The sequence below is a fragment of the Haliotis rubra genome, unplaced genomic scaffold (assembly GCF_003918875.1).
Source record: "Haliotis rubra isolate DU_JTF1 unplaced genomic scaffold, ASM391887v1 Scf117, whole genome shotgun sequence".
In the NCBI taxonomy this organism is placed as follows: domain Eukaryota; kingdom Metazoa; phylum Mollusca; class Gastropoda; order Lepetellida; family Haliotidae; genus Haliotis; species Haliotis rubra.
The window spans coordinates 1,468,468-1,540,092 of NW_025765081.1; the positions used below are offsets into that span (position 1 = coordinate 1,468,468).

General features: G+C 42.9%; 1 protein-coding gene and 1 long non-coding RNA gene across 2 annotated transcripts; one reads left to right on the forward strand and one right to left on the reverse strand.

Annotated features, from left to right (window-relative positions):
* Positions 1-24,946: 24,946 nt before the first annotated feature.
* LOC124257985 lies at positions 24,947-26,987 on the reverse strand. The gene is made up of 3 exons (XM_046692067.1): positions 26,512-26,987; positions 25,500-26,454; positions 24,947-25,411 (listed from the first exon to the last, which is right to left on the reverse strand). Exons 1-3 carry the CDS (start codon positions 26,985-26,987, stop codon positions 24,947-24,949), a joined length of 1,896 nt encoding a protein of 631 aa, XP_046548023.1.
* Positions 26,988-33,036: 6,049 nt separating this feature from the next.
* LOC124257690 lies at positions 33,037-50,194 on the forward strand. Its single transcript, XR_006893333.1, has 2 exons — positions 33,037-33,830; positions 49,448-50,194. It is a non-coding gene; the product is annotated as an uncharacterized LOC124257690 (long non-coding RNA).
* Positions 50,195-71,625: the final 21,431 nt, after the last annotated feature.

Here is a 71,625-nt window from a genome sequence, read left to right on the forward strand (position 1 = left end):
ATAAAAATTTCAGCTTTTCTGGATGCGTATGTAGTGGGGTGTGTATGTTGCTTCGATGACTCAAGTGTCCCTCCAACTTCAACCTTGGTCTGTACTGGTGTAGGCTCAAATTGCTCTCGAGTGCATTCTAATAATTGATAGCAGACTACTAGACCGGGGCGTAAACATGTCACGCTGTTTAAGGCTAGCAACGAGTCAGTAGATTCTAACCAATCACTGTATATTCACTTACTGCTTGTTAATTTTTAATTCCGTAATCTGAAACAATACCCCATTCAGACTACCATGAAGCTGACAGGTGGCACGTTTTTTCTGTCTCTCCTCGTTGTTGTGTATTCAGTACACAGGGGTCGTATGGTGTGCAGCCTTAAGGGTAAGATGAAACCAAGGGTCTGTCTCGTTTTTGCGTGAGACACACATACCACTTCCATGTATTCTCCAGTGTTTCTTGCATTCAAGCTGTGTCTCAGTTCTGTTTGATGCCAAAGAATACATATGCTCAGACGTAAGCAAGACACCGGGAGCTACTGCACTACGTTTGGACACAACACTGTCCACTCTTCAATGCAGAGGTAAGCTTAAATTTACGTATGAGATACTGTGTTCCACTAATTCAAGTTCCCATTTCTCAGAAAGAAAAGTTTTTACTCAAATTTCAAACTGAGTTTGACATTTTGAAACAGGTGCTCTTTTAACTAAAAAACATCAATCAATCAAAGAAAATCCAAACAACCTATGTACTCTATTTACCAAATTCATCTTGTCTACTATGTTTGAGTTTAAAATCGATTTCAGTTCATTCTGGGAAATGCGTTTTCTCAAATTTGAGTTAAAACTCTAACTTAAGTCAAAACTCAGTCAAAAAATTGGACAAGTATCTCACGGTCATTACAGGAAACGTCGGTAGCGGAATTCTGTACTGATCCATTACCCCTGTCAGCTTCCGGTTACTAGTAGTGAAAGAACAAGAATCAGCAGAAATTAAAAATAAACATAATACTGCCTAATTTTACCATTACACTGTTGAAGAATGTTTTTATCTTATCTGCCGTTGAATTTTCGTAATATTTATTCTAAAAAAACAAACCCAAACACTTATGACGTGACGAGTGAATGAAAGCAAGGGAGATAAATCCGCAAATATTCCATATGGCGGACATGTGATAACAAGTATATTTAGATTTAACTCCCTTGTTCCTTAACTCAATTGAACCTGAAGCTGACAAGGGGAATGGAGGCGAAGGACGGTTTCATATGTCACGAGTGGCACTTATAATGTTGAATGAAATATATTTTACGTGAGTAATTATTAAATATGAAGGTGGAAATCTGAGAGCACAACCATGTGAGGAAATGGGAGTTATCCTTTGATGGTGGCGATATTTTATGTTGACATTAAAATATTTTTCGAACCGAAGCGAGGGAAGTACCTTGCCAACCTTTGCTCGCTTCACTCTCATATAGGAAGACTGGTAATATTTCTCTCTGTTGCAGAACTCTATTTGCGCTACAGTTTGCCTGGGAATTATCAAACTCCCCATGGATCAAGGAATGACGTTTTCTTTAAGTTTGCTATGTGGGACAGTAGAGTACAACTCTAAAATCAAATGTTTGACACAAAGGAACTAAGTCCGTTTGTGAGACTGTAAAAGTTTCATCTGAATCTTTTGAGTTTTTTAGAATCCATTGGTATCAATTCTGCTTGTCCCAAATAGGTTCTGAGAATATGGATAAACTACAATGACAGTAAACGATTCTCTTTGTTCTCATGGACTTCTTTTCTTATCAGTGAATACCATGAAGTACGGGATGAGCTGTTTGGAGGACAGCGAGTGTGAACAGATTGCAGGAACACTCTGCATTTCGGGCAACTGTCTATGCGATCCCACGCTGAGGTATTCGCCATCAATGAGGAGGTGTACGAAATGTGAGTTGACACATTACAATCCTTTAATTCCGCAACCTTTCCTTCGTGTTCTCACACACTGCAGGGACTCGGGACTCACAATTCCGCAACCTTACGTCCATGTTCTCACATAGTGCAGGGATTTGGGGCTCATAATTCCGCAATCTTTTGCCGTACTCTCACACAGTGCAGGGATTCGGGGATCATAATTATTTTCTGTCATTGGCGTTTCTTTTAAATAACGAATAAATTTTTGTTTTTTGTACTCTTTTAACCATTACATATGAAAGACTTGTGGTTAGTCTTAAGCGGAACACCAAATTCATACTTAAGAACTTGTTGTTAACCAATACTGAGCGATTAAAAGTTGCCAAAAAAGGAAACCCCAGACAGGTTACGTAACTCTGTCGCCAGAGGTCCTGCAGAGAATCGGAAGTGACGTTTTGTGAGGAAGGCTTTTCAGTTAGTTCTATATAAAGTGTGTAACAAGCTCATCATTTTGCTGATTTCTCGACGTTTCCATAGAGTTAAAAAATCAAAACTACTTACTAAGTGTAGTAAAAGATGTATATGATTGATGACCAAAAGGATTCTGCATGACACAACTTGTAACATAACGATTTCTTCCCCGGAAGCGAGGTTGTGGTTGAAGTGACAATGATATTGTAAGTAGTATTACATTGACACCCACCTCGCTTCCAAGAGAGAAATTGTTATGTTATAAGCTATGTCATGCAAAATCCTATTGGCCATCAATCAAATACATATGTTACTACCAGTAGAAAGTAGTCTTGATTTTGTAACTCGGTGAAAAGTAAATATATTGAGTCAAAAAAGAAACTACACATTCTTTCTTCAGGGCACTATAAAAAAACAAGAGATGGTAAGATGGTTAAATTGTTATTATTTCATTGCTGAGATCTGTGTGATGTACTCGATACACTGACAGTGCCATAATCAGTTCCATTAGGCTACACCGCCGTTCCAAAACATGGGTATACAGAATGTCAAGTCACAAGAATAAAAATGCGAAATTTCTCAGTTCAATATCGTGTATGGCCGCTCCGCGCATTCACCACTACCAAACACCGTCTCCTCATCGACTGCCTGATGCTTGTGGACACGTGGTTGGGGATTCTGCGCCATTGCTCTTGCAAGGCAGCGCCAAGTTCCTGCAAATTCTGAGGTTGGTTCCTAAGACCACGAAGCCTTCTCCCAAGTGCATCCTAAACGTGCTCTATTGGATTAAGGTCAGGGGACCTCGATGGCCAGTCCATGACGTTGATTCCCGACCTTGGGCGATCAGAAGTGGTGCCAGTTTGTTATAGACGACCTCGCAAGTCATACACAGTACGACGGCTGCATCCCATTGCTCTTGCGACGTCAATAACTGATCTTCCCGCTTGCAACATGCCAACGGCACGTTCACGTTGCACATTTAACAATCGTGGCATTTCAAGTACCGTTAGAACTGTGGTTTAAAAGTGTTTTTTCAATTCTTGAGGCCAATGCAAACACGTGCAAATGAAGAAAACTTCGATGCGAAGATCACGTGATCGACTGCACGTGCAAAACCTGATTTGGCATGAACGTCATTTGCACGACGAATGAATGGGTTTGAGTGGGTTTTGCTAACGTTTTTCTAGAGTCGAAAGATAGGGATCCCATTTCGGATACATAGATGTATCATCAGAGAAAAATTATTCATTATTTTTCAAATTACATTTTGTGAAGTTTCTTTTTTTTTGACTCAGTATAGCTTATGTTCTCAGACTGGCGGATGTTTATTGGTTGAAATTTCGTTCGCGGGAGAGAATTGTGCACTGTTGTCAAAAAGGACGATTTAAGTTAATTAAATGTCGAAATGAGTAGTTTAAATGACGGGGTTTCATTAATAACGATGCCACTAAATGATTTATGCATTTGTACCCCCCTTGAGTATATGTGATCTTTAAAGGAATAGTGGTCGTGGTGAAGGTAAAGACATTTCACCATTCGTGACTTGAAACATTCATAACCTCCTTGGAGCCCTCAGTGAAAATTGATCAATGATAATATGTCTTTTTTTTACCTCAACTGAGTATAATCTTATTGATGGACAAAGTAGTATGTATCAACCTTTGTGAGACGAGAAAGTGTTAGGTGTAAATCCGGTTTGACAAGTTAAGGGCGTGTAGACTGTAGCCGGTATAGTTGCAACTATAAATAACGAGTAGATTGTGCATTCTGTTGACATGACGCATATTGTTTCAGGTCAAACAGATGGAGAGACATTCAGTCATTATCCTAGACGGAGTATTCACATGGTTAGCCGAGCCACTCACAGGGTGACGAACATTACACATTGTAAAAGAGTTTGTCTTCAAGCGAATGAGTTCACATGCAGATTGGCTAACTATGATTGGGAGGAACGCTATAGTAAAAGATTGTGCTATCTATTCCAGCTCACGTACGTGGATGTCCTTCCAAGGGAGAGAACCAGAAAGAGTTTCTGGTCAATATTGCTGCGTGACTGTGTGTAATCTGTAGTCTCGTGCAGACACAGTACTCTGTAACTATATAATCTGTAGTCTCATACAGAATCAATCCTGCGTAACTGTGTGTAATCTGTCTTCATATCAGTTTAAATGGTTAATATTTAGGAAAACGTATATTATTCAGTAAAAGTTACTTATATTCGAATGAGATTGTTTTTTCCTGTTTTAATTCAAACATGACTGACTATAAATGACCATCCACATAGTATCCCATAGTGTGCTATATGACCTCTCGCTATATATCAAGTTATCTCTGGCCATATATCAAGTTAGTTCTCGCTATAGATTAAGTTACATGCACAGTGTATTCCCATTAGTATGAACGGCAAAGAACCAAACGAAACAACTGACAACTTTTTTGCCCCTTAAGCGATCCTAAAAAGCCACAACGGCTATAAATTGTCATTTTCCCATCAGTGAAAAAATTTTATTCCCGGGATGAAAACTGGGTTTATCGAAGTTATGTCATCTGATCCCTGATCCAGAAGGTGCTCGTAGGACTACGAGCATTGTAACCCCCATCGTAACTTTAGGACAAAAATCTGAAGCAATCCCAAATGCTACCTTAGTGACAACAGCTAATAAAGATAAATGTAACGAGAAGTCAATGCCATTTGTTAATCGAACATTTTTGTTGTAATTTTAGAATCAACATGGCGACATATTTTTCGCTTGGCTCATTTATAGAAGAGTAAACACAAGCATGGCCATATGCGTTTCAAGACCGAAATGCAAACCACCTGCTGCCATTTGAGAGCTTATAACTTCACGATTACGATATCTTGTTTTCCAAACGGCGTTACCATGCATTGCAGCCAGTAAAACAGGGTTTGATTGTCCAAACATCCATCATTACACAATCAGTCTCAATTAAAGTGGACGATTGCGTTCGTGGAGTTTGCAAGATGCGATTAATGAAACGCACTTTTTGATCTTTAAATGTATTAATGATAACAAGTAAAGTATGGGAAAAATAAAAAGCAAGAAAGCTAACCAGTCATTTAAACAGATGCTTAACATGGATTGACATACATGGGTAGGGGGAGCGGTTATTCTGGTGTCGGTGAGTGACGTATCCGTCAATAAAAGCTGCCTCTAAGATGACCACCGCTACCACAAGTCGAATGTATACTGGCCACATAAAGAAACTGTGCACACAGAACATATACAGATAGGCAGACAGCGTCTTTATGCATAAATAAAGGTGGGAACATAGCAAGTATTGGAGATGCCTGTTAATTTTCAAAGTTTAATGAAAACCCTAACAAAAGATAACTGAAAGCCCTAACATACCAACTTGTCAAATTCTATTTTGAGAACTCGTGCAAAGGGAGCATCTTGGAGTTTAATATCAGTGAGGTTTTGTCTATATTCCAGAAGCAGCACTATTAGACTGGTCGAAAACCAACATTCTGTAAACCTACCCAGTGCTTACACCATATTGGTTAGCTAAATGTAAATAAGAACATCAAGTTTCTTTAGTGTTTTGACTCTAAGGTGCCCCAAGTCTCAAAGCACCAGGTGCAAACGATGCCTGTTAATTTTCAAAGTTGTCATGTTTTCATTGCTTGTTCGGGTATGTTTGCCTGTAAATTTACAGCTTTTCTGGATGCGTATGTGGTGGGGTGTATATGTTGCTTCGATGACTCAAGTCTCCCTCCAACTTCATCCTTGGTGTGTACTGGTGTAGGCTCAAATGACTCTCTAGTGCATTCTAATAATTGATTTGAGACTATTAGGCCGGGTCATGGACATGCCACGCTGTTAAAATCTAGGAAGAGCAAAAAGTATCACACGCCGAGCTGCGCAGAATTGCGTTTTAACCAATCACTTTATATCCACTTTGTGTTTGTTAATTTTTTTAATTAAGTAATGTGTAAAATACTTCATTCAGACTACCATGAAGCTGACAGGTGGCACGTTTCTTCTGTCTCTCGTTGTTGTTGTGTATTCAGTACACAGGGATCGTATGGTGTGCAGCCTTAAGGGTAAGATGGAATCAAAGGATGTCTCGTATTTGCGTGAGACACACATTCCACTGTCATGTATTCTCAGGTGTTTTTTGCATTCAAGCTGTGTCTCAGTTCTGTTTGATGCCAAAGAATACATATGCTCAGACGTAAGCAAGACACCGGGAGCTGCTGCACTACGATTGGACACAACACTGTCCACTCTTCAATGCAGAGGTAAGCTTAAATTTACCAATCAGTTACTGTGTTCCACTAATTCATCAGGTACCTCACGATCAGTACAGACAGCGTCGCTAGCGGTTTTCATACAGAATCATCTCTCTTAAATTTAGCAAAATTATTTCATGTGTTTGCAGCAAATTGCTTTCGCCATCACTTGATGGTCAGGATTTGTTTTTGAGCCGCCACTATACGGCATGAGCATTGTCATCCCGCTTCACGTCAAACACTAAATATATTTTTCAAATTGTGTGAGCAGCGGGTGCTGATGGTGTAAGCTGGATATGCCAACCCTTTCATGGACACCTGATGTGATCACTGACTTTCAGGGATCCATTCCCATCATTTTCAGCGCACGTTTGCATTCATCCCGAAGCGGAATCTGGATGATCGTGGCAGGTTATTCACTCGAATTAAAAGTATATAGTTACATTTGAAGGATATGAATTCGAGGTGTTCTCTATTATTTGTGTTTCAAAATGCAAAATACTTTTGAATCTCATTATGATAGAGCAGCTCTCTTTCGTCAGTGATTGTTATGTCTCACCTTGCAATATTTCAGCCATATTTTGACTTTAATGGTTATAATGCACCTTTAAAACAGTCGTGAAGACATTATATTGCACCTTTTCTTGAAACTGTACTATTCACACTTTGCTAAGGATCAAATCTTGGATTCAACAGAAAACTATTTATGTGGGGTCAAATTTGGTTTAAATACCTAAGCTTATTGTAAGCATGGATCCCGGGTTTTAGTATGTCATTGCATCTTGTGGATCCCATACCTGCTATTGACATGTGCTGTTTATTTGTCAATGACTCGTTGCATGATTTGCAAAATGATTGGTGCCATGAAAACCATTTTTATGGTTACTCGTGTATCAAGTGCATAAGGGTAGCTTAAAGTGACTATTTGCCTAATGAGGGGTTACCATATTATTATTTATCCAGTTTTAAATGGATACAATGTCAAATTATAAATGTACGTTTAAGTAAAGTTGTGAATTTTTGTGATCCTTAGCACAGTGTGAGTAGTATAGTTAGGGAAAATAATATGGACTTTTGGACAAGTGGGGCCTAATGGTACGTTTAATTTGCTGCCTGCACAATATACACTATCACTCTTGCGATAACTGAAACATATACGTATTTTACGATAAGAATTATGGTAGAAATAACACAGTTTCAATGAAATTGCCATAGATACCCTCTCGAGGACAGACCCATTTATTATCGGAAATGTTACTGAGTATAAAATACTATCCATAAATTATTGCACTTTGTATATAACATGCAAATAAAGTATATTTCTTTGGAAACGCACGATATATAAATGGAATTAATATATGTAATATATACTCTCCCAAAAAAGAAACGCATCATGAAAATAGCAATTTCATGTAGGAGTGAATTAAAACGTGATTCATTTTACAAAAAGTTTTGCTCTGTTTATGAGTCCTATGGTGTTTATGTTTTGAAACATCACAACAAAACGCACCATCCGTAAAATACCCGTATTTAACAGCATGATTTTCAATTTCGGCGTGTAGTGTCACAGAATACACAATTCACATGTAATGCACGTGAAAGTTGGGGATCAGATAGTCTCAAAGATGGGTATAAAAGGTTGATTGCTGTCTGTCGATTATTCACTGTATTTGGAATATTGTTGACGAACGCAAAATGCCACGCCTAAGTGAAGCCAACCGTCATATATCCATTGGTTTGCTCGAAGCTGGCCAGTCTCAACGTGCAGTTGCCCGACGCATGAATGTTCACCACAGCACCATATCACGGCTCTGGGAGAGATATCGCCGGCAGAATGCGGTAGCAGATGCCCCTCGTAGTGGGCGACCTCGAGCGACCACTGCGGCGCAGGATCGCTACATCCGAGTACATCACCTGCGTCATCGAACAGCTACGGCGACCGGTGCCGCTCGACAAATACCCGGATTGAGGAGGCTTTCTGAACAGACTGTCAGGAACAGGTTGAGAGAGGCTGGTTTACGTGCCAGAAGACCTTATTTTGGCCCTGTGCTTCGACAACAACATTGTCGACATCGAGTTTAATGGTGCACCAACGTTCAGGCCTGGAACCTACCGAATTGGTGTAGAATCTGGTTCAGTGATTTCTATTGGAACGACGCGATGGAAGAATGCGGGTGTACAGACGTTGACGTGAACGTTTCGCCGACGCTTGCGTTCCCCAGGTGGACAGATTCGGCAGGGGAAGTGTTATGATGTGGGGAGCGATCACCTGCCATAGGAGAAGTGATTTGGTGATGATTCAGGGCAACAGTAGTAGTATAAATTTAAGAGCTTCGGAACCTCAATTGAGGCTCTGACCTAAAAACATCATCCTTAAATAGGCTTTCTGACGTCATAGCGCACTTCCTGACCCTAATCTACACCAGATGTGAGTCTCTGACGTCCTTCGACCTTTGGAAATGAATACCTCACACACCTGTGTCAACAACATCCATCTAATTTTAGTTCATTTTCGCCCACACGCTGTCTCCACTCCCATCTGACATCATATAATGCACCTAATAGCATCATCGATGCACCCAATGACTTTCTAAATTTTTTTTGGGGGTAATGCACCTAATAACATCATAGATGTACGTAATGACTTTCTATTTTGGGGATTCATCGTCGCCCACACCTCGTGCACCCGATAACATCGTCGATGTACCTTATGACTTTTCTGTTTTTGGTAATGCACCTAATAACATCATAGATGTACGTCATGACTTTCTATTTTGGGTTCACCGTCACCCACATTCTGTTTCCACTCCCAGATGACATTTAAATTTGGGGGGGGAGTCAAATATTACACACACACACACACACACACACACACACACCCACACACACCACCAAAACAGATCTCTATATATAGATATACGGGAGCTTCAAGTTTTAGCTGCACTTACACTTGCTCCCCAGCCATCATTTGCCTCAACTGTTTTCCAGTATACCAGGAGAATGTCTAAACGTGCTGCTTCAGAAGATTCTACCAGTACCGACAAAGTCTTCAAACATATGGTGACAACTTTACCATTAGATGAACTCATGAAAAAAGCTGATGAAAATGGTATACTAATCAAAGAAGATACAACACGATGTCGAGTCAGCGAGCTGCCACCATGTCTTATAATGAAGATAGACTCCTACAAGGCAGTGGACGTCCGCAACGAGTCATTGTGGAAGGTGGTTTAAACTCCGATCATGCAGAAGGATGACGCTCGTCGTTTTGATATTCTACTAAACAACCAATACACACAGGCCCTAGAGTTTTCAACACATCTGGTATTCAAGGGACAGGGCCAATCAAGAAATAATCGCACCTTCAACAGACTTGAATTTTTTTCCTGCATGGAAGATGGAATTAATGACGAGGAGGAAGAGGACGGAGAGGAAATGCCGGAAGCCTTGACACAATCTCTGTCTTCTTAGGTGAGTAATGATAAAATATTACTCAATTCTTCAAATGTTTAAGGATAATGTACTTGAGTGTATAGCAGTTAATGTCACAAATGTTCTTTATGCAATGCAAAGTTGTGTAAGGTTTTATTTGATATTATTTTATCTTAGAATATCACATTATATATTAGTTTTCTTGGGTGAATCAGAAGTTTATCCTCAATAACCATGTGTCAAGATAACAGATTATCTTCCCCGTTGGTTGTAATGTATGACCGTTGTAAATATATCATTATTAGTCGTCTATATTTTTACTCTTTCATTTCAGATAGAGAAGACTTCTTGCTGGAATGTATTTACATCAGTGTAATCTCATAGTAATCAGCCCAATGTTCCATTATTGTAAACAGTCAGTATTCATTTCTCAATAAACAATTAATTATAAGTATTTGTTTGTTTGGTTTTGTTTTGTTTTTGTTTTTGTGTGTTGCTATGTTCATAGTATAGATAGATATCACCATAACCCAAGACCCTAAATTCACAAATAAAATAAAACGGATACAATTAATCAAGAGATAAAGATTATCTATTTTGTTTCATATACTTCAATTTTAAGATAGCATTATCGTACTCTCTTGATTATTTGCACCTGATTTATTTTTGTGAAACAGTTTCCATCTTCACCTGTCAATGTTGATACTACACATGTGTTTACAGAAAATCTGTGCTCTTCGTTCTATGTACACCAGAATGAAGTCTAAGCAAAAATAATTTCGGCTATGATTAAACAAACAACACCAATAGATGATAAGACAACACAATAATATCTCATAAAATTATATTAACATTCCAACCCATACAGAACAAGGAGCACAGATTGACAACTCATTTCTCAAGGACCATAGTATCGATTCAACATCAAAGGCACGTGATTCCAGTTGCACCAATAAGAAAGGACTTAAATCTGATCAGTCAATCGTGTCAGGATTTATTTTTCTCGAATATTTTACGGATTACAATTTTCTCACAACAACTTCAAGCGATATAATCATGGGTTGTATTCATGGAATTGTGACAAACGAACTAATCTGATTACTATGGATTCACATGACAACATCGAATAATGGTAGTAAACTTCCACACAAAAAGGTTGTAGTTATATGCCAGTTAACTTTCAAGGAAAACGATTTTAGTTTAAATATCATTCAAGAAAAAAAAACTCAACACACTTACGACTGAGTCATATGTCAAGTCACAAGTTTCATTAATAACATCTCGTATATTCTTCCTAAAACGGAAGGCAACACCCGACGCTATCGCAACCACCAACGACACCACCAAAGAGACTACAGTTGCCCTCACAGACTCTAGATCTGGAAAGAAAGAGAGAGAAAACACACGATAGTGTAGTATATGTGTGATAGAGTGGCAATTACAGTCATACTTTCAACTAATATACTTGTAGTTATAGAACTTGTAGTAGGAATTGTAATAGGTGACCAATTTTCTGAAAGAAACCCATAAAAACATAATCAAATTGAATTTATAGTGTTTTCTTTATGTTAGAAACATCCTAGATTGAAAATTATTACAGAATCATACATCATATTGACCAAATCAAATCTCTGGAGTGAGGTACCCAGTTTACAATTGAGTAAACTAAATCATAAAGAATTTTGTCCATTGATACTACATATTACTATATCCATAATTAGGTGTTCACACAGTAATCGTTATCTTCATGTACTCACCCTTACAAGATATTCCGTTAACCCTTCACACTCGACACCCCAGGGCCCTGAATATCATCACACCTCGCCCCCACTCCTAGCATGTAATGAAATTAGTTGATAACATAGATTGAGAATCTGAGAGGGGTAGCATGTTAAATATGTTTATTTCAATCAAAACGTAACTTATTTTGGTATTTAAATTATACAGCTATCACGTTTCTCCATTGCAGTCCCATGCATAAACCCTCTGCAACCTACGCTTACCATAGAAGGTTTGGCGGTAGAACACCTAACCCTACTACGGTCATCAATGTCTACATTCTTAGTTTCGACACCTTAAATCTATGCAGGTTATGTTTTCATTACTAATAGAATGTTTTCACATGTTTCATGTCAATAAACTGCTTCAAGGTCCTCTGGTGATTGAAGTAAAATAAAAATGTGGGCTATCGTTAACAATATATTCTCGAGACAAAATAATCAGATAAAAAAAATAAAGGAAGTGGGTATTGAAACATAGACAAAACTGACATAGAAAAATAACATCATGCCAAGTACACACATCTGATATAACTCAAGTTTTGTCATATAATCTAAAGTAAACGATTCCGTACATAGTGTTATAGGGACCAATGCATGACATCCATCGTCCAAATATTTGTACTCAAGACATGTAAGACTTTGTTGTAATATATATATGATGCTAGGCTGTATTTTAATCACTACCGTACATCCTTATCACTACCGCATCGTACATTGACTCGTCAGCCCATTCATTATTGTATAAGACATTTATAACCTTCATCGGTAATCTCCCTTGGCCGTGTCTGTCATCACATCAACTGGTCAAGGAAGTGCTATTGTTTTTTCTGTCTGTCCAGTGATGAGTCGTCGCCTGTCCATTGTTGTCAAAAATTGTATATATACTTAGTATGCTCACATCTAGACAGTGAAGGAGTACGAGTTCGGTATTTGGACTGTCTGTAGGGACGACCTCACCTAATTATGTCTTTGTATTTGTTTGTCATGCTAAAGAAGTTTATTAAAATGTCTTTGACACTTTTTTAAATTTGAATGAATTAGGTCAGCCAACAATGTAAACCTCAAATGACCCATCGATGATAGATAGATATATAAATACGACCCTCAACAGATGTATCTATTATAATAACCAACACGTCGACATGCATTAACCCTACACAATCAAAAATGATTGTTTACCATATACATTCTCATTTCTCATTCTTTTACGTGAGAAAACACCTCAAAGATGTTTCATAACAGGAAAATTAGCATTTAGTTTTAAAATATATATGGAAACTTGTAATACTTACATTTTTAACATATATGGTCGAAGGTCTTATCGAAGTGGTACTTCTCGAAGTCCGATTCGGCTCCAATTGTAAATATGCCAAGATCCTTAATCTCCTTCAACTTTAGGAGAGGTTCTGTTGGAAATCCAGCCCTTTTAATTCTTAGGGTCCTCTTGTCTGTCGTAGATGAAGGAGGTGTCGTCCTCCTAGATCGTCAGTAAGACACGGAAAGTTGGAACAAAGTCCCTCTTGTTGAACAGTGTTTGTTCCTCCAGAAGCTGGTTGATTACCCACTTTAAACGTCTCGACACTTGATAATTTAGGAGTAGCCCCCTAACAGAAATCTGAAATTCACTCTTATCGTTGTTAAAAAGTCCCCCGCCGTGATATTGCTGGAATATTGCTAAAAGCGGCGTAAAACTAAACTCAGTCAGTCAGTCAGTTAAAAAGTAACAGCAAATCCATTATCATGAACTTGAGGAAACTGTTTTGTCTTTTTGAAGAAATTTCTACCGAGGGGTTCATTTTATACAAAATGTTTATTCGTGGGTTGATCGAAGTGGGGCGTAAGTTCTAAACATTCTGATTAATCCAAAAGAACACACAAAAAAATGCGCTGAGGGGTTGATTTGTTAGATATTACGTCAATTTTAATTTTCTCAAAATGTTGGAGGGGTGTGTAATAGTTCTTACTGAATCATATATGTTTCTATTCCTGTGCACGCCTTAAGTAGTAAAAACATATTTTTTGCAGTAACTCATGCACTTTCCTCTGGGTGTACGTGTACGTGTGTGTGTGTGTGTGTGTGTGTGTGTGTGTAGGTGTCGAGAGGTGTTGAGTCAGAAGAAAATAAATAAATTTAGGAACATGCAGTGAGTGCAATCGAGCAACAATACCATTCTTCCTACGCCTCTGATCACACACACACGTATCAAGTGACCCTATTTACTTGAGACAAACAGATGTGAAATATGAACCATTGTTGTGTAGGTGTAGATCTAAGCCATATGGAACTTCTCTATCCCTGATCTATATGGGTCTACCAAGATTAAAACAGTTTCACCATCATCCACTTTAAAAGATGCCTATACGGATTTTCATGACAACTTATTTAGGGTTTGATACTGTCGCAATTAGGAGATAAAATTTAGTACAGAAGTAAACACTCTTCAACACGTTGACTGACACCACGAGTATACGAGTTCGTAATATCAATGTCTATTCAAATTTACCACTACGCGTTATCTCGATCGTAGCTGCATCAGCGGTATTTGAAAAAAAGGCCAGGTTTCACAAGCTTGGTAAAACAGGTACAAGAAGCAATCGTCTCCTGGCAGTAACAAAGAATGTCAGGAGACGTTTGTTTCTTGTGCCTATTTTGCCAGCATGTGAAACTTGTTTTCAAATACAGTTGATGCAGCTACGAGATAACTCGTAGTGGCAAACTCGAATAGAATTGCCACTACGAGTATACTCGTGAGACACAGTCAACGTGTTTAGACTATAAATCGTCCAGGTCTAAGTTCATTACCCTCGCTATAACACACTCAATGTAATTTCTCAGAGAAATCTCGCGTGTGTGCGTTATAACGAGTCAAGTAGGGAATCATGTCACTGCGGGGAAATTCAGTGTTTTGGACTTTATGAAAATATTATAAAAGATTTTCATAGTAGGTCCTATGAAGAGCCCTGATTGTTTTTTTAAATTAGTAGTCTACAATTACATGAATATGTGTGATATTCATAAATCCCGACTATAGTAGAAGACAAAATTATTCCCATAGCTTTTATAGTTTGCATTTTTGACTTCTCTCTGAGTGTAAGTAATGTGGTAAATTATGTCACACACCGTGTTCTCTCAGAGGGTGTAAAATAGCGACGATCTTCCACTATGACTAGTTCTTACAGCAGAAACACGTAGACAAGAAATGACTAAGGGGGGCGGGCATGTGTTTCTTTTCCTGTGCACGCCTTAGTAAAAACATATCTTGCAATAACTCATGCACTTTCCTGTGTGCACGTGTATATATATATATGTATGTGTGTGTGTGTGTGTGTGTGTGTGTGTGTGTGTGTAGGTGTCTAGATGTGTAGAAAAGCTGAGTCAGACGTAATATGCAATCGTGCAACAATAGCATTTGTACATTTCCGATAGCCCATGTATGTACCAAGTGACACTATTTTTTTTAACAACAGATGGAATTCACACCATTTGGATGTCAGAGTTGCGTAGGCGATCTGATGTATACCGTTTGCTTCATTACCCTCACTATAACACACCCCGTGTAATTTCCAGAGCATGAACTGGAAAACCTCGCCTCCGTGCGTTATAAAGAGTGAGGCAATTTTCACCGTGGAGGGAGAATTCAGTGTTTTGGATTTTATGAAATATAGACTTAGCCTGTCTTAGTCCAAAATGAAATTACTGAAGAGCTCCGATTGTGTTTTAAAAAAATTTTCTGATGATTTATCTTCAATATATTCTTTCACTTTCAGCCAGAACGTTTTCACACATTCACATTCCCAATAAACATGTATCAAATTTTCTGACATTAAATTACAAAATGAGCAAAGTTCATCATCTACTAATTTCATTCTCAATAATTCTTTCTTTGTGTAGACAATATTGTGGATAAATTTAAACTGGAAGTCAATCAATTTGGTATCTTTTGTACATCTTCTATATTTTCTAAAAATATCTTGCCATGGAATTGCAATATCAAAGATATTTTGCCATTTTTCACATGTTGATGGTAGGTTTTCAGTAGTTATAAGTTTGTCATAGAAATATCTGGATGTCTTTGGTGCTGAAAGTAAATCTATCAGTGATGTGTTAAGATAATGATTATGAACAATCAATAAATTCTTTCTTATAGTTTCTTTCCATTTTTGGGGTATATTTGAAAGAACCTGGTAATAGTCAAGAATTGTGCCTTTAATTTTGTAAGTTTTCTTAAGTTCACTAAATGGCAAAATACCTTGATCATTACACAAGTCTCTTATAGAGTGAATACCTTTGAGATGCCAATGTCTTATAATGAAATTACTATTTTGGAATTGGTGATTGAACCAAAGGGGTTGAGATAAGATTTGATCAATATCTGTAAAATCAGTTTGATGTGTTTTATAGAATATTCCCCATGCAGCCAATACATCTTTCCAATAGGGATTCATAATACTGACATAGTTTTCAATATTGGCTCCAAGCAGAAATATATCTTTAAATGGAAAGATACTAGGGCTAGAACTGCTATTATTTTGAAGATATTTATGTAAAACTGACAGTTTTAAAGAGTTTATGAATACCTGTACATTAACCATTCTGAGTCCCCCCTCTTCATATTTTCTAATAAGTGTTGTTCGCTTTATCTTATCCCGCTTATCATTCCAGATGAATTTATAAAATATATTGTTTAATTTGTCAATGAATTCCTTTGGAGGATTTGGGAGTGAGGTGAATATATGCACCAATGATGAAAGTGCTAAAGTTTTAATAACAGTTATTTTCCCTATTAATGTCAACTTTCTTTTCCTCCAATTCCCTAGAGTTCTATTAATAATTTCTAGTCTTTTTCTTGTATTAATTACCCAAAGGTTATTTAAATTAGGATTAAGTCTTATTCCTAGAATATCAAAGTCCCCATTATGCCAATCAAGCTTAAGATCCTGGCATAAAATCATGCTACTACCTGCCATTGAGCCTATCCACACTGCTTTCGTTTTATCTATATTTATTCTTAAACCAGACATTTTGTAGAAATTATTGAGAGTGTCAGTTGCTGCCCTTAAACTTTCTTCGCGCCCATCGAGAAATAATTCAGTATCATCTGCATACTGTCCAATTTTATGTTCAGTGTTATTCAATGTAATTCCTTTTATTGCAGCGTTGTTACGGATCATTATTCCTAAAATTTCAGCCACTAAGATGAATATATAGGGAGAGACTGGGTCCCCTTGTCTACAGCCCCTTTCATTGTCAAAAAATTGTGATAAATGACCATTCTGTATAACACATGATGTAGCATTATTGATTAATATTTTGATCCATTTTTCCATATTGGGTCCAAAGCCAAACTTTCCAATTGTTAAAATTATAAATTCTTTAGAGACAGTGTCAAAAGCTTTTTCAAAGTCAATAAGCAACAAGAGTCCCTTTTTTATCTTGTACTTTTGCTTCAAACATAATGTCGTATAATAATCTAATGTTCTCGCTAATACACCTTCCAGGTATAAAACCTGTCTGAGTTTCATGAATAAGAGTATTCAATGTTGTTTTAATTCTATTGGCTATACATGTGCTGAGTATTTTATACAAAGAATTCAGTAGGAAATTGGGTGCCAGTTTTTTTAACAACTGTCTATTTTGTTAGCTTTTGGGATACATGTGACGACGCCTCTGTTTATTGTTGGACTTAACATATTTTGCCTGAATGCTTCTGATATATATCTACAAACCCAAATATGAAGATCTTTCCAGAAAAATTTAAAAAATTCTATTGGGAAACCATCTACTCCTGGGCTTTTGTTATTTTTCATTGATTTAACGGCTCGTGTTATTTCAGCTAAAGTAATATCACCCTCAAGATTTTCAGCCTGTACAGTGTGCAGTTTGGGTGTAATAATATCATCAAATTTATTAATATATTTATCTGTTATTTTACCACCTGATGAGTATAGATTTTCATAAAATTGCCTTTGTTCATTTAATATAGCCTTACCATCTGATATTACTTCCCCTTTGTCATTGAGAACACTATTCATAAGCTTACTGGTATAATTTCTATTTTCCAGATGACAGAAATAGTTGGTTGTTTTTTCTCCTTCCTCGTACCACTGAATTCTATTTCTTATCTGTATACCTCTTATTTCATCTTCTTTTAATTTTTCAAACTCTAATTTACATTTGGATAGTTCAGAAAGTTTAGTTTCACATATGGTTTGGAAATTTTCTCTGATTTCTTCTTCCATTGCCAAAATTTTTCCTTCTAAATTTTTGCTTTTTTCAGTTTTGATTTTTTTAAGTAGGAAGAGAATGATATTGTTTTCCCCCTCACTTTCATTAAAAATGTTTCTAAGAACAAAGTGTCGCTTATATTAAGTTGTAGTTTAGAATCTTCAATATCACCTAGTTCATCCTCAGTGCAGTTACAGTATTCTAATTTTGTTTCAAAAAGCATATCCTTGACTGTGTTTACATATTCTTGGTTATAAAGTAATGATGTATTTAGTTTCCAGTATCCTCCACCTCGTTCCTTATTAAGTTGATTAGAAAAAGACATGGTAATTGCTGAATGATCAGATTTATATCCTGGAAGTATTGAACAGTCAGTTGTCATGTTTGCTAAATCTTGAGAAACTAAAAAGAAATCAAGTCTGGACTGTTGTTTAGGGTTTTTTTCCACCATGTGTATTTCTTTACATCATAATTTCTCTCCCTCCAAATGTCTGTCAAATCATACTTTTCTATATTATCTAGCACTACTTTTCTTGCTTTTGGATTATTGATATTTTTATAATTTTCTAAGTCTATGGAAGGATTAAGAACTAAGTTCCAGTCTCCGCATATTATGAGAGATTCATTTTCAAATTCATCAATTTTATGAAATAATGCATTATAAAAATCAGGTTGATCTTGATTAGGACCATATATATTAGTCAATGTGATTCTTATTCCTTCTATAGTTACATCTGCTATTATATAGTTTCCACTGTTGTCAGTCATGAATTTGTGAATACTTACTTCCAAATTATTGCTAAATAAAATAGCGACCCCTCTTGCATTTGATTTATATGGTGCTATAATGCTTTGAAGACCCCATTCATTTCTCATAGTAGTTTCATCTTCCTTGGAAATATGAATATCTTGCAGGCATATAATTGAAAACTTTCTTTTACGCCAAAGGTTCAATATTTCTTTACGTTTTCTCTTTTCTGCCAGGCCTCTACAATTGGCTGAAGCTATTCTTATCTTATCACCCATATTGCTTCATAATGTGTGTACTGGTATTATAACTCAAATGCCTACTGATATGAATGTTTATCTTTTTTTTGGGAGAAAACAAGATAATAAAAGAAATCTGAGAACATAAAAGCTGACAAAAGGCGTTACCACAAGTCAAATCCATCCTCTAGTAAATAAGTATTGAGGAAATGGCCGCTGTGTCACTATCTTCATAACATCTGGTATAAATTCTATAGAGAAATGTATGTATACAAGGGAGCTGTGTACAAGAGGTGTCTTAAGACTAGGTCAAATAAGGGAGGTAACTCCGATTCTGGTCAGTTCGATAACAGTATCGAAAGTATTTGACATTAATAAATCTTTCAATATACAAGAATTATTGTCAGCAGGAATGTTTTGTTCTTCTATACATATATTTATATGCTACAAACTCACGTTATGGGGTCTGGAGACCATACTGCAGACAGGCAGTCGTGAACTGGTAACATACTTGCTTGTCCCTCGGCAATTCAGTGCAAATCACGTGATCAGTGACCGTGTTACACATGCGGTTAAAAAGCATATATCATTCACATCCTCAAGTGGTAATCATATATGAATACCACGATCAGAAAAAAATCTTAATATTGGTAGCGATATTTAAATGTAATACATGCTGTTTCATTAAACGGAGACTTCAAATGCATTGTCACTATCAGTGTAGCGAATGTCAACACTAGTCACATGATTCGGTACAAAGCACGTGATCAGTGACCGTATTACTCATGCGGCTATAAAGCATATCATTGACATCCTCAAATGGCAGTCATATAAAAATACAGGATTCAGAAAAAGTCTTAAAACTGATAGAGATATTTGTGTGTAATAGATGTTGTTTCATTAGAAGGTGACACCAAATGCATTGTCACTATCAGTGAGGTAGCGAATGTCAACAATAGTCACATGATCGCGGACCCACATGGGTCTAAAAATAGACATGTAAACAAACTGCTCATGAGAGCTGTGAAGATAGTATATATTGATAAATATCCATAGCAATAGTCTTCCGATTGCTTATCTTCGATAGGGATTATTGTTATATAGTCGTTACCCAGTTGTGCTCCATGAAGTTCAGTCGTATGAATTATTGTAAAGGTATAAAGAGATAACAAAGAACACAGTGCACGGTTTTCACAAACAGTTGAGAGTTACACACAATGCGACAAGCTCTTACAATGATGCTTGGTCAATGTCATCCTCAAGTTTCACTGTTTTCCAAGGTCGATCTGAGTTTTTTCTACACTGTAGTATAATTTCAATTCCCTTTTCCTGAATACGCGTTTGAACCATGTATTTCTGCCTCAATTCATATGCTTTGTTGGCCAGTTTTCCACGAATCTTCTTCAAGGGAACTGGGAGGTCAGTGCGGATAGACACATGTCTCTCTCGCAGTATGGCACTCTTACGAAAACTGGCTTCGATAATAGCTTGCCTGTCACACATGTTGACAAATTTGATCACTATAGGCTTTGGAGAAGCAGCTGTGCGAGGATTTGTACTCTGACGCGGCAGCCTATGAATATTCACAATGTTTATGTCGTGAGCATGTGATATTCCCAGATCCTTGAAAAGATCTCTGCAAGCTGATTCTGGGTCTCGTTCATCGGGTATACCATAGATCAGCAAGTTATTCTTGCGAAAATAAAGCTCTTGTGTCAATAGTTTAGTTTCAGTGTCTTTTCGTAACTGGTCCATTTCGTCTCTGAGCATTTGAATCTCGGCTTTGTTTCCATTAATCTGTTCAGAGTTAAACTCGACTGATCGGAGAATATCATCCGTTTTAGATTGCAATTTTGCTACTTCGACATTCACTTTGTCAATTTTCGAAGTGATTTCATTTGTTTGTTGCTGTAATGAGTCTCTAATGAAATATTTCATTTCATCGATCATGCTTACCGACATGGCGGTCGATGCATTTTCCTGTGTCGAGGTAGCTCCGATACATGTTGCGGTTTTTTGCTTAGCCGCTGGTTGGGCGTCCAAATTTAATTGCTGATCTTGATTTAGGGGGTTCTGCATCTGCTTTTCCTCTATGGCTTTTTCTTGGATTGGCCATGATGTTACAGATATGGATGGATTCGCTCGGGAGATGTTATATGCGACCTATCGCCATGAGCGCCACCGGATGTGCGGATGTTTTAAAATTAGTAATCTACAATAAGTTGAATATTTGTGATATTCATTGTTCCGGACTAGGAGAAAACAAAACTACAACTCTAGCGGCTAGTTCGAATTATTGACTGCTCCTTTGTGTCGTTTGGTTCAATATATATGACAAGTGTGGGTTTCTATCGGTCGTCATCGCTTGACTGCAGGACATAATTCAAGTCGAAGAGTGTAGATGACTACCAAAGAGGTATGTGTCTTTTTTTATGATTGATTAATGACGAGAGGAACTAACGAAATGAGTATTTTAAAGCGTTGGAATTCAAAAACCTTTGTGTGCACATACTTAGTGTATAGATGTGACTGTAGTGATCACCGTGTCCACTACGATACTAGATCACCGTGGAGTAAGCCGTGGCTCGCACCCTGCAAGTATTAGCGCCCAAATCTACGGTTTTAGGTAGACCCTTGAAACAGGCAATTTATACTCACAAGATGGCTTCCACGAACTCGCTGTGGCGATCGGCTGTCTCCGGCACTTTCCGTCGAGTCCTCCAACTTCCGGTTGACAGCTCCGATCACCACATCCCTCCCTGTTTTATAGGCCCCTTCCCGCGGAACAACGCCATCACACTCCCCGTGTTAACTTTCCCCAATGGGGGGGTCTCCTTATAAATGTCCACCCGGAGAAACCACTCCCTGTTTCTCCAGGTTCAAGGGTCCATCCCTTTATCATATTGTTCACATGAGCGGGTGATCCCCAGCTCCCTCCTCGGAATCACACCCGCCCTTTCGGGTGGAACCAACAGTTCAACACATCCTTATCCCCAACCCACTCCTCGGTTAGGGTGGGACCAACTGTACCTTGCACAATATAACCGGGCTCCACCTCCTATGGAATATGACACACAGCTCTCCACATGTCCCTTGTCCTACTTTCCCCTTGGCGAGGAACCCAGAATTCTTCACACTTGATTTCCCCCTTCACCCCCTCCTTAGGGTGAAAACCTCTCACCTCATCATCCTCCGACCTGCCCCACTCCCCTGTGGGGTGGGCTCTCCGCCTCTCTACAAGGCAAACAACCGAGCTGCGTTTGCAGTTGTAGCCACCAGCAGCTCCTTGGTACTCATCCCCCTCTTCCAATCCACCATATCTCCAATCAGGCACAGCAGTGCCGGGGAGTTGACGCGATACCCCTTGGGTGGCATGTATGGGAGTCTGTTTCCAACAGCAGTCAGTCACCCGGCACCGCTCTCAGACCAGCCACTTGGTCTGACTTAAACCCTTGCACCCGGCCCGTGAAGCCGAAGTAGGCCCGGGGGAATGCCTTTAACCATTCCTGCACTGTTTCCTCTCCACCCGCGAAACAGTGCACGTGCACCGGCTGTTGTGGCGGTAAGATCCCCTTCAGGATTTGTATTGCACGGGCGTGGGTTGCCCCCGCCTCCTCATCTCCCGCGGGTCCCCTCACGTGCAATATTACCACCCGCCCGGCTGGGACATGTGGTAATAGCTCCTTCAGGGCGGATTCCTGGCCTCTCCACTCCCACGCCGGGACTGAGTGATCCAATCCGACCTCCCCCACTAGGCATCGGGCGTCTTTCCAAAAACTAAGAATCTGTCAAAACAACTTGTCCGTCAAGCCTGCGACCTTCTTTGGGTGGATTCCGACCGCGGTGATGTATCTTGGGTCATTGTTGATTCGCTGAGGATACGTAGGGGGGTCGCAGTATACTTCAACCCCCCAGACAGGCAGCTCTCCGAATGGGTGACTCACCTCTGGCGCGGAGGCCAATAGTTCGGGAGTGGTCCCCTGGGGCGCCCTCCCAAACGTGCCCGCCCATGTCCGGTCCAGGTGGAAGTGGGTGTCAAACAGATGGTCGAGACCCCCTGGACCCTGGAGCGTCCCTTCTTCTCCCAGCCCCTCAGACGCAAGCTCCTCTTCCCATATCACCACTTCCCCACACACTTCCTCGCTTCCTCCGACGGCCCCCATGTCCGCGGACTCATCTTCTCCCAACCCCTCAGACGCGAGCTCCTCTTCCCATGTCTCCACCTCCCCACACACTTCCTCGCTTCCTCCGACGGCCCCCATGTCTGCGGACTCATCTTCTCCCCCTACTTGGACCTCCTCGTCCTCCGGCAACCACATGGCCTCCGCCTGTCCCACATCTATCAGTTCCTGGTCCCATTCCTGGGGAACCTGGACCCGCGCAGTCCAGCGGGTATGTTGGGGCACTGAAACCATGAGCAAGCGGAACTCCCTCCTCTTGTCCTGAGGCACAAAGTTCAGAAGATGGAGCAACACCCTCCATTGCTTCAGGCACGCTGGAGAGTTCAGGGGCCGCAGGCTGAATTTGGTTGGGATGCGCCAACCCTGGGCCGTACACAAATGCCTCAGTCCAGCTATTGCATTCTCTTGGAGGGTGCAATCCGGGGACAATTGAACATTCCGATTACAAAACTCGTGTAACCCCTCCAGGGTTGCGCCTGGACCCAGAATCCAGGACGCCAGCTGCCGTAGGGCCGTCACTATTTTGTCCAGCACATCTCGTTATGGAGGATGATCCTGCGGGTACCGAGCCCGGAAATAGCGAGGGAGATGTGCAAAAAAGGCATGGTCCTGCAATTTATAGGTCCTTGTCCCACACCCCTCTACGGGACAACTGGATCCTCGACCCCTCCACCTCCTGGGCTCACCCCTCGACACCACCGCTGGGTGCCGACTCCAAGACCCCCCTTGGTCCTGGATGGGTGCCCCTCCTGTCTCTGGTGTGCTCGGGTGCCAACTCCAAAACCCCCCTTGGTCCTGGATGGGGGCCCCTCCTGTCTCTGGTCTGCTCCAGGAACCGTCCCCTTCCGGCCCCTGGTAGCCCTAAGTGGTCCCACACCACGGGGTATCTCTCCTCCTCCTTCTTTGTTCTTTTAGGCCCCCAGGGTCCTCCCTGAGGAAGGCCTGGCCTGGTCACTGTTGAACTTGGCCTCTTCGGTGGCGGTGGCGGTGGCTGGTACTCCACCTCTCTTCTCCGGCATGGTGGCGATCTCCTCCGAGGTCTGATGACGACCTGCACCGGCATCCCCTCCACAGTGGGCCGGACCACCACCCGCTCCCCATAACTCCGTTGTCTACTTCGCGTAGGGCGCTCCTGCCTCATCTCCACCTCTCTCTTCTCCACCTTTCTCCTCTCCACCTCTCTCATCTCCACCTCTCTCCTCTCCACCTCTCTCTCTCTACCCCTCTCTTCCCGTCCTCGGCGCGGTTCGCTGGGTCCGCCCGACAAGCATTCCCTAATGTCTGCCCCGGGAGTAGGCCTCTCCCGCCACTCCGAAACCTTCCTCTCTGGCTTTCCTCTATCCATGTTGGTTGAGTCTGATGCGGATTCCTGTAAACCAAAAAACCAACCGCTGATACGATTGTCCATCCCCACCTCACACCTCTAACCGCCCCGAAAGATCAAAACGCCTCTGCACCACCCAAGGGTCCCACTGCTCCAGATCCGCAGGTGGGACAGTGGTATTCGTCCATGGCCTCCGCCATGGTCTCTGTCACTCCTACACAAGTTCCATGAAACCACTCATCGCAGTCATCACATGCAATCATGAAACCTCCGTCATCCGGCTGGCGACAGTGGCAGTACACGGGCCCGGTTTCCTCCCCGTCATCCGCCTTTGTCGTGAGATCCCACTCCCCCTCTAGAGTGGGGACCTCCTCCCGTTTCTTCCTTCTCTCCATCTAGCGAGGCACAACCCGATCCCGGCACAACTTCATCTGGTCATGATGAGCCGTGAACTTCCTCCGCTGCCCAGCCACCAAAAACAGGGTAGAAGAGAGCCTTTTCTCAATAAGGTAAGGTCCCTTCCACACGGGGCACAGCTTTTTGCACCGCCCTGGTGTAGCCCCTAAGTCTAACACATACACAGGTTGTCCTTGGTCCAAACTCTGAGATCGAGCACGCAGATCGTAATCCCTCTTCATCCTTTCCACAGAAGTTTGCAGATTATTCAGAGCTGCTGCATGAGCACTCTCCATTGCTGCTCGAAGCCCGGCCACGTACTCACTGGTGTCACCTTCTTGCCGGGAAGTCTCCGACCCCCCGAACATCAAGTCAGCCGGAACATTTACTTCCCGGCCAAGCATCAGGCGGTTGGCCGTATAACCGGTATGGCGGTTCACTGCGGACCTCATGGCTCCCGCCAGCTGGGGCAAATATTCATCCCACGTGGTTTGAGATTTGGATATATAACAGCGGATCATCTGCATCAGTGTCCAATTTGAATCTCTCTACCTGTCCATTAGAAGAGGGACGGTAGGGGGTCGTCCTCGTCTTGGTTATCTGCAACAGCTGGCAGATTTCATGGAAAAGTCGACTCTCGAAATTCCTGCCTTGGTCCGCATGGATCTGAAGTGGAAACCCAAACCGTGCAATGAATTCATTCACCGCTGCCCTTGCTGTCACTTCTGCCTTTTGGCTCGGGAGAGGCACACACTCCACCCATTTGGTGAACTGGTCTACCATCATGAGAATATGCTGGTTCCCTGCTCTGCTTGAGGGCAATGGGCCAATACAGTCCAGGTGCACCCTCTCCATTGGGGCTCCCGCATGGAATGGGGTCATCCTTGACCGGGCCTTCCGTGATGGTTTCTTATTCCGGTTGCAAGCGGAGCATTCCGACACGTAGTCCCTGGTGTCTTGCCCGCACCGGTACCAATGGTACCTCTCCTTTATCCTCTCCTTGGTTTTAGTCACTCCCAGGTGTCCGCTTGATGGGATGTCATGCATCTGATAAAGCACCATTCGCTGTAGAGTCCTGGGTATCAGCAGTTTTTCAGTGTCATTCACTGCTGGAATTCCCTTCCTCACCAGTACTCCCTCCTCATTTCGTTCGAATAGTTCTCTATCCACCCAATAAGACTTGGCGGCCAGGCTAGACAAATATAGTTCTGAGTCTGATGGTACTTCACCTCCGTCCACCCATCTACGTAGGTGTCTGAGATCCCTATCCTCCTCTTGAGCGATCTTCAGTGCCGTCAGGGAGCCGTCCCAAGAGTCCTTGTCCCCCTTCTGTGGGCACTCTGGTACTGTGAGAGTCCTTACTGAGAAAGTTGTCTCAGACCTACTCACTTCAAGGGTATGCGCCTGATTCTCTGTCCGACTCCCGCCCTCTCCACCGGCATCCTCTCCGGTGGGGACCTCTGTCAGGTGGTTGCTCTCTTCCACCACTGTCAAAGCCCTGACCGTCCTAGGTCAGCCGGCCAATGGGATCACATAGTCTACCTCTTCATGGAACTGTCCCCACTGTTGGTGTGCCTTCTGGCAGTATCGGCACCCCCCACATGGGAGTTCCTGGAGCTCCACGAATCGTCGGTAGTTGTCACATTCCACTTCGTCGGCCAACCGGGACAAGCCGTCCGCATTCTGATGTTTGGCTCCTGGACGGTGCTCCACCCTTAAGTCGTATTGGCTCAGTTCCTCCAACCAGCGAGCAAGCTGCCCTTCAGGTGCCCTGAAATTCATTAGCCATCTTAAGCTGTTATGGTCCGTCCGTACCCGGAAATGCCTCCCTAGAAGATAGTGACGGTACTGCCTTGTGAAACGTACCACTGCCAATAGCTCCTTGTGGGTTGTACAGTACCGCCGTTGTTCTGGAGTCAAGGCGAAGCTGCCGTAGCTGATCACTCGCTCCCGACCTTTTTGTATCTGCAGGAGTTCAGCCCCTATGGCCACGTCTGAGGCATCTGTGTCCAAGACGAACATGTCCTCCTTGTTTGGCATGCCTAACACCGGTGTTGTCAACAACGCCTGCTTCAAGTCCAGGAAACCTTGCTCCTGCTCCTCTCCCCACTAATATGGTTTTTTCCCCGTAATAGCGTACAAGGGTGCTGCCGTCTTGGCGTAGTCTTTGATAAAGCCCCAGTGGTAGTTGGCAAAACCCAGGAACCTTTCCACCTCACGTGTAGTGGTTGGTCTGGGCCAGTTCTCTACCGGTCCCAAGCTAGTAGGGTTCACGCGGATCCCCTCGCCGCTGACTACCCTCCCAAGGAATTCAATCTCCCGCTGAAACAGTTCACATTTTCTGGGCTTCAGCTTCAAATTGTATTTCCTGAACCGCTGTAGAACTGCACGTAGGTTCTGAAAATGGTCCGGAACAGCCAGGCCAGTTACCACGGCATCATCCAGGAATGCGAGAGCAATCTCCCAGCTGAGACCCACGAGGATAAGAGACATTACTCTAGCGTACGTCGCTGGGGCGTTGCACAACCCAAACGCCATTCTTACATGTTCAAAGAGTCCATATCGTGTAACAAAGGCCGTTTTCTTACAATCCTCCTCCCTGATGCGGACTTGCCAGTACACTGAGTTGGCATCTAATTTGGAGAACCACCGACTCGCTGCCAAGGTGTCCAAACACTCATCTATCAAGGGTAGGGGGAAAACGTCCTTCTGACATTTTTCGTTCACCGCTCGGTAGTCCACACAATAGTGTACCCCTCCGTCACCCTTGCGTATAAGCACCGGAGCTGACGCCCATTCCGACACCGAAGGTCTAATCACCCCAGCCTCCAACATTTTCTTCAAGTGAGCTTCCTCCTCCTCGACAAACCCCAGCGGCGTTATACACATACGTTGTTTAACTGGTGGCTCCTCGCCAGTGACGATAGTATGTTCAATGGCTGTGAAGTCCCCTAAGTCCAAGTCATGTCGTGCGAAGACATCCTGAAATTCGACTAACAACTTAGCCAGTTCATTTTGGTCTGTTGGTCCTAGTTCACGTTTCGACCTGGTGAATAGTCCCTTCAGGTGATCCGGAACTTGAGTCTCCAGGTCGTCTTCTCCCACCCCCTCATTGGAAGACGCCCTGCATTCAGGGTTTCCAGCAGCCTCGCTTCTCCCTCGGCCCGGGTCTACTACTTCTGCCTCGGACGCATTGCCGATGTGTTGTCCCTTGTGCAACTTCACTGTGTGGTCGGCCGTGTTCACCAGACACACCACTGGGGATTCTTGTCCCTTGTGTAAAGTCCTCGGCATAAGAGCATATCGCTGTACTCCCTGCACTGGCTCTACTAAGTATTGGTTTAAGTTCCATCCGATACAGCAGGATACTCGGGTGGCAGTGTGAGGTGCTAACGACAGTGTTTGAGCTACTGTCACTTTGCATACCCCATACTTCTTGAGCTTCAACGTCATGGGAACCTCACATCCGCCGATGGTGATGGTTCTTTGCTGCACATTGATATTGGTACAATGTCTGTCTATAAAGTCCAGGCCCAGGATAAGTTGGTCATTTATTGGGGCTACCAACACTTCTTGTCGGTATGTCACTCCATTAATTCGAATACGGGCCATGTCTGTTATCCATCCCTTCATTCTCATATCTCGACCTGCATTGTTCACTATCACCGGTCTGGATATGGGCAACTTATCACGCAGTTGTTCAAAGAAGATATCAGACACAATAGTGTTCTGAGCCGCTGTATCCACTACCCCCTGGGTCTCTGTTCCTTGGAAGGTCACCGGTATCAAGTATGAGGTTCCTTCATCCAGAGCATTAATGGTTACTATGGGCAATCCCGTCTCTCTATCCATCTCTCCTTCTTCCCCACCACCTGGCCATGTAGCACTCCCGTTAGTGCTTCTCTGGTCTCTGCCGTCTGGTGGCCATGGCGGCAAACCCTGGTTATCCAATCCAGAGTTGTTGTGAGACGCAGTCTCCCACACTGCGCCCATCCGACAGTCTATGCAGTTATCAGGCGGCCATGGGGGCAAACCCTGAATATCTAACCCAGAGTTATTGTGAGGCGCAGTCGCTGACACTGTACTCTTCCGACAGTCTATACCAATCGGATTATCTGGCGGCCATGGCGGTAGACCCTTGATAGTTTCTTCAGCAAGAAGAGGACGAGCATGCGGGTCTACAAACCCGCCCCCTGGCTGTTTAAAGGCTTCTCTGTGGATCCCACCGCAAAGGAAACACTTTTAGCTGCAGGTGCTCCTCAGTATCGATCACTGTCATTGCCCGCAACTCCCGCCTCGGCCTACTGTACTGCAAGTGCGAGTTGTGTTGGTAGTGCCTCACGGCATCCATGGCCCTTTCCAGGGAAGTTGGTTTCAGATTGTACACCAGGTTCCCCGCATCCCGGTTCTCACAGCCCATGCAAAACCTGGTTATGGTCTCTTGCTCCACAAAGTCCTCTGGCAGACCTGGATATGCTCGTGACGAGGTTGCCACCAAACGTTCAGCCCAGGCCTCCAGTGTCTCCCCTGGCTCCTGTTTCAAGGACGGGAAACGCATTCTTGCCGCCTGGGCAGGTTCCACGATGCCAAACCTCTTTTGGAATTTCTCCATCATTTGCTCATATGACATGAACAGGTCCCTCATTTGACACGTGGTAAAGAAAGAACTTGCTTCCCCACGCATGCAAAAACACAACTGGAAGAGTTTGTCCTCATCCGTCCATCCCTCTCTATCCGCCAGCTTCTCGAACTTGAGCTTGAACGGCGCCCACGCCTCCTTCCCATCGTAGCTAACCAGGGATGTGACAACGCGAGATCCTGTATGGTCGTTGGCCCTTGGGCCTTGGTTCCGTCTACCCCTAGGTGGACCTTGATCTCTCTCCTCCTGTGGTACTCGTCCTCTTACAGGCTGGGGCTCTTGCCGTCTGGGGTTTTGTGCGGAACCTGTCATTTCCCCGTGCTCCCCTTTCCGGGGCGTCTGCTCCTGTTTCATCTCCCGGTGGGGCAGACCCGCCTCTGGCTCCGGTGTCCCTGCCGGAGGTATATAAGCAACTGACCTCTTGGCATTCTTCTCATCCACCATCTCGCTAATGTTGCCCATCTCATAGCGCTGCACATTAGAATGCCCCGCACCACTCTTCGGGCGGACATCAAGTGGTGTTGCTTTATCTCGATCTGGAGTGGTTGTCACTCCCCAGTGACCATCCTCCACTCGAACGGGTGTTATAGGCTCCCGCTTCAACTCTTGGTGTCCCCAACATGGCATATTATCTCTAATAAACATGTCCTCTCTCGCCTCCATGGAAGCATTATGTGAGGCCGTGTCATATGGCCCACCCCTAAGGTGTCCCTCCGGTGTCCCAAAGTTGTCCATACGGCCTAACACCCTATCCAGCCTGTCTTCGGATTTTCTGTCCATCTCCGCCACTGTCCACAATATTTTTGAGGCATTATCCTCGTTTCGAGCGGCACTCCTCTTGTGCACTTCTTCCATAGTCTGTAGCATTCCTTGTGCACTCTCCTCATTTCTAGCAGCACTCTTTTGGCTTATTCCCTCCAGGGTGCGCATCATTTTTTGCGCACTCTCCTCATTCCTAGCAGCACTCTTTCGGCTTATTCCCTCCAGGGTGAGCATCATCTGGCTCATCAACTGCCTGAGCTCATCCATTGGCACTCCCGTGTCCCGGCCAGTACCATCAGTCCCCGCTTGGCCTTCCTCTGGGGTGTCACTCTCGCCTCCGGAGTCGCCACCCTGAGTCGAACCCTCGACATTGAGCGCACTGGCCACCTCGTGGCTTTCCCCATGATCATTTGGCGGTGGGGCCACTCCCTTCAATGACCCATTGAGTACAAATGAGAGTAATGACATAGCGTCCTCGTCCATACGGAGCTCCTCCATATTCTCCACCTCTTCCCTGGTGATGTTATATCCCTGGCTCCTAATTGACATGAGCCTATCCACCTGGTCTCTGGAGAGCCCAATGTGTTTTAACTCTGTGGGGTTCACAAAGTTCACGTGTACCACTTTGGCAGCCATGATGAAAAGTCAACGCACAGAACGGTCCCCTCACCGTGAAGTGTCTCCGATATGTGTTGCTATTCTCCCCTCTATAAGAGATCGGGGATAGCAGGGTCCAAATCCCTCCCGAGTAGCGGTCAGAATGCTATGCCAATGTCACTATCCCACAGTAGTGGCTGAGATTAGGAATCAATGTCACTATCCCACCGAGTAGCGGTTGAGATTAGGAATCAATGTCACTATCCCACCGAGTAGCGGTTGAGATTGGGAATCAATGTCACTATCCCACCGAGTAGCGGTTGAGATTGGGAATCAATGTCACTATCCCCCCCGAGTAGCGGTTGAGATTATTGATTAATACTATCCCACCGAGTAGCGGTTGAGATTAGGAATCAATGTCACTATCCCACCGAGTAGCGGTTGAGATTAGGAATCAATGTCACTACCCCCCCCGAGTAGCGGTTGAGATTATTGATTAATACTATCCCACCGAGTAGCGGTTGAGATTTAGGTATCAATGTCACTATCCCACCGAGTAGCGGTTGAGATTGGGAATCAATGTCACTATCCCACCGAGTAGCGGTTGAGATTGGGAATCAATGTCACTATCCCACCGAGTAGTGGTTGAGATTGGGAATCAATGTCACTATCCCACCGAGTAGCGGTTGAGATTGGGAATCAATGTCACTATCCCACCGAGTAGCGGTTGAGATTGGGAATCAATGTCACTATCCCCCGAGTAGCGGTTGGGCTTATGGGTAAATGTCACTATCCCACCGTACTAGTACTGGTGGAGGGGGTGTTGAGCCATTTATCACCACTTACATTGATACCCCTTTCCTAGCAACAACAGATGCGTTATATAATATATATGTTCAGTTCCATACATGCATGTCCACTGACATCTATCCTACTTGGAAGTTATAAGTTCCCCATTACTTACCGTGACTTTTCTCCCAAGAAAAATTCCATGAATAGTCCTCCATAGAAATACACAATCCATGAATCATCTCACACACGAATATATCCATGAATAAACACAGTCTGCGGCAAAACACCGTCCTTCGCGCAACAAGTTCACCGCAAATTGTCCAAAGTCAAATGTCAACACAGCCTCCGGAAGTAAACACTGGATTTCCCCCCGGTCATGCGCAGTGGTAACCCTCAGGCGGCACAGAGCGTAGCATTAGAAATATACGAAAATACCCTAAATCCCTCAAATTACTCTACCTAGCACCGAAAGATCCCTAAATAAGTTCTAACTACGCTATGCAATCTCGCTCGCTCTGCAACCCCACCACAGCGCCGAGCTGAGAAAGCTGGGTGACCAGTAAGTCCCCCCCCCGCCCGCGTGCTCCCCCACGCGGGTAACCTAAACTACCCTCAAAAGCTCCACTAAGCTACTTTTTAGAACGGTAACTAGTCCTCCCCTCTCCGATATAGGTACGGAGATACTAGAAAACCCTTATAACTATACTATAACCCACTGAAATTCTGTTACACCCACTTTGGGTGGAAGACCATGCGGTCTCCCAAGCGCGGGAAAACAGAAAAGTGGCGAGCGATGCCCCGAGCGAGAAAAATGGAATTCCTCGCTCAGAATCGTTGTTCACAGCGCCACTGTAGTGATCACCGTGTCCACTATGCTACTAGATCACCGTGGAGTAAGCCGTGGCTCGCACCCTGCAAGTATTAGCGCCCAAATCTACGGTTTTAGGTAGACCCCTGAAACAGGCAATTTATACTCACAAGATGGCTTCCACGAACTCGCTGTGGCGATCGGCTGTCTCCGGCACTTTCCGTCGAGTCCTCCAACTTCCGGTTGACAGCTATGATCACCACATGACCGTTGACCTACTTGAACTTGAATAGTAAGCATAAAATGTGGAGACCATATATTGTGGTTACAAGAATAATTTTCATGAATTACGTTTACGTCTGATATCTTCCAAAAATGTATGTACATGTTGAGAAATGTACCTTGATGGTCCTAAGATACGTGTGTTAACCAATGCTAGCATCGTGACAGGTTCAGTGTATTTTATACACATAACATTTACTGATCATGGTATCAGGTTTGATGCATGCTAAAACAAATGACAGTACACTCACAATGATGATATGTTAACAAATATTTTTTATTACTATTATCTATATGTATTAACATAGGATTACATTATGGTTGTTTATCACTAACTAAACACTTTTACAAAGATTCCAAGTTTCTAGGGTTTCCAGGTATGCCAAGCCCAGGTTTGCGTTTTATGTATAGTCTTTTCGCACTCTGGTGTTCTGAGGTTTTACTGTAATTCCTCAAGAGATGTTTGGGCACACGTAAACTTACAAGTAATTTACGAAACTCCTTATAGCCAGTTGGTCTTTTCTTTTTTGACACAGACTCGGAACCAAGAATAGAATATCGAATCAACTTTGTGAGGTTTGAATCTTTCAACACGTTTCCATTTGGCAACACAATCTCTAAATTATCCGTCACTGTCATGTTGCCTGCGTCGACTTTATGTTTGACAAACAGAAACAGAGACATTACTTTTCCCATAGTTCTCTTAGATTTAATGTTCTTCAGAAGATGATCAAGAACTGTAAACAAAAAGTCACTGCTGTTGTTGACAGGTTTCCGGTTCCCATCGCATACATCGTTCCTTGAGGCAATGTTGCCTGTCGATTCATTCGCTGTCTGAGTAGGAAGAGGAGGCACTGTCGTCTGATGTTCCGGATTCCTCTCCTGACTCACTGTCGCTGTCTCCATCATCGATGACTTGTTGTCTTCCTGTTTGGACATCAGGCTGTTGTAGGTGTCCCTCGACAGGAGCATCATTGCCTAGGTCATGACGAGTGAGCGACAGGTAAGCCAGTAAAATTCTTATGCACACACACAAAACTGTATGATGTGAGACCAGTAGCTGACGTTTCTCACGACTTCTCACCGTCTTGCTCGCTAGAGTCCTAATGAGCTTTTTGTATCGTCGCAGTCAAATTTTATCAGGATCGGAGATGGGTATGATACCGCCAGAGGATGATATATATCATTGTGATAATAGCTTTGAATTGTTCACCAGAGAGATGTGTCAGCAAAGCTTTCCTTTGCTTGGTGTTGACCTGTTCCAACGTGCGTAGAAAAGACACGTGTTTTTCCACGAGTTCGCTCATGATGTAGGATTTGAAACAATCGTGGTTCAGATGGCTGATAAGTTGTCGCGGATGAATTTTTACTCCGTTCAATCACAAAATAGATTGTGCCTCCCCAACGATTAGGAGGAATGTTGATACATCGAGTTTTGACAACACCTTAAAGCTCGTCGATAGCTTGTAACATTGCTAGTATACCACTTTTCACACTGAAGCAAACTACTCTCCGACGATGTTGTTGGTGTGTAAAGCCACTGCGATATACCTTCTTGTCCATACTCGAATCACAAACTGATTCTTTATTCAAGATGTGTTCCGTTATATAGCTATTTTGGTAAATACACTGTGCACACATCTCCAGGCAATATCCCCATTCGTAAACGACCGTAGAGCTCGTCGGCATAGGGAGATGCATCGATGAGTAGATAGTTGTATTTCTTCCCCTCTACGGCATCTTTCAACGATTCTCTGAAATACTTGGATTGTCCGGGGAACATTTGAGAAGCCAAGATTTTGTATTCGTGAGCTGACCTTGGATTAGAGAGAAGAATGAAATAATGAGTGTTTAAGGACATGGTTCTGTTGCATTCGCCTTTGGGATAAGCCGACTGTTGAATATTGATCACTGTGATGCCTAAATGATGAGAGAGAGTAGTATACAGGTGCAACATGAGTTGATTCTTACATATCTGCATCATTAAATCATCAAAAACCAGCAACACATGTTTTTCCGACTGAACAGACCAGGATCTCAATTCATCTTCTGTGGGAAGTGTGTCGTGAAACTGAATGCTGGGGATGGAATGTTGCATGTCACTGTACACATTTTGCCAAACTGCATAGCAATACACGATCGAGTTGGGCGGTGGTTGAAACATGTCCTCGGTGTGTTCCAACATCCGTTTTACCAAATGGGTCTTGCCAGATGAACTTTCTCCTATGATAGATATACTTGTAGGTGTTGGAAACGGTAGTAAACAAGAGCTTTCTGCAACAGTAGGTCCATCATTAGAGTGATCCATGGCTATACCGTACCAATGTCCTGAGACAACTGAACTCATCGTGGTCCGTGCACATGGACTTATACCATGTGTTTTCATTCACAACATAAAGCTATTTTTCTAGTCTAATTTTTTTATTATTATTATTATTGATGTTTTCCACGAGTACAACATATATTCAATACTATAATGGACAGAATTCAGTACTGTGTCATGAACAGCATTTGAAACACAAAACCATATTCACTAATATTACATATATGTCTGATTAGTACACGATAAACACGAATCTGCACAATATCTGAAATAGTGACAAATAAATGTGGATACGTATTCATCATTGATGAAATGATCATTCGTATCAAACTGTCGTACAATGTCATTCAGACGTAAATCGGCTTTGAATTTACATAAAAGATAGTACAATGTAAACAGACCACATATATTCGATTTGGAAGATTGTAATTGTTTTGTATTGCGAGTGTAGCAGCTACTATTTTCATACTTCATATAGTTATCAATGGGCTGCTCAGCCAAACTGTCAAAAAATTCGATTTGGCTCCCTTTGAAAAACATCGCAATCCAGTGACGACCCTCGTGTAAACGGTTCTCGGTGTTGACAATTAGTCCAACGCCTTTAGCACGCATGCTAGGCGTGAGCACGGGTAGAGTGTCTTTAGCAAAAACGCCTAGGACACGAGATCGTAAACTCGGGTCGCATCGTATGGCACATCGAAGCTGTGAAGCTTTCATTATCATCTGGTGATTACTTGACAAACATGTTGCGGACTTGGTCGATTTCGATGAGGGAATTTCGCTGAGTCAAGATGACGCAACTCAGCGTGCTGGTGAGCGCCGACTTGAATTCCAGTTCGAGCCTCACGCTTCCCGATTTCACCAAGTTCAGGTACTCCGACTCGTCGCACATTGTGTCGATGTCGAAGACGAACAAGGCGCTCCCCAGGAGAAATTCGCTTCTGGTGATGGCATTGCCCTTCTCTTCCTTCCACAGTCCCATGCCGTCGAGCATGTTGACGTAAGAGGAGACATCGTCCGCTTCGGCGGGTTGACCCGGTACACTGACTCCGTCGATGTACAGCGTTATCTTTTTAACCATGGACGACTTGAAATTATAGGGATTGCCAGTGTAGCTGCCGTTCAGACTCGAACTTTCCACCAGTCCCACGACGTATCGGTTGGCAACGGGATTGCTGACGTTGTCTATGGTGTGCATCTGCTGAGTGGTCGGGATGCTGGTCACTTTGACTTCGCTTTTGGTGTATGGGTAGAGAGCGTTTGATTTTTCGAAAAGTGTGTTGTGAGCCAAGATCAAGGCGGGGTTGACTTTGACCTTGCACACCTGCAGATAAGCGTCCAAGAGTTGAACTTTGAATTCGTGCTCAGTCACGTCGCTCATCAAACAAAATTTGGGTTCCGATCTGAACATTTTCAAAGTTAGGTCCACGTCGTTGGGGAGGAGTCGGTTGACGTCGAAGATGTCCTCGTACACGGACCCCGACATGGTGAGTTCTTTGCTTTGCGCTATGAAAGTGCCACGTAATGACATTCCCGAATTGACAGATCCGGTGACGTTACTGCTTTCCAGATCCGCGTCCCTCTGGGCAAAATCCTTGGGAAACAGCTGCGTCCCCAACTGAGTGTTTTTCGCTTCCGCACCATATCCCAGCAGGGCCCTCATCATGCTCTTGTAGGCGTAATGGTTGTTGGTACTGGACACGAGCTGGTTCTGCAGGTAGACCGAGACTTGGGAGAACAGTGACTGCATAAACAAGTTCACCGGGGCGACATTTTCGTCCTCTGCCAAGGCCGTGTCATCGGTCTGCGTTACTTTGACTTTGACGTGCAAACGGGTGCGCCTCAGGTCGTCGTAGTCGGGGCCTGAGTTAGTCACTTGAAACTCCAACGCGGCAGCATCGTTGATTTGGCTTAAAGGTCGCACGTTCACGAAATAATGTTTCTGTATGCTAGTCTGATAAGGAGGTAGCGTGAACAGATTAAGAGACTCTGGAACGAGCTCGTCAATTCGTTATCATTGATGAGTGACATGACGGCTCTATGTTCCTATAATGGACGTCTTTAACTGAAGATATCGTTTTCTTGCACGGGAGTACACTGGAGCGCTTTGGCCGTCTTGGAAGGTGTAGCGTTGTTGTCGGTTCGACGTATCTTCTTCGTTGAGACGGTGCTGTTGTTATTGTTGTGTTCCTGCTTGACGAGCCGGGATCACCAGCTTTTTTGCTTTCCCATGGAGAAGATGAGATGTTTTCCTCGCCTGTTTGTTATCGAAATACTGTTTAAACTTGACGTAGTCTGGGAAATACAGTGGACGTGAATCCATGTTGTTTTTTTACTCCACAAAAGGATAACGTCTTAAATGAAGTGTAGCGTAGGTCTCTGCCATTAAGAATGAAGCTGTAGACGCATTTTCTGACTTTAAATACAATTCGATATTGTCAGTGTCTTTCAATTTGACACGAATGTTAAATTCAGTACCAAACGTGTAGGTAGGTCCCTGTCTCAAATCGATGCGTCTCAATAAAGCCAGTTGAGTTTCGCCCGCCAATGTACTGTCACACAGGTTCATAACACGTCTACGTAATGATCCGTGACCTTAGTCAGATCCACCTTTCCAAAGTTCAACTCCGTTAAGGATACCACCCAGAATCCGTCGAATACTAACCTTTGATTTAATTTGACACGAAAATGATGGGGCGTATTATCCGGAAAGGATGTCGTTTTGGAGTCAGAGCTTTTGAGAAACACGTACTTCTCCATATTTTATTACACTTCTTTCAATTCGCTTTCTTCCACGTACGAGTCGAATGACTTAGGCCAGCCGACCCAGAGCGTATGTCTTCCCCTTGACTTTTTTTCCTTTTAAGCACTTTCTCGACTTGCCAGAGCACATCCGCTGCTTTGCTAACCTTCTGAAGCTCGTTTGTGTAAAAAGACCCTATCAAGGATTCGTCGTGAAAATCTTTGAGTTTGTACTGAGGAAACCCCTGTTTCCTGTAACGTCGAGCCACTTTGAAAAGCTCCTCCGTCCACTTGAGGTCGAGTTCCTTGCTGAAAGGTTTCCTGAGGTATGAGATGCGAACCAGATCACCTACTTTAAATAAGTATTTCTTGATTTTAGGTTTGCTGACTTTTCTCAAAGGTTCCAGATAGATATGGTTCCACACTTTCACTTTGTTCTTCTTCTTCATAGAGATCGTCCTTGGGGTACATATTATGCATTTTCCAAGCTGAAAATGTCCTGTGACAGTTGTATCAATGTTTTTTGAATAAAAAGATTGTACAATAAATAAACTTTTTTATTTATTATAGGGCCCCCACCTACGGAGTTACCTCCCGTTGCGCATACGCACCAACTGGGTAAGCTCCTAGGCCCGTATCATCATTCCTTCTGCTGTCACTGCCATGAACAGACGTCCATGTGCCGTACAGCGCTGACTTTATCTGCGATAAAGAGAACTATGTCTGAGACTACACCACCTGTATGTATGGTCTTTATTGCCTTATGAAAGGAACAGTAAAGCTTTGCAGTTGGTTGTTTCATAATTGTGACTTTGTATTCATTATATTACGCTAACTTTCCCGTGGTTTACGCACACGTTGGTCTACCATGGCGGGAAGTTTCGTGTGCCATGTGGTCGTAATATTGCGTATTGAACCAACTATTACTTCCCGTGGTAGCCTTCACGTATTTTTCAATGTTTTCTACGTGTATATATGTTGCTGGTACGCCGTTAGCTACATGCTTGCGTGTTTGCTTTCAGGCCTTTACCTCCTGTTCGGTCTGTGGACAGAGCATTCCACGGGCCGACAGGAATGACCAATGTGTGGCCTGCCTGGAGAAAATGACGCCGAAGTGTGTACAATCTGTCTTGGGTTTTTCCCCCGTGCCCAAAAGAGGAGGGCGGCTGACACTCTCTTTTACAAAGAGATGCGAGAGGCGGGAGGGGAACTTACCCAGGTCCCCCCGTCTAAGGCCCAAAAGCTGTCTCGTCAGGGAAAAAAATCCCACGGCCAATCCCCCTCTCCTGCTTCTACTGGTGGGTTTGACATGTCATTAATGGATAAATTATTTCAGCAACATATGGACTCCGTGAAGTCCCTCGTCCGTGAGTCTGTTGGAGGGCTCCGACAGGAGTTCCTCGCTCACTCTGGACTGGGGGCGGAGAGTCAGGGGGTGGGATCGCCGGGCTCGGCTCGATCCCTCAGCCTTGAGGCGTCTGTAGACCCGTTGCCTCTGGCTTGGGGTCCGGACGCCTCAGCTTCCCCGGAGGGGGAGGTGCTCCCAGTCCCCCTCTCGGAGTTGGCGCAGGGACCGTTGAGTATTCCTGGGGTTCCGATCCCTGCGCCCTCCCGCCCCATGAGAGCGGAGGCACCAGTTCTGCCTGGTGTGCCTCCAGCGTCTCGGGACCGGGGTCCGTGCACGCTTGCAGGCGCTGATGCGGGGCACTCTGTCTGCTCCTCTCTCTCTGTGGTTCCTAGTGCTAGGCCGCCCACCGGGTCAGGGTTCGGGTCCTCTTTCAGAGGAGACCCAGCCTCAGACTCGGGCTCGGGCATGACGGTGCTTTCCGTTTTGCTTCGGCTCTGCGGGAGGTCCGGCAAAGAATTGCCGAGGTCCTACCCCAGGCCGCGGTGCCTGTTGGCAGCTCGGACTCGGCTGAGTTCCGCTTGCCAGGCGAGGCGTTTGCCCCTAGGCAGCCTACGCAGACGCAGCTCCGCATTCTGCCCTCGTTGGTACAGGACGTGGTTGATCCCCTCTTGTCTGGTTCCCGTGTCCGGTTCGGCTTGCCGGAACCTGTACGGAGATACCAGCTTGGGGAGGAATCCCTGTTCGTGGTACCCATCGTGGACGAGTGTGTTTTCACTTCCGTTGCCCTGGGGGGGGAGGCTCGGCTTCCTCCGGAGCAGCTCTGGCTGCTCGGCAAGGGCGTGTTACTCCACCATTTGCCCTCGCGGGCGCCCCCCTGAGGCATGGGTACCGGACCTACGAGGAGGTCTACCGGAACGCAATGCAGCAGGTCAGGGTGGTGGTCCATGAGGCCTACCTCTCCTCGATACAGAGGTCGGCCCTGGAGGCGGAGGGGCATGCTGGTGACGTTTCGCCGCATGTCGTGCTGCTCCGTCAGCTATCTGAAGTACAGGCCCACCTCGCGCGCGACTCTTTGCGGTCCGCTGCGTCGACGGTGATGTGCGCAGTCATGGGGATGCCCAAGCTGTGGCTGTCGACGTCTCGGTACTCGGCAGCGACACAGCAGACCTTGCTGGCCCTCCCCTTCCGTCTGGGAGCGACCCTCTTTCCAGGGGCACAGCAGGTCATTCGGGAGGCTGCCGCTGCAGCTACCTCCTTCAAGGACTCTAAGGCCTTGTTGGAGCACCCGCGGGTGTCTCGCCCCCGCGCTCCCGTTCCACCTTCCTCCGCCGGGGTGCAGCCTACACCCGAGTCTGCCGGCTGGCTTCGGCCGCTTGGTAGGGGTAGGCGGAGGAACAGGTCCGCCAAGGGTAGGGGCAAGGAGCAGTCCTCGACTAGCTCCCAGCCTTTTCGCGGGCGCGGGAGGTCTGCCCCGACCTCCCATTAACCCATCAGGCTGTCGCTCAAGCCGTGTGTCACGCCCAGTCAGCTCCGCTACTCGGGACAGCATCGGCCATTTACCACTGTGGAAGCGAGGTCCGCCCGACTTCACCGGCATACGCCGCACTCCGGTGCCGTCATGTCAGGCAAGGGCGGACATATTGCGCGACGAAGTTCAGGCTCTGCTGGACAAGTCCGCAATCGAGCGCATTCCACCGGGAGAGGAACAGGCGGGATTTTACTCCACGTACTTCCTCGTCCCGAAGAAGGACGGCGTGTTCCGTCCCATTCTCAACCTCAAGGGGTTGAACCGCATGCTAGAAGTACCATCCTTCAAGATGGAGACACTGCGCTCGGTGATCTCATCTGTTCAGCCCGGCGATTGGCTCACGTCAATCGACCTAAAGGATGCGTATCTGCATGTGCCCATACATCAATCGTTCAAGCAGTACCTTCGGTTCTCTTATGATGGGATGTGTTACCAATTCAGGGTGCTCCCCTTCGGCATATCGACTGCCCCAAGGGTGTTCACCAAGCTCATGTTAGTCCTGGCTACCCTCGCTGGCTCGCAAGGAAGGCGTTGTTACCCTTACCTCGACGACTGGTTGCTCGGAGCACTAACACAGCCAGCGAGTCTAGATGCTACTCACACCGTGATAGACATTCTAATTCGACTGGGGTGGATCATCAACCTCAAGAAATCCGACCTGGTACCCACCCAGGACTTGGTTTTTCTTGGGGCGCGATTCCAAACGAACAAGGATCTCGTTTCCTTGTCGCCCGACCGGATCACCAGAGTTCGGGAGATGGTCTCTTCGTTCCTCTCCCAGCCCCAGGCACCAGCACGGACTTGGCTCCGTCTACTGGGCCATATGGCGGCGACGATCTCTGTAGTGTGGCAGGCGCGGTTGAGGATGCGCCCTATACAGCAAGCTTTGGCTCGGCTGTGGGCTCACACGGAGGATCTGGAGCGCAGTCTCACAGTCCCCAAGTTGTTGACACCTCACCTTCAGTGGTGGACAAATGTCGGGAATCTCACCAGGGGGTTCCCCTTGGAAATCCCGACGCCAGCTCTCACGGTTCAGACCGATGTGTCCCTCACGGGCTGGGGGTGTGTTCTGGGCAGTCTGTCGGCGTCCGGACTCTGGTCCGAAGCCGAAGCCCACCTTCACATCAACGTGTTGGAACTGAGAGCTGTGCGGTTGGTTTTCGAGCGCTTCAGAGAGCATGTCCGTGGCCAGGTAGTCCGTCTTCAGTTGGACAACCAGACGGCCATGTCGTACATCCTGAAGCAGGGCGGCACGGTGTCCCCAGCGCTCCTCCGGGAGGCGTGGGACTTTCTCCTCTGGTGCGACCAGTGCGATTGTCAGGTACTCCCTGTTTATCTCCCGGGGCTGGAGAACGTGCGAGCAGACGCGCTCTCTCGCCGGATCCTGGCCCCGCACGAGTGGATGCTCGACAGGCAGATTTTCAGAGTAATCTCCCAGTTGTACGGGTCGTTCCAGGTGGATCTGTTTGCGTCCGGCGGGACGCATCAGACACCCGTGTTCTGCTCTCGAATACCAGACCCAGGGGCGTTGGCTGCCGACGCCTTCCTGCTTGATTGGACGGGCAAAGTGCTCTGGGCGTTCCCGCCATTACCACACATTCCCCGTGTCCTTTCACAGCTGTCCACCCAGCCAGCTCGGCTGCTTGTGCTACTGGCACCGCTTTGGCCGTCACAGAGCTGGTTTCCGGTAATTCTCAGGTTTCTGGCTCAGCCTCCTGTTCTATTACCTTTACGACCGGACATTCTCACTCAGAACGGAGCGCCCCACCCAAATCCACGGATTCAGTGGGTGGCTTGGCCTCTGTCAGGTCTAGCCTCGAGGCACGCGGAATTCCTGCAGCAGTTGCAGACACAATTCTGGCTTCGAGGCGGGATTCGACAAACGTTCAGTATGAGGATAGGTGGTCCCGCTATGCGCGCTGGTGTTCAGATAGGGGGGATTGCAGATCCCTTTTCTGCGGATTTAGTCCGAGTATTGGAGTTTTTGCAAGCTCGTTTGGAAGAAGGCCTGGCGGCTTCGACCATTCGTGGCTACTCCACCGCTATTTCCACTTTTCACACCCCTGTCGATGGTGCTCTTCTGGGGCAGCACCCTCTCGTACAGCGCTTTCTCGCTGGCGCGGAACGGGTTCGACCTGCTCTCAGGCGAACCAGTCCACCTTGGGATTTGTCAATTGTGCTCGATTGGCTGTCCGGTCCAACTTTCTCACACCTATCGGCTATTTCCATTCAGTTGTTAACTTGGAAGGCTGTTTTTCTGGTGGCGGTAACATCTGGACGTAGGGTCGGCGATTTACATGCTATGTCGTCCGACCCGGCGCTGACTGTGTTTCACACTGATCGTGTCAGCATTCGCCTCCCGGATACTTACCGCCCGAAGGTCGATCACGCTTTCCATGTGACAGCTCCTATCGAACTTCCCACTCTTACCCAGCCTTCCACATCGGGGACCACTCCTACGAGCACTCACCCGTTGGATGTCCGTAAGACGCTCAAAGTCTATATCAAACGAACGCAGGGAATCCGTACGGGTACCCAGCTGTTCTGTTGTTACGGTGGCGGGAAGGCTGGTGTGCCAGCGAGCAAGCAGACTTTGTCTCGCTGGCTAGTTTCGTGTATTTGTGCCGCTTATCAGGCTAAGGGCAAGCCTCCCCATGAGGGGTTGAAGGCTCACTCGGTCAGGGCAGTAGCCGCATCAAAAGCTTTTGCATCGGCACTCCCCATTGAAGAGATCTGCTCTGCCGCTATTTGGAGCCGGCCAAGCACGTTTATACGGCACTATCAGCTCGATACACATTCCCGTAATCGTGCGAGCTTTGGCCGTTCTGTTCTCTCCAGTGGACAGTGTCCTGCCACCCTGACCGAGTGAGTCTTGGTTTATTGGTTTGTTTATTGACGCTGCTGTACAATAATTGAGTGTTATTGACATGTCTGCTACTGTGAGCTAACTATCCCCTTTCGATTCTCTCCGGAGTAATTAGTCGATTGTGAGCGGTATTGACATTCCCCCCTACGGTGCTCACTAATCGACACGTGGTGGGTGGGGTTTTGTTGACATTCGTACCATGTGCGATTGCCTATGCTAAACGTATGGAGGTCGTCTTTGAGCACAAATCCTCCCTGTCAGTTCCCCTCCCATAATGCCTCTCGCGGAAGCGCAACTGGGACAAGTGACAGGTGAGTGTTATGGCGTCTGTTCAATTTTTTTCCATGATACGATCGCTATATTTTGTGTGTGCTTGGACAGAATTCCCTCCTCCCTGGCCTCCGGTCTTTGGGAGTCTGTGTTTATGCATAATATGTACCCCAAGGACGATCTCTATGAAGAAGAATTAACCAAACCTGAAGAGGTTTTCAATTCTTCGAAGAGAGTCGTCCTTGGGGTAGGGCCTCCCGCCTCCCCGCAATTCTGTTCACTGATATATTCAGCAGAAGGAATGATGATACGGGCCTAGGAGCTTACCCAGTTGGTGCGTATGCGCAACGGGAGGTAACTCCGTAGGTGGGGGCCCTATAATAAATAAAAAAGTTTATTTATTGTACAATCTTTTTATTCAAAAAACATTGATACAACTGTCACAGGACATTTTCAGCTTGGAAAATGCATAATATGTACCCCAAGGACGACTCTCTTCGAAGAATTGAAAACCTCTTCAGGTTTGGTTTAGTTTTATTGACGCGTGCTGGAGAGAGTTGGGGTAAAGACGAATGTGGGGTATGATTGTAGTTGTTCACTAAACCCGATAGAGCGTCCAGATAATGTTTGGTGTTATTACGGGTCATGTACCGCGTGATCAACGATTTCAGCATCCTGTTAAAACGTTCCACGTAATTACTTTTTATGTTTTCATTGCAGGCTGTGGTGAGTTTTATCTTTTGTTTTTGCAAAAACGTCTTGAATACACCCTTAAATTCACTTCCGCCGTCCACTCGCACTTTCCTAGGACGTCGTTGCTTGAGGATTTGTTTGAAAGCACTCAAGACAGATTCGGGCCTTTTGTTTGACAGGGGAAAAACAAATGCATACCTACTTAGTATGTCAATAGCCACAAGCAAATAACGTACACCCTGATTCACTTTGCTGTAGCGTGAAAGATCGGCGAGGTCTAAGTCAAACATCTCATTGACGGAATTAACCCTCACTCTCATGCGTTGGAATTTATGCCTGACTGGTTTGTGTAAACTGTAAGCATCTTGGTTCTTGACAAACCACTTGACCTTTCTTAGTTTAACGTTGGCTGGTCTGTTCGCCTTTAACACATCGCGTAGTTTGGAGGGTCCATAATAAGCCCCTGGTTTGGTGGGGTTATAATAATACTCCGATAATGCTTTCTCGTGCCTCCTTATGGATGTCTTGTTCCTCCGTTGAGAACTCATGATGGACTGCGACAAGACATGGCAAAGGGTAAATATATATAAACATATATAATCATATATAACACAACAGCAAAGACTATACATGTGTAGTTTATTGACTCTTAAGCATTCTCTTGCTATACATCAGACATACATCATTTTGAAAGTCTTTTTACCTATAGGAAGATTCATATGTATCAACATTTGTCCGTTTTAAATCTGTTTTCCAAAAATAACATCTTATGCACACGCGATTTCAAATCATGAACCCATTCCGTGGTTTTAAACTGTGAGTCACGATAATCTTTGCACTGAAAGGGAACCAAACTGAAAGCAGTGACCGTGTTCAAGGATGAGTCATCAGTTAGCAAGTTCATCCATCTGTCAATCACGTGATCATCGTTCACCTCGGTCATGGCAGCGTTAAAGTACTTGTCCACTTGCTCCTGTTCTGACAGGTCGCGACAAGTATGGACTAGTTCTTCGTCAAACATGCACCCAAAACACAGTTCCCACGAAAGTCGTCTCACGATCTTCGTGACCTCGAAACTGTAACACAAAGTCAGAAGTGCCTCTGCATGTTTTAGTTGATTCACCATGACCACTTCGTCTGCACACACAGCAGCCACTTTCCTGGACTTTTTTACGATCACTCGTTGGGTAGCTTTGTGTTCGTCCTGAAATTTTCTCTTCGCATCCTTCAAACATTCACGTCTGTCTTGGAACCATTCATTGGATTGCGTTATGATGGACTCTTTCAGGACTCTCATCAGACAAGTGTAGAAGGTGCTCGATCATCACTGTTTATATAATAAAAATATATATGCTTCCGAAGTGTAGAAAAGTTCATGAACACGCTCAGGATCATCTTGACGTCCCTTTTTTTTTTTCTTTTTTTATCAATTTCCAACTGGTTAAAATGATATTATTCATAGTTTTGTACCGAATACAAACCATTTCACGTATGTCTCATGGTATCTGCACAAGATGCTGCACAAGATGAGAGCTGGACGAACACCGGTTTTCTGCCAATTGGATCTTCTCATTTGCATGAACACTAATCTCCTCTGATTGATTCATTTCCAAAGTCAACAGCCATATCAACTGGAGTGGTTGAGTTATCTTTCACACTGACCGTGACAATCGCGACTTAATTTTAGGGTTAGGAAGTAGATACCCCAAGCAGCTGCCCAACAATGCTATCCATACATTTGAGTTTTCTTTATCCAGGGATAAGTTAACAATGCAGGTAATCACAACGATATAGATAATACAAATTTGAGAAAAAATACGGTTTCTGTCTTTGATACGATTCTACCAAATAGTCTCCAGGACTCTATAGACCTAGTCCTATCTAGCGGTTGTGCCTCTACGGTGTCTTCCATGCTTATGAAACCATGACTCATGGTTTATTGCTTTTTATATTACCATGGCATGGTATCGATCAATATGTACACCTAATGTCTATAAAACTATGAACTTATCAGAAAAATGGGGTGACAGGTGGTCGCTAGTGTTTGAGCAGCATACGTTTGACACATTGTGATAAAAATAATTCCACTGCAATACGATTTATTGACACACCCAATCTCTCTAGCTCCATATACAATGAGTAAACATTACATCGTGAAAACTATCAAGTTATCGGAAGCTCCCCTTTGTCTAAACAAATCAACTCGTCCCACCTTCTTGGTAAGGTCACTGCAACTCCCTCCTCCCAAGACTCCTAATGTTTAGTTTACAAATAACATTCTCTGTGTGACACCAATGCTTCAATTCAACTGCTAAACACTCTTCGTTTTCAAAAATGAGAAAAAGAAAACAAAATGCACAAACCTTGCTGACATGATACACCGTGTTACAAGCACAACTTCTGTCTTTAAGGGCTAGTCGATGAAATGACTTTTAGGCGCAAATGCGTGTGTATGTGTGTATGTTATGTTGTTGACGTATTTGAAATTCACTGGTTGATAGGTTTCAAGTTTATCACGTGTTTGCTAAAATCATAAATGATTGGATCTAACTGTGTAACTGTTGACACTTTTTTATTGTTTTGAATATTTCAATGTTGGTTCCTGTAAGTGGTTGAAAATTCATGGGTTGATAGGCTTTTTGTTTATCACGTGTTTACTAAAATCATAAATAATTGGATCCATGATGAAATCATGTTCATAACACAAGGAATGACATACACCAACAAGAAATTGGATATAAAAACATACTTTATTGATGTATTTTTTGTTTTTGTTTCGAAAATTATACAATGAGCTGAATATCTTGTTGACAAAATACTTTTTACACTCATGATTAATATCATCAACACACACATGCAGATGAGTACAAAATAGTTAACATAATAGTGAACACACTCTAAGTTTCCTTCATTTTCTCTTTAAGTCTGACTCTCAGTTCTTCTTTTCTAGTGGATGTGAAGAAATGTTTGTTCAGATAGTCAATATTTTCATACTGAGCGATCCCCTCAATTTGAAGTGCGGTTGGTTTCATTCGCTCTCTAGCGCTTGCGAGAATGGTCTGATGTGGCATTTCCGCCAATGCTTCATCGAAATAACATTCAACTCGCTCATCATCGTCCATCATTAGACATGGGTGATGAACCTGTGATGGATGGTCAGTTTCACACCCATAACAATGTCTGTTACACAACTGATGAACCTTCTCTTGAAGTTCATCCAGATATGCGGATTCGAGCACACAATCGAATAACAGTCTAGTGACAATTGTGTTAGCACCAGTATTATCACATGTTACTGCTGCTGCTGCTGCTGCAGCTCGTTGTTCCACGGTGACCTCTTGGGTGGTTATGGTGAAGGGTGAGTGGTATGCTTCCGCTCTGACCGTTGGTGTGGACAGTTGACGTCTCAGTGTCATCTCGAGATGTCTAACCCCGGCAAGACAGGCTGCAAGAGGACTCCCTCGTAGTGTTCTTCCTTGTCTCACTAATTGTCCATTTCTTCCAGTCACCCTGTAGCGGTATCTCAGATTTCTACTCATCCTATAAAAAGCAAACAATAAAATAAAAAAGATATAAAAAAAGAAATAGGTGAATAAATTTGTTAGGATTGTTACTTTATAATAAACACTTGTATATATATTTTTTTCTTGCATTATTTATTAACGTTGTTGTTCAAATAGATAACTAATGTTGTAAGAAATACCTTTTCACATATCAGGAATGCAGGGTGTTCGAGGTTCGTGGTATCATCCATGTTTGCTAGACTCTTAATCTACTTAGAGTTAGGGATTTTATGTATTTATTTTTTTGTTCTTTAAAGGAATTTTCTGAAAAAATATTGGAAATGTATCGAAAAAGTTCTAAAGAGGTTTGAATCCATACGGTCGTGATGTAATACCATCTGCCAAGAGGTATCGCTTATCATCCTGAGGAGTCAAGGCTATTTTTGTCACTTTGTCTGTGTAAAGCGTATTGTGAATTGATCGAATCTGATGATAAGTGGACATATTTTGTTGGTGTTTGAAAAGACAGTCTTTGTACATCTGGTGACGAAGATGTTTTTTGACAAAGTTTTTTTGAACACCTTTGGCAGTGCGCTTCTCGACCTGTTCACTGGGAGTTTTGTCAAAAATGAAACTATAGTTCTTGGGTCGAAGTCCAACAAACTCTCTGATTGTCTTACCACCTACTTCATTTTTCATCAAGCCAATGACCTTGTGTCTTTCCATGGAATAAAGCGAGTGGTCTTTCGAGTAGTTTGAAGTGTCAAAGAGGTGGAGGTTCGCTAACATGAACTCTTGAGGATCGCGAAGAGCAGTACCCGCAGGGGACCAAATTTGATAAAACAAACTATCTGTGTCTGTCATGAGGACCCTGACCTGATCGCTAGTGTACTCCTTTAACATGACATTATAATGGAAATCATAGAGAAGCCTTTTAGCGTGCTCCAGGATCGTGAATCCAACGCTCACATTTTGATTCAGAGTCACACACACTTTCTCCATGCTCACCACGACCAAATTTTCAGAAAAAATATTAACACTTTTGAAATTACATTTTGCCGTGAACCTTCTCAGTCTTTCTTCGGTGGTGATTAATTCAATATGCTTGTAATTTCTTACATTTTGTAGTTGTTTCCTGTACACAGCATTCGAAAGCAATTTGAACAAATCTTTCGAAAAGTCATCTGTGGATTCTTTTCGTTTTTGTGTGTTAAAGTCAATATAAGGCTTCATCCATTTGGATTGAGTAAATTTCAATACTCTGTGTACTTTTGTCAGTTGCAAACCCAATCGCAAGTATAGCTGTAAAGTTCCGAAATAAATGACATAATTCTCTTTGTCTTTCAGGGTTGAAAACAGTTTGGTCCCCGTGGGTGGCTTCTTCTCATCTTTCTTCCCCAACAAACCTAACTCTGCGAGCAAGTTTCGGTGATAAAGTGACAAGTCGTCGAAAGGAATGCTTTCTTTGGTGGGAGCGAGGGGCAAGGACTGATGGGCAGCGTGAAGATGACGTGGATATTCCAAATCGCACTCTACAACGTAACCTACCGTGCCTTCGGGGTCTACCTGCATCCAGTTAATGGCATCTACCTCTGTTTCATCTACCCATTCAAAATCGCCTCGTGGTAAAGGACAACTCATGGCGGCGCCATACAAATTGTTAATGTCATAATACATCAGATGGGATTCGGGTTTGGATGGGTCGAAATCGGACATGTGTTCGTTGTTGGCTTGGGCGTATCGATGATTGATACTAGCCACACACCCTCTTACCGCATTGGAGACAAAATTGTACATGTCTGGATAGGTCATGAGATCTAGTTTCACCCCTGTCATCAAGAGACATGCATCCATAGCCATACCAGGGAGGGTGTAGTATTGACACGGATCGAGTTTGTAGTAGCTCAGACACATGTCGCGAAATGCTTCAAACACATCGGTTAGAATCAAAGTGTCAACAGCAACGTACAGTTCCATGAATTCTCTCACGGATGTGATTTTGAAAGTCTGCCAAATGTGTTGAGCAAAGGCATATTCTTCTTCCGAAATGGTATCTTCACTTAAAGAGGAATAAAAGTCATCACGACTCGGAAATTCTGTTTGGTCTAATTTTTCAAATGTGTTTACGTGTTCGTAACAGTACGGTAGTTTTTGTGTCAACAAAGTCACATGTTCGGGATAGTTCTTTGCCACATAGACAAATTCCTCTTGACCTTTACTTCTCAAGTTGTTTGCCAATGTTTGCAAGCTGGTATTCAAAAATTTGTAACTGTCTAAAAAACGCAGGTGATCAATTTGAAACATGATAAAGTGTTCAGAATTTTGAGCTATGCACGTCAATTTGCGATCAGCAAATAATTCGGCAGCCTGAAGGATCAAATGATTGTCGTATCGAGAGGCATTGTGACAAATAACATTCACGAATGTGGATTCTTTGAAATTGACATTGCATGAATTGTGGCACAGACCCCTGACTTGACCGGTCAGGTGATCGTGATCGATGTGTCTCTCACCATCTCGTACTTCCTCTCCGCAAAGATAGCAGTGGGTTTCCAACTCTAAAGCTAACCTTTCTTCATGTGTCAATTTCATGGGGACAGGATGGTTTAAAATGTCCATGATCTGATCGTAATCGTCCAAAAGGTGTGTCATGAAATGTTCTGCAGTCTGTTCCCCACTATAGGTTCTCAGTGGAAAAGAATAGAGATCTGGTTCCCTACACACTATTTGATAACTGTACCCACAGGGAATGTGTTTTTGGATATGTTGATTTTGACCTGCTGTCTCATCATGTTCTAGAGGAGCCAAAACACACTCGAAATCTGCATAGATCACAAAAGGTACTTTATTCATTTTACTGTACTGTCCCAAGCCAAATGTTCGAAACGCTTTGTTTGGTTCAGGCATTTTAATTCGTTGCGCCTGGTGATGACAGTAGGGAACATGTTTTACCAAAGCATGTTCAGAAGCAAATGTCCATAAACATTTTCGACAAATGAATTTACTGTTAGTGTCTACAGCTTTCCTGATCAAACCTGTCAAACTAGTGATCAGAACATAATGAGACAGTGGTGGTTCATCGTCCTCCTCTACTTCTTGAGTTAACAGAAGTAGATCGATGTGACGATCTTTGGGTACTTCAGAAGTTATTGGACTGACTCGTAAAGGAAAGACGATGGGTTGTTTCTCATCTTCATTCAAACCATAGACGTTAATACTTACGTTGTTTGTTTTTTCAAATTTTGAAATGTGATTGAGTCTCATGGGAAATGAACAGCCTGTTAGGTTTAACTGCTCTACTTTATCTGAGTAGTGAGTCACTTGTTCCCTGATGAGATTAGATTCAACGGGAAACAGATGAGCCAAAACGCAATACACAAAACACATGTCATCATCCACGTTCTTGATGTTTAACAAGCAACGCTTTTGCTCTAATGATGGGGGGAAGGGGAGGTATGAACTTCCACCAAAAGGTTGAAATTTCACCACAGATAATTTAACACTCATCACGGTCTCAAAATTTAAGTTTGAACTATCGCCCTCATAATTGTCCATCAGTTTCATTAATGTATGTATGGCTTCAGTGTACAATGCATTCAAGTCATCCGCTTGTGTCACTGGAGACATTTTGGTTCTAAAGTAAGGCTCTGAATAAGTAATTTGACCATCCGCGTTGGTTTTGCTAAATCTAAATTGAGTACAAAGTCCCCATTTGATGGACTGTTTCACTTCAATTTCAGACTTTAGATGTTGAATAATTTCAGGCTGCATTTTCACAAAGTAATAGAAGGGATCGTTCCCTTCTTGACCCTGAGGAATGAAATTAAATTCCCTAACATTCCCATTCAGTGCTTCCCTAGAGCATGACTGTTGATTATTTGCATTGGGTTTCCTACGTTTAGCTGATCCTCCACCACTTTGCTGGTGATTTGAATGTGATTGCCTTGTGTGATTGATGAGAGCTTTTAGTGTGTGGAACCTTTCTGAACATGTATTACAAGTAAAGGTTTTGCGAGGAAGATGCATTTCGTGTGTTGTGCTGGTGAGTTCGTGTGTGTCTCAGCAAATTATCTCTACGTGGAAAAGATGACTCACAGATGTGACAGGCATGATTTTCTACAAAAGGTCCACAGTTTCTATGATGCCTCACAAGCGAATTTTTGTAACTATGTTCCTTTTGACAAAACTCACATTTGTAAACAGATTTTGTAAATGGGGTAGACATTTTTTTATTTTATATATTTTTTTAAACAACAGTCTAGCAAACACTGCTCATTGGATGAACGATTATGCCTCTCTGAAAAATATGTTGAAACAATAAATACAATTTTCTATCTTTCAGAGCTGTGATGTGATGTGATGTGATGTGATGATTCAACAGAATTTGAAAAATGACCTTCTTAATTACAAATAAACACTAATTATAATCACTTTGATATTAAATGTTGTATTTTTTTTTAATTATTGGTCATTCTGTTGAAAAGACTGCTTAATCCTGTCTGCTATATCATCATGATGTGATCTTCTGAAAGCATCTATCACTTGTCGGAAATAACTATGTTTGAGGAGAAAGCTCATTAAGTTCCGATTCGATTCTCTCCTGCCAATTTGTTCAAAAGTTGATCTTTCACTAGAATAATGAGCAAATGAAATCATCCCCTTCTCAAACAAAACATCGAGAAAGGGTGAGGTTTCCAAATGTTCTATAATGTAAACCCAGTTGCTTTGAATGGCATTAAATTCTAAAGAAAACATTTTGGTTGCTTTTTTTTGTTTATTTAGTATTAAATTTACACTTACAATAATGGTACAAATTAAGCAGTTAATAAGGTCTAGCAAACGAATGTAGATGAATAGGTGAAAACTCTGAAATGAATGAAAAAAAAAAAACAAAGGTAAAAAGACATCAATTTGTCAGAAGATATTCATCATTTGAACCTGAACTTCAACATGTGTTTATTAGACAAGAAAATATGAAAGATTCTTACCTTCCACTGTAAAGAATGTGTCCGTTCAGCTTGAAAATATCCAAACTCCTAAAATAGAACTGAGGTCGTGTTGAGTTGTGTATGGTTTCTGATGAGGCTCAGAGATGAATGTGAGGTTGGGATCACAACTCCAAAGGTTTTATACTATGTCTAAGATTTGAATCCAAAACAAATATAAATGGCATCTGGAAGTGGAGACGAAGGTGTGGGCGATGATGAAGCAAAAAAAATATTTTTTAAAATAGAAAAGTCATAAGGTACATCGACGATGTTATCGGGTGCACGAGGTGTGGGCGACGATGAATCCCCAAAATAGAAAGTCATTACGTACATCTATGATGTTATTAGGTGCATTACCTCCCCCCCCCCCCCAAAAAAAAAAAAAAAAAAAGAAAAGAAAGTCATTGGGTGCATCAATGATGCTATTAGGTGCATTATATGATGTCAGATGGGAGTGGAGACAGCGTGTGGGCGACAATGAACTAAAATTAGATGGATGTTGTTGACACAGGTGTGTGAGGTATTCATTTCCAAAGGTCGAAGGACGTCAGAGACTCACATCTGGTGTAGATTAGGGTCAGGAAGTGCGCTATGACGTCAGAAAGCCTATTTAAGGATGATGTTTTTAGGTCAGAGCCTCAATTGAGGTTCCGAAGCTCTTAAATTTATACTACTGGCAACCTGACAGCTCAACGGTACTGTGACGAAATCCTACACCCACACCTCCTTCCAATCATTGATCGCCAGAGTTGTTTCAACAGGACAATGCCAGGCCCCACACAGCATGTCACACTAGAGACTTCCTCCAGAACCACAACATCAATGTGCTCCCCTGGCCCTCAAGATCACCGGAATTAAACCCGATCGAACATCTGTGGGATGCCCTGGACAGATGCCGTAACCCTCAGCCCCAGACACTTCAGCAACTCGCACAGGCACTACAGGCAGAGTGGGCTGCGATTGGGCAACACAAGATTCTGAGACTTATTCGTTCGATGCCGAGGCGATGCCGTGCAGTTCTTGATGCCCACGGTGGTCACACGAGGTATTGACTTCAGCGCCACCACACGTCTCCATGTGACACTCAAACTGACTTTCCTCGAGTTGGTGCCAAAGACGGATAAGTCTGCATTCCCAGTGTGCAATATCGCTATATTTCATTGACTCATAAAGCCTACAAGATGTTTCAAAATAAACATAAAAATACAGTTGAAATTCCAATATTCGTTTCTTTTATAGGAGAGTATATATTAACACAAAAAAGTGACGTTATTGTGGTGTTACACTCACATATACTTATCGCTTGTGATGGTGACATCAACAAACTGAAGTTTGTCAACCTTCATTCTTTCACAACAAGATGTACAAATGGGAAGAACCTGATCTTTCGATAAATACCCATGTACAATATTTGAATGGCCAATGACCTCATCAAGTCCAAATTCAAATTCAAGCCACTCTTCAAATTCAAACTGACAACCAAATTAAATGTAACCAATAGTTGTGTTATGTTGCAGTCAGCAATATTCCAGTTGTAAAACGGTTGTTCTGTAAAGAGTCTGGACCAGTCAGTGATTTACATCTAGTGATGATAGCATGTCATTCGTCACCACTCGCCGCTTTCTGTAACCTCCAAGAAGACTCGTCCCCATCTCGATTATGTGCGAAAATACGACAAACCAATCGGAATAAATGCGGTGCTTTGATACAAATAATCCCGAGTACTTTAATCGTTTATGGCATTATGCCATTGTTTAAAAAATCATGAAAATATATATTGTCATATTGAAAGTACAAAGAACGTAGCTGCAATAGTCTCCATACAAAACAGAGCTTGGTCCATACTTTTAATTCCAGGTTTGTCACATTGACAACATGGTGATACCACTTGAGAGAGAGAGAAAACGAAACATTCCAAAATCATGATTTAAGATAAAACGAAACATAACCACTGTGACCTTAAAACGAAATGGGATCATACTAAAGTAGCTAACAGACTTCTGTTGCCTCCTGTGTAGTTTTTAGTAAGGATAATGCCATGGACGGTGAGAGATTCAAATACACGCACGTGCGTTTGTTTACATGGCGACTCAAGTGTGCAACTGAGTGTTCTTTCTGACGATCTTTCGGGCATGTTTTGGAGACTGTACGTCCACTTTCTGACATATTTAGGAAATAATCGCTGCGAGTTTCAAAGTATATAACTTATCAACTTTAATCATTCGGGCTTACATTTCACGTCTCTGGGGATATTCTAGTCTGACGTTTCCAGGATCATTTATGTGGCAGACACACACACACACACACACACACACACACACACACACACACACACACACACACACACACACACACACACACACACACACACACACACACACACACACACACACACACACACACACACACACACACACACACACACACACACACACACACACACACACACACACACACACAGAGTTTTCTATGGTAGAATGATAGAATCTTAGTTATGTTTTATACTTCAATTATTTCTTCTTCCATAGCTCTGAATAGTAAGCCTTGTAACTTGTCAGTCTAAACTATCACACTGCATGCCTACAACACTCCTTGTCCCGGTTCCAAGTCATTTCTATTGTTTCACTGATTGGCCAAGCTGGCCACAGCATAACTACAATGTAAAGATTTTAAACTCACATGCAGTAGTAGATATAATGACAGTCCGAGATCAAGTCCAACAAAAGCCTCTGTAAAGCTTTATTTCACAAATAAAGCTTTTGTCAGGCCCTTAGATCTCGCCCCAGTATATCTACTACTATTGAACCCCCAGTTAACTTCCCGGCCACACGTGACACTATTGTGCCATTTCCTGATCACGTGATAGCTCTATGTTGTGTTGACAGGAGGTAACATTGTACCCTACGGTATGATTAATAATTCCTCTCTAACGAAACCTCTCCCTGGCCCATCTCTCAAGTAGTACAAGTTCGGCTCGTCGGTTTTGATGTCCACTTTGTCTATATTGTAAGTTTTGAGTGACCATATCGGATCGTAGGCTCGCTTACGACTATCACCCTCATGTTCCCCCGGCTGGTATAGGTACCTCACGAGGGCCCTATCTGGTATCTGTTTCTCCTTCCCACGCAATGGTGCAGCCGTCTCTGCCACTATTGATTTTAGTTTGACAGCGTTGGCTGGTTTCTTACCAGTGAGCCGAGTGGTTTCGTGGTTGATGGCCAACACCACCTGGGGTAACTGTGCTACCCATTCAGTCGATCGTTTCCCCGGGTTGGCCATCTCTCTCGCATACTGATGCCCGAATAAGCGCTCGGCCAAAGTCCTATTGAATCTCTCAACTATGGCTTGGCTGCAATGGGCTCCGGCTGTGCCGCGCCTGACCTTGGTATCGTGTTTGTCTAGCAGGTGTGACACGGCACCCATGAACTCCCGCCCGGGGTCGACTTGCAGCTCTGTGGGCCAAGTCAGCAGACTGCGTTTGTACATGCGTTCGAATCCGCGGGCTACCTGGGCTGAGTCTTTCGCGGTCAAGGCTTCGACTTCCTTGTAGCGACTGGCCACGTCCAAGACGATTAGGGCATACTTGTACCTCTTGTCGTGGGGTAGGAATAGGAGGTCGGCCTGGTGAACGCTATTGGGTATGTTAATACCGAACTTCCTTCTAGGCACGAAGCGTGGTGCCGGTAAATAGATCTGCCACAGGGCTTGTTTTTCAAGCCACACTTTGGCCTCACCTGGGGGTACTCGCGCCATTTTAGCCAGCTTATGTATGGTGCTAGCTCCTTTCCAGTACCCACGCGGGCTGTAGTAAATAGCCTCAAACTTTCTCTGGTTCCGTGACATCCTGACAGGGTATCGTGTATATATATACACCTATGTTCTTGGTTCAATTTTCTCATGCCCGTAGGCGTACGTGTTAATCCCATCAATGGCTATCCAACGCTTAGTGTCCATCGGCGACAGGGACGTCTTGTTTATAGTCAGTCCGTATATCCTGTGCCTATCACTTCTAAGCGTGTTCATTTTATGCCTGAAGGTACGGGTCTTGAACAGGGCTTCCTTGAATCTGGCGTGTTTGATGTGTTGTTTAACCACATACTTCTTAACACCCTTCGCCTTTCGGATCTCACCATTGTCGGCCTTCAGGATGGAGTACATCTTGGGTCTCAAGCATATGTACTCGGCTATGGGCGTGCCAGCACACCCGTCCTTCATCTTACCTAGGACCTTTTTTATTTACCATGCTGTGTATGGCATGGGACTTGGGGTAGTCGCTGGCGTTTTATCATGTCCTCGTACACGTCCTCGGTTCGAATCTCCATCAGCAGGGAATCCGTGTCAGTGTACAGCACTTCACACCTTTCGCCGTACTGTTTTTTCAGCTCGTTGTAGTAAAAGTCGTACATCAGGTGTTTGGATAAATCAAAGATGCTCATCCTCACGTGAACTGGCCGGTTGAATTTGATGTGGCTTTTCTTCATGTGTAGGGCAACCAGGTCGTCGGTGAATATCTTGCTCCGGTTGAATGCCGGGCTGGCTATCAGTCTCCTGAGCTTATCTTCCTCTTTCGACCGAACCAGCTTCACGGTCACGCGTTTCCTCAGGTTCTCCATAGTCTTACCAAACACCGATTTGTTCATGAGCTTGTAGAGGTTTTTCTCAAAGTCACTGGTGGCCAGTTTTCGCAGGTCCGTGTTCATTCTGATGTAAGGCTCCATCCAGGGGCTCTGGTCGAACATGAGCACCCTGTGTATTTTGGTCAGCCTCATACCCAACGACAGGTACAGCTGTAGGTTGCGATAGTGAACGATGTACTTGGTCTTATTCATTAAGTTGGGCACTAGTTTTTCAACGTCTGCCACCCGCCCACCTAGCAGGTTAGGTTGGTACTCGGACATCCAGTTTGGGTTAACCTTCATTAGTTCCGGGGCCAGGGTGTAGCTGTTGTGCGATGTGTGTAATGCCTTGGGGTATTCCAAGTCCACCTCGAGGATATAGCCTTTGTCCGAATCCGGCGTGATGCTCATAACATCGACCTCGTGCGATGCCCATTCGAATCCCCCTGTGGGTAGATACTGCCTCATGGCCCATCCTTTCAGGTTGTTGGCGTCGAGGTAGAGAATATGATTGGTTGGCTTGCTCGGGTCGTAGCCCTTCACGTATTGATTATTTGCTTTCGCGTATCGTTTGGTAGCCATGGAAATCCCACATCGCAAGCCTTTCTCAATGAACAGGTGCATGTCGTAATCGATGAGCAATTCCAACTTAACTCCGGTCTTTTTAAGCAATGCATCCCCTGACAGACCTGGGCTGGTGTAGTACCATGCGGGGTCGAGTTGGTACTGCTTAAAACACGTCCGCCTAAACGTCTCGAACACGTCGGCTAGCAGGAGTACATCTGTCCTCAAGTACAGGTCGTGATAGTCACCCAGATTCTTACAGCCCAGTTTATTCCATACGTTAATCGCGTGCGAGTAATCGTCTTGTGTGATTGCCGAGTCGGTCAGGTAGCTGTAAAATTCTCTGATGGGGGGTAGTCGGGTCTCGGCGAACTTGGCCCAGCCATCCATGTACTCGTAGGGGTACACACCCTTCCTCATCAGCAGGGGTCGAGTCTCAGCTTCGGTGTATTGGTCGGTGATGGGGAAGGTATCGTTGGCCTTGACCAGACTGTCGAGTGACGACAGGAGGAACTGAACCGAGTCAATGAACCTCAGGCCATTCAAGCTGAAGGAGATGTATCTCTCCATGTTGTTGGGGATGCACGTCAGGTTGCCGTCGACTTTAGCGATGGCCTGCATGAACAAGTGAGAGTCGTACTCTCTCAAGTTGTGGAAGACCACGAGGATATTTATTGTCTTTGGGGTGATTCTAAGCTTGAGGTTGCACGCGTTGTGAGCGGCGCCTCTATACTTACCGGTGACGTGGCAGTGATCTCTCACCGAATCACCGTTCAGTGGGCTATCACACACGTGACAGTGAGTGCTGCAGCCGTGAGCTAGCCGGTCGGCTTGAGTGATACGCATGGGAGCGACTGTATGCAGTGCATTCCTAATACTTTTCTCTTCCTCCTGCAAACACTTTAGAAACTTTTCAGCTACGGGAGCTTTCGTTTCCCCATCACATCGGACGACCACGTATCCAAACCCACAGGCCTCATGCTCCTGTGTTTTTGTGCGGCTGGGGTACCCCCAGCATCCCCGCCGGCAGCAGCCTCAACGGGTTTAACCAAGGCTTCGAAGTTGGCGTAGATGACATAAGGCACGGACATCTGGTTCTTGTGGTTGGCGAATGTTAGGATATTGTCGCCTTCCTCGGGCATGTCGACCCGTATGGCCGTCTGCCCCAGACCTTGGCAATCCCCCCGGTGTGATTCCAGCAGGTCGGATCGGCTGAAACCGTGCAGGCATCGTACACAAAAGTGTTTTTTCCCATCGTGTTTCGACTGGTCGTGCAACAGCCTGCTGAGGTGTTTTATCCACGTGTAGTGATACTTATCACCTCGCCTGATCATGAATATATTGATCAAGCAGCGGGGGTTCCCCAACATTGGACTGACCCTGTGCACGATCGTTTTGTTGCCTTCATGCCCTAAGACGTTTATGGCTATATCATTATGTTTTTCTATTTTAGTGATCTGAGATATGGGGGTGGTTTTGGTTATGCCATCGCAGTTGAGCCCATTGTCTTGGGGATAGCTAGAAGGCCTGTTCGAATTAGTGTCAGCTGGAAACAAGGCTGACCTGATAGCTAACCTCATGCAATCGTCTCCTCTATTCTTGATGTTGACTATGGGCTGTTTTGCTTTGTAGTAGGGGGGCAAGTCTAGGTACGACCCGCCTCTGAATGGCACGTGGTTAGCTATGTCTAGATAGACATTATCGATTTTATCAACAACCCACCCGGACCCCATGTGTGTATAGCGTTCTAGGTATTCTCGTATCTGCTGAAAACTGATATCGATTGACTCGTCTATAGTCTCGGTATGAGTCACGACTTCTTGTTTACCTCGGAAGTAAGGTTGAACGTACTCAATGACCCCAGCCCCCTGCTGTTTATCGAGTGACATTTTCACTGTGATTTGAAACTTTATACTTCCCAAATCGTTTAGTTCCTCATTGACTTTATCAGCGATTAGAGGCTTGATATCGGCGATGTCTATGTTCCTATCAACATGCATGTGCCAGCCTCTCAAATAGTTACCTACAGCGCTCAGTGCACATTAACTCTAGGTCAATAGCTCTATTCTGCCATAATAGTTCTACAAACTGTGGTTTCCTCATATGGGAATAACCTATTAACCCCAACTGGCGGGCCTCCTGTTTGAGTTGTTTCACAGTGTGGGGCTTTTCTACGGGGTTGTGTAATAATAATGCGACTAACCCGGCTCTCCCCAGGCGGGAATAACCCGTCAACCCTAGCTCTTTTGCTCGGAGTTTTAGTTGTTTTACCATGGGAGGGGGTTGTATGTTAAGTAATCTCAACCACGCTGGTTTGCTCATTCGAGAGTAACCAATTACACCTCGCTGCCTGGCAATCTGCTTGAGCTCCCGAGTAGTAGACGTTGTGTACACACATAACTAGATCAATCTCTAATTGGGCCGTCGGGAAGGTAACTAAATCAGTAATCAGTAATAGATACATGTTCAATTCGCCAGCTATTCATTATTTTTATACTTATAAATAATCTCTAATTACACCTCTATCCTGAGGAGGCGCCTACATTCTTTTCTGTAGTCTTTTTTCTTCTCGTAGATAAGATGATGCCTGACTACGTTTGCTCCATGAGCTTTGCATAGGCAGTAGTGACCTTTCACCCTGACGCCACACACAGAACATGTGTAGTTGATACTCTTTATATGAAAACAACAGTACCCCTCAGTCCTGCATCTCCTACCGCAGGCCTCGGTCTTCCCCATAAGTATGTACTGACATCGGTACAGGGCAGGTCTCATCTTTTGTATACTCATATGAGTACTTAGTCTAATTGTTTTACAACCAACGCAGTCGCTGCTAGGCCTAGCGCGATAAAGGCCAGTTCTCGGTCCTTTTGCCCCGGGGATGGTGTGTAGTACTGAGCGAGTGTGGGCTTATGGAGTGGTTCTAGCTGTTTACCGGTTAGTAGGTAGTATTCTCTCACTGCGTCGTCGACATAATGGAATGTTTTAACGGCATGGTTCTCACGCCTGAGTTGTTCGTTAATGTAATCGATCCTCTGTACACGTTTCTTCGCGTACTCGGTTTGCGCTGCTTGAAAATTCTCAAAGGCCAGGTCGTGGCGCTTTTGTTCAGCTTGTATCTCGGCCGCGTCTTTTAACACCGAGTTGAACTTCTGTGTTAGTACATTAAACTGTTTCACACGACATAGCGCCACGTGATCAGGAAATGGCACAATAGTGTCACGTGTGGCCGGGAAGTTAACTGGGGGTTCAAAAGTAGTAGATATACTGGGGCGAGATCTAAGGGCCTGACAAAAGCTTTATTTGTGAAATAAAGCTTTACAGAGGCTTTTGTTGGACTTGATTTCGGACTGTCATTATATCTACTACTCATGCTGTCTTGCACTTCGGAAGGAAGGTTATATTCAAAACCAGGGGACTTTTGTAAGGATTTAAGATTGTGATTGTGCAGCCGAGGCATGACATATCAGCTTGGGTTCAACCAAGCTGGCTGTATTCCAACCTGAACCCAGAATGAACGTTTCGACCTCACCACCCACAGCCGTTTGTAGTCTTTTGGAGTACACAAACAGAGCGCTGTTATATTTATATCTTTTTTCAGGGTAGTCATTTTAAAATCTCCAGCAATACGATTAACCACAGGCGAACTGTAGCGCAAATAGTTCTATTAATGTAACAGAGAGAAAAATGAGCTGTCTTCCCATATGCGAGCAAAGCGAGCAAAATTGGCAGCATACTTCCCTCGCTTCGGTTCGAAAAATATTTTTAATGTCAAAATAGACTATCGCCACCATCAGAGGTCGATACCCATTTGCTCACTGTTGTACTCTCAGATTCCCAATCTCATATTTAATAATCACTCACGTAAAATATACTTCATTCAACATTTTAAGTGCCACTCGTGGCATATCAAATCGTTCTTACCATCCATTATCCCTACCAGCTTCCGGTTCAACGGATAATGTAAATTATTATTTAATAATTGTTTTTTTTAAAGAAATAGAATTATTAGAAATTTTTTGAACAATATGCTTTGTAAATGTTTTATAAATTAGCAACTGCGATTGGTAGTGGTTGTATCCTCAAAAGGGGTTAAAGTATCGAAAAAGTATTGTCCTCCTATAAGGGTACGTAAATCCCAAAACTTTCAAAGTCCATTTAGCACAACCATGCTTTTTAAACATAGAATATTTGTTATTGTAAATTATAGGTAAATTTACTTACCATCGCCAGCGGCTGAGGGGATGGTGTAAATCCAGCTTGGGTCCTTGCAAGTAGCAAAGGCACTGTAAGTCCCCATGGTGCCTACTGGTCTAGTACGGTGATCCACCTTCAGTTGCATTGTCCAAATAGTGCTATCAAGTGTAACTTCCCATGCTATGAGTCAATTCGAACTGTGATAGTCTAGTTGTTTTACTGTCCTTTGACGATGTGACGTTAAATATTAATTCACTAACTGAGTCACTTTGTATCAATTCTGCTTGTCCCAAATAGGTTCTGAGAATATGGATAAACTACAATGACAGTAAACGATTCTCTTGGACTTCTTTTCTTATCAGTGAATACCATGAAGTACGGGATGAGCTGTTTGGAGGACAGCGAGTGTGAACAGATTGCAGGAACACTCTGCATTTCGAACAACTGTCTATGCGATCCCACGCTGAGGTATTCGCCATCAATGAGGAGGTGTACGAAATGTGAGTTGACACATTACAATCCTTTAATTCCACAACCTTTCCTTCGCGTTCTAACACTGCAGGGATTCGGGACTCACAATTCCGCAACCTTTCGTCCATGTTGTCACACAGTAAAGGGACTCGGGGCTTATAATACTGCAACCTTTTGTCCATGTTGTCACACAGTGCAGGGACTCGGAGCTCACAATTCCGCAAACTTTTGTCCATGTTCTCACACAGTATAGGGACTCGGGGCTCATAATTATTTAAGAAACACAGTTCGCTCTACCACCACGTATCGTGTAATAAAGCACGTTATAGCACGAGGACCTGCATCCGAGTGCTTTAATGAAACGTTATAATAGTTCAGGCGAAAGTTTGCTTTATTACAAGATGCACGTATTTCTTTTCTAAGATGCCAAATTTAATACTTACCGACGATAAATCTAAGGCAGAAAACGGACAGAAAAGCGACGGTGTCGGTGACCGAAATTAACAAATCTCGTTCAGGGCTAATTGACGCACTGTTCTATGAACTACGAGGTGCTATTAAGTAGTTTATTGTAGGAGGCTTCAGGAGGCGATGACAACTGACATGCATTGTGACGTTGGTTACCAAGGGTACGTTTGATTACGAGGGGGCAGACTAGAATGGCGCAGTGACGCCAATACATTGTGACCTAAAGCAAAAAGTGTACATTATCGTCTGATAAAGGACCGTCGGCGCCTTTGATCTATCACCGAAGCATCTTAAAATTTTTGTCATTTGCGTTTCTTATTTAATGGAATAATGGCCGTGGTGATGGTAAAGACATTTCGCCGTTCATGACTTGAAACATTGACACCACCCTTGGAGAGATCAGTGAAAATTGACCAATGATAATGTATGTTTTTTTAACCTCAGCTAAGTTTATTCTTATTGATGGACCAAGTAGTATGTATCAACCTTTGTAAGACGAGAAAATGTTAGGTGTAAATCCGGTTTGACAAGTTGAGAAGGGAGTGTAGGCTGTAGCCGTTACAGTTGCAACTATAAATTACGGGTAGATTGTGGATTCTACTTACATGACGCATATTTTTTTTCAGGTCAAACAGATGGAGAGACTTTCAGTCATTATCCTGCGCGGAGAATTCACTTGGCTAGTAAAGTCATGCACAGGGTGACGAACATTACACATTGTGAAATAGTTTGTCTTCAAACGAATGAGTTCACATGCAGATTGGCTAACTATGATTGGGAAGTTTACTATTGGAGAAGGTGCTATCTGTTCCAGCTCACGTACGTCGATGTCGTTCCAAGGCGGAGAAAAAGAAAGCGCCACTGGTCAATATTGCTGCGTGACTGTGTGTAATCTGTAGACTCGTACAGACATATCTCTCCTTAACTATATAATCTGTAGTCTCGTACAGACATATCTCTCCTTAACTATATAATCTGTAGACTCGTACAGACATATCTCTCCTTAACTATATAATCTGTAGACTCGTACAGACATATCTCTCCTTAACTATATAATCTGTAGTCTCGTACAGACATATCTCTCCTTAACTATATAATCTGTAGACTCGTACAGACATATCTCTCCTTAACTATATAATCTGTAGTCTCGTACAGACATATCTCTCCTTAACTATATAATCTGTAGTCTCGTACAGACATATCTCTCCTTAACTATATAATCTGTAGTCTCGTACAGACATATCTCTCCTTAACTATATAATCTGTAGTCTCGTACAGACATATCTCTCCTTAACTATATAATCTGTAGACTCGTACAGACATATCTCTCCTTAACTATATAATCTGTAGTCTCGTACAGACACAGTGCTCTGTAACTATAGTATCTGTATTCTTACACACTCGTGGGTGAGAAACCCAATATGAGAAAACTGGTATGAAACATACATGTGAGATCGATTCTAATCCCGTGATTGGCCACTCCATGGTGATGACCTAGGGTCAGGTTATGACGGACTACTTTCCTGATTAAAATTCAATAGAATACTTCAATAGAACAGAAACCTGTTACTCGTGCCAAACACCTTTACACCGAACTGTTATTTTCGCGATTGCAACAAAAACAGGTATTTATATAATAAAACACAATTAGAATAAACATAACACGAATCTAGTTATTTTTTATATTCCTTTGATTAAAACTTTTGATTCTAGTCATGAATTCAAAAAGGCTCGAACAATCAGTGATACCTGTGTAAACAATTATGTTGATATCGCCGTTCGAGATAAAGGCCGGGATTCACTTCGAATATTCAAAATGTACAACATTGGTACTTTTACTGGAGAGATACGACATTAGTCATGATGTAACGTCTTGCAAAAAATACTTGACACGATAACGCCAGTGCCCGTCCATTGTGAGATCGAATTGTCTCGTGGTTTCCTTGATGAATTGATGAAGATGACATTAATATGAAGAATCATAAACATGCTGATTCTTTCGACAAAGATCCACTTCCAGCTCCGAGGTACTATGTGATTCCAATGTTATCAAATTCACTCTTGACAATCAGAACCAAAACACACCCGTTGAAACAATGTACAACTTGGAACGTTTGCAAGGGTTCATGAGTGCAAATTGCGGCACACGCCCTTTCAATTCAATCGAACCTATGTACAGGAACGGTTGATTTACACATAAGTCATTGCTTAAGATATTCCTCCGACGCATTATAATGCAAATTTCATTTCTTCTTAACATGCAGGATGTAATCAACTCACATTTCATACTGACAACAGAGTGACATCAGAAACATTCCTAATGGCAGTTTCTGGCTCGGGAAAACGGGAAGGCTGTGGCGAAGAAGAGTAGTCCCCCATTGATAGTGAACGTAACTTCAGCAATGTCACATTCACGCACACGGGTTACACTAATTACACACCCTCAGTAGTTTTGGCTCCAGTCGATGGGAGAACATTAAACGTAAACTGGTACACAAGTACAGATCCCCAATGTGCAGAGATATCCAAAACAATCTTCCAATGACGACAAACACCAAACGATGTATACATATATTTTTTATAATTTTTATGCTTTAATGTTTCTAAAGATATTTTCCAGACTATTCAGAAAACTCAACAAAGGACATTCAGGTTACAATTCAACAAGCATATGATTTACAAATTATGTGAACAGTTCATGACATGAAGACCAAAACTTAGAAAAGTGCGCTGATATTACACTCCATTAGAGAAGAGCATTTTGTTAGCATATAATAATGTCTAATTTCATTCTGAAAAACATGGAAAGATGGCACAATGTTTTTTTAATCTGCTTCCAAAAAATTAGTTTTTAAAGATAATAATAATATTGAGGGGTCACTGGTTTTTTACTGGTAAACCAAGCAATACTTGGTTTTTTTTATATTGATAAGAGCTTTACGGTTTAACCAGATTTCAAGTTTTTTGCCTAATATGGTTAACTTTACTGCAAGACCAGAAAATGTGATCAATTGTCTCAATTTCGTTTTGGCAGAAGCTGCATTTTGAATTATTTATATACCCAATCTTAAATAACTTTACATTTGTCGGTAAGATGTGATGTAATATTCTGTATTGGAACCATTGTAGTTTACTGTCATTGGTGCATCTAAATGGCATTTTGTTATAATTTTTCCAGTCGTCAGGTAAAGCTTCGTTGTTTAAGATAGTTTGCTCCCATTTTTGGCAATGCAATTTGTTTGTAGTAACATCTGACAATAATGTTCTGTAAGACCGTTGTGTCACCTTTGCATCCTTGAGGAGCTGTTTCATATTTGCTGGTAAAGTTGGGTATGGTATTTTTGACAAAGTCTTAAAATCTATGTTAGGTGTTTTCAGTTATGACTTTACTGATCTAATGAAACCAGTAAATGTTAGAAAATCAGTTTTAGATTATAATGTTTTACAAAGATTTCAAAGCAGTATATGTTAACATTTAAGTCAAGTAAATCGTTGATACACCGAACTCCTTTATCATACCATTGTTTGTAAAAAACTGGTTTACATCCTACACGTATATGTTTGTTGTACCAGAGATTTTTGGCAAGTATATCATTTACGTCATAGTCAGCTTCATTCCGAGATATAAATTGCCACCAGGCACATAAAACATCCCTATTATATTTATTGTAGATCAGTGGGAGACATTTCTCTGCCAGATATTGGCAGTTATAATCGAATACATAACCAGCGCCAAACTTTGGGAAATTAGAAATAGATAGATAACGCTAACTGGACTTCCGTCTGAAAAACCTTCTGACCATTGATAGCTTCTGAGCATGCAATAATGTCTTTATATTTGGCATGTTAAAGCCTCCATCTTGTTTGTCACAGATAATTTGGCTTCTCTTAATTTTATCAGGTTTATTGTTTCAGATAAATTTAAAACATTTCTGTTGGAATTTATTTGTAGTTTCATTATCTGGGTCAGGAAGCATACTAAATAAATGATTTAGCTTTTGGCTGATCAAAAATTATAAAACAGTATTTCTTCCAGAGGGATTAAGATTACGTGCAGACCATATGGACATTAATGTTTCACAACTTCTTATTTTTCCTTTGTAATTTATCACTACCATATCATCTAAGTCTTCAGTAAGAAAGTGATTCCAAGAAGACTAAAGTCACCATGGTCCCAATTAAGATTTAGATCTAAAAAATAGTTTCATTTTTTCGATCTTTTCTTTGATCCTATCCAAATGAGACGTGTTTTGTCGATGTTAACCTTTAAACCTGAAAATCTGAACCATCCAACGTACATGTGTCGTCAACGAATTGATTCAGTATATATTCAATGTTTCCAATCGAAATACCCTTAATATTTGTATTGTTTCATATCATTATTGCTAATATTTCCGCACATAAGATAAAGATATAGGGGGAGAGTGGATCCCCTTGGTGACAACCTCTTTGAATATCAAACATATCCGTTCCATAACCATTAAAAAGAACATTCGATTTAATATCTTGATATAGAATTCTGTACCATTTTCGCATTGATTCACCAAAGTTGAAAAAGGATATAATGTTTTATCAATAAATGACCAATCTACTGTATTGAATTTTTAAAAAAAAATCAATTAGTAACAGAAGACCAGGGATTTGATGGGTTTCTGTATATTACATTAGGTCGTAAATTGGTCTTGTAATTTTCAAGAACTGATTTTATCTTTTTAGATATTGCCATTGAGGCCATTTGTAGAAAACAGACAAAAAGGAGATTGGAATTTTTAAGTACAGTTTTGATTTGTTACCCTTAGGTATGCACATTATAAGTCCACGTTTTAAATAACGAAATAGATAATTCTCCTTTCAGGTAACCAAACGATAACGATGACGTCACACGCTCAAATATGTTATGCTCGCAAGAATTAAAATCATCCACATTTACATGGTACCTTCATTGTTGTAGAATGTTTAATCAATTTTCTGTGATCTTATCTAGTCCACATTATCATTATCGCCTTGATGAGGCAAAATGATGACAGAAACTTTTCTGTGGAGGAACACCTTAGTGATGAGTAGTGATTAGGAACCCAAATGACTCATTGATAAACGTTACACTGTGTATTATTGCTCAGCTACGATGCGAAAATAAAAAAATAGAATATATATTCGACCAAAAGATTTATGGTGTGTAAGAAAGAGATTACTGTACTCGTGTTTATCAGGTACCATTTTTCGTACAACTCGTTGTTTCAAAGCGTATTTAACTCGCTTGCGCTCGTTAAATACGTTTTAAAACAACTCGTAAGATAAACGGTATCTGACAGACACTCGTGTAGTATTCTGTATGTCTCGTGCAGACACAGTGCTCCGTAACCATGTAATATGTAGTCTCGTACAGACACAGTGCTCCGTAACTATTTAATCTGTAGTCTCATACAGAGATACTGCTGCGTAACTGTATAATCTGTAGTTTCATACAGAATCAGCGCTGCATAAGTGTGTAAAATCTGTGAGTGAGTGAGTTTACAGTCACATCGATTATATTTTAACCATATCGTGACAGAAACAAGTTTTAAAATCACCATAAATACATTTCAATCATAAAAAATACTGTAAACGAAGGACAGAAAAAAACAACTAGAATATCACAGATATAAATATAAAACTAGTATGTAAATATTAATCAGTTAAACTATAGAAGACGATACCATATAAAAACAGGCCATAGATTGCCAACAGCTGAAGGTAGATCACCATACTAGGGACCATGAAGACTTACAGTACATTTGCTTCCTGCATGGACCCTAGCTGGATTTGCACCATCCCTCAAGCTGTTAGCAAGTTTAGACAATCAAGCCATAAATTCGTCAAGTCAAGTCAAGTGTGTTTATTCACGTCTTTAGGCCGTTGGCCCATATACATGTACATTGCAATACATAATTCATTCATAATATTTAGAATAGTTACACATTCAGTGATGTTTGCCTTCTTTTAAGGCTATGAAACATATATTTACATACTTTGACAATTAGTGTATCATTGTCTGTCATCATGAGGAGCTGTTCGGATTATTACAAAAATACAATGGAAAATATAATTTTCTTAAGTCATTATAATGTTCACACGCAAGTAGAAAATGATATTCATTTTCCACGTCTAAATCATAAAGTGGACATACTCTTAGACAATAATCAACATTCGACCATCTGCCTTCATTTACTTTTAACCTTAATAACCACATTTTAATCTTGTATACAAATTACGATATTTCTTTACAGTGATGGCAGTTAAATATTTGTCTGGAGATAAAAGACTTTTGTACTCCTTATATAATCTATATCTTGTGCTATTTTGTAAAACACTATTCCAAGATTGATAAAACATATTTATAGCAACATCTTTAAAGCGTCGAAGAAAGATCAAGTTATTGCCAACTGATTGGCTAATGCATACAAAACCAAATCCATGATTAAACAACAACATACGTATTGAAGAAGCATAGTTTGAGTATGAATAATTATCTAGATTAACCAACATGCCATATGCCTTCTTAGGCATTCTATTGTTGGGCATTTCAATTAACTTCAGCCAATATTTAACAGCCCGACATAAGGCATTGATACATAATGGATATCGGCCACATTCGCCGTAAGCTATAGCATTTGGCGTTTGTCGACCAACATTTAGAAATCTTTTACATGCAAAAAGATGTACATTTTCAATTTTCTCAAATATATTAGGTCCCCACACTTCAGACCCGTATAATAAGATAGGTTGAACCTGTGAATCAAAAATTTTAAAAAATACAGTAGGGTCAATAGTATTTAATTTATTCAAGTTATGGAGAATTTCCACCAGTGCACGTTTACCTCGGAGAGTTAGATCAGATGCTCATAGAGTCATTTTAGGGGTAGAAGAAAAAATAATAACAAGATATCTGTATGTATTAACAGTTGTAATCACTTCATTTTTATAGAATTATTTTTCACATTTTGCCAAACGCCGCCCCTTCTAAATACAACAACCTTAGTTTTATGTAGGTTGACACGTTATCTAGGTAAGACAATCAACCCATTAATGAAAATAACATATATTCTACGGTTAAAGATAGTGGTATGTTTAAAGTTACTTTGATTATTTCAATTAAAAGTGGATGTTTAACAGATATATTTTGATAGCCTGAAGGCATGAAAGAGAGTCTTAAAAGATGATTTATTATTTATATTTGGTGTGTTTATTAATATATTTTAAGGCTGTTAATATGACGTTTGCTTATGCTGTGAAAATTGAGCTGTCATCTGGTAATCTAGAAGATATTGGTCTGGATTCAATGACAGTGGCACAAGCCACTGCGCCACCAACCTTGGATCCACCTGTAAATGGGGATGTTTATGTAATATATTTACTTTTTGATTGATTAAATTCTTGTTTACATTGTAATTCATTAGTTTCTGATTTTATAAATGTTGTTAGTAAGAGGTCAACTTCTAGACTCACAACTTGCCAAGGAGGAGAAGAAAAAGACGGGAAGATACGATGGAGATATATTATCCAGCTCAATACCGGCAGCAGAAAGGAAAGGTTTTACTCTTATTCCAAGTGGCGGAACAAGAGAAGACTTCTTGTACAGATCCCGATAGTGGGGATTGAAAACACAGTTAAACTCGTTCAAATATAATGTTGTGGCATATTGTAAGGACAATTTTATACGGCGTTGGTTAAGATATGGCTCATCGGCCTCGACAGAGTCTGTCAACAGGAGAAGTTCTAAGAGACCCAAGACAAAGTCTTAGACCATGGTGGTGGGGGGCAGAATCTAATAGTTTAAGATTACTGTTACAGGCTCCACTATATATACGATGGAGCTGTAATCAAGTTTCGAGTGGATGAGATATAAGAGTATAAGATATAAGAGTAGTTTGATCCCATCCCCACTTTGAATTAGAAACGACTTTCAACAAGTCAAGTGCCTTCAGGCATTTATTTTTTAAGCATTTACATGAGAGAGTAAAACCTAAGTCCTAAGAACTTGGCCTCCTTTACAACCTTGATCGGTGTGTCATTTAAAAATAGTTCAAGGTCCTTATGTGACTGCTATTTTCTACAGAAATGAATACAAGATATACTGAAAGGCAAAAGAAACGTCGTAATATTGGAAATGACATTTAAGTATTAATGGAGTATTTGAACCTATTTTTATAAAATATGCAATGGATGTCAAGTTTGAGGAAAA

Coding starts and splice junctions, on each gene's coding strand:
- LOC124257985 (XM_046692067.1), bottom strand. CDS start 26,987: ATGCCAAACAAGGAGGACATGTTCGTCTTGGACACAGATGCCTCAGAC. Junction 26,455..26,511: donor TGCCAGAAGGCACACCAACA/GTGGGGACAGTT, acceptor CGGCTGACCTAG/GACGGTCAGGGCTTTGACAG. Junction 25,412..25,499: donor GTCCCTCTTCTAATGGACAG/GTAGAGAGATTC, acceptor TATTTGCCCCAG/CTGGCGGGAGCCATGAGGTC.